The sequence below is a fragment of the Gossypium raimondii genome, chromosome 1, assembly GCF_025698545.1.
Source record: "Gossypium raimondii isolate GPD5lz chromosome 1, ASM2569854v1, whole genome shotgun sequence".
Taxonomy (NCBI): domain Eukaryota; kingdom Viridiplantae; phylum Streptophyta; class Magnoliopsida; order Malvales; family Malvaceae; genus Gossypium; species Gossypium raimondii.
The window spans coordinates 48,301,276-48,357,643 of record NC_068565.1 but is presented as its reverse complement, the minus strand read 5'-3'; the positions used below and the strand labels follow the sequence as shown (position 1 = coordinate 48,357,643).

Here is a 56,368-nt window from a genome sequence, read left to right as displayed (position 1 = left end):
GACGCTTTCAAACGATCAACATAGGCAAAGATAAAATCACACTACATGAGCCCGAAGAGCTTCGACTACACTATGCTCCCGATGAGCGAAGGTTTGTATTAAATGGAAAAGGTAAATCGACCCTTATTATTCTGCTTATAAAGTGGACTCAATTGCCATTAGTCCCGTTCGATCGAGGAAAGTCGAGTCCATTTGATTTTTCAGATTCGAGGACGAATCTTTTTGAGGAAGGGGGAATGATACGAGTCACAAAAGCCCAAATTCTTGAAGGCAAGGTCCAATAAGCAAATTCCCAGCCCAATCAAGAAATCCATACATACTTAGTTGAAAATCAGGCCAAATTGTCAAAGTGGCCCAAGTTGTAAAGTTTTATTTTTATTATTTATTTATTTATTTACTTAGTTTAAATTTTTATGTAAATATTCAGTCCAAGAGTCCCAAATAAAGACCTTTGACCGAATTTCCATATTAAAATAATTAGGAGTTTTTTATTTTAGTTTTCTAATTAGATTAGGACTAGTTATAAGGCCTATTTAAAGGCATGGTGGCCACCTTGTAAAGAACTTCTCAAATATATATTAAATTTGATTTGTTGAGTGCGAAATTTTCTTTGAGGTTTTCTCCAAGAATTCTCTCTTGAGCTTTCTTTAGAAGTTGTTTTAACAATCTTTTGATTGTGGAGCCATCTTCAACCTTCTTCTTGCCATTGATATTCTTTGGAGGGATATTAGAGCCGTTTGAAGGAGTTGTGAGATCTTTCGGATTTCAAGGCTTCTTAGGACTTATCTTTTAATTTCTTACTGTCAATTCTTTCTTTGTTTCTGCTTGTGCCGAATCTTTATCTAATTTATTTTCTGTTCTTATTGTGTTTTCAGCCTTTTTCTATCTTAAAGAATTAGCCCAAAAATCCCCAATTTCTAGGGTTCTTGCCGATTCATCCATACTCTTTTTGGGAGAAATTAGATTGCCAAAATTTGGGGAAAACTATTTTGGTGTTCAATTGGGCAGAATCGCAATCTCCTTTAGGGTTTCAAGAATCCTTATTAACACTTATTTCTATTCTCAATTTGATTCTTTCTTTGTTTTGGGATTTTATTTGAGATCTGAAATTCAAAATTCTAATCTTTTAATTTTCATTTCGTTTCAGATCTGATTGTTTAGGGTTTTTCGTAGGAGTTTCCCGTGACTTGGCAACTCGATCTTGGTCCGTGCGCAACCCTCTATCAGATTTCTTTTACGAAGTTTCATTGAGTAATATTGTGAATGAAAAAAGAAAAATTACAAACTAGTCCCTACTAGCTAAACCACTATGATTTTGTCAGGTAAGTTCATACAATATAATTAAATTACTAATGTTAATATGTTATATTTCATTTGGTAATGGTGATAGTTGGTGATTATGAATGGCGGTGCAATATGAGATAAATCCCAATAAAATTAGTAAAAGTCTCGTATACGAGGTTACGAGTTATTCCTCGCAGGTTCTGAGCTCTAGCATGTGTTGTGGACTCGAGAAAACAGGTATATTAACCCTTGGCCAGGCTATTTGTTGTGTAGGTTCAACCTTAATGGGTGACCAGGCACTATTATCTAATTCGTGCAGGTTCAACCCTAATGGGTGACCAGGCACTATGATTCATTACTCGTGTAGGTTTAACCCAAATGGGTACTTAGGCACTATTACTTTCACCTGTGTATAGAGTTCTTTTACGAAGTTTCATTGAGTAATATTGTGAATGAAAATGTGATGATATGCCATTGGATGTTGGCAAAGTAGTATTTATGATTTGGATATAATATATAATTTGGTTTGAAATGAAAATGTGAATAAATGAGGTTATATATATGTTTGAGCTCAAATCCTTATATGTTAATGATGTTGTTTGAATTCTTGATAGGTATAATTGTATTACATAATGATTTTGTATGTGATAAGAAATTTAGGTAAGTAAATGTTTACATTGTATGAGCTTACTAAGTATTTTAAATACTTACTCGTGTTACTACTTTTCTGTAGGTTTTGGACGTCCAGAACATGTTAATTGGATCAGCGAGAAACTCATACCTATCATCTCTCGATTCGGTAGACTTTTGATGTTTTGAAGTTGGTTACTTGTGGCATGTACATAGGACGATTAAGCTTTGCAAGTTGTGAATATGTTTTGGCACACTAGATTTGTATACAAACTTATATATGTAACTCAATTTGTGTTATGTTATAACACCCCAAAATCGATCGAAAAGTTATGAGCGAATCTAGAGAAATTACATCGACTCGTTTGGAAAATTGCTTTCAGTAAGTATTTTCCAAATACACGTATGTGAAACAATGATTAGAAAAACTATTTGTTCATTTACAGGAAACGCTTAAGAAATTACTTAATTTGCAGCGTAAAATCTCTTTCAGAGTTTTAGTTCTGAAAACTGAAATCTATTTTGTCGACTTACGTGATTTAACAGTTTCACATTTGAAAACATTAATTACCGACGAATTTAACGAAGCCCAAAACAAGTTCAGAAACAAATTACAACCCAAAAGTCCAAAACAAATAATTACGAAACATAACCATATTTACATTAAATGCGAAAACAATCCGAGCTTTCACACACCATCCAGTCCTAAGTCAGAAGGTTACTTGAACAGTCAAAGATAAACAAAAGGGTGAGCTATAAAGCTCAGTATATAACTAACTCAAACAAAGATCATACTAAATACAATAAACAAAACAGAGTAATGTAGAGAATTTTGTAATGATCATATAATCAGAATAGAGAATGCATGACTATGCCAATGCGGTATTTTTCAGAAAATTAAAATGCAAAATTTTCAGAAAACATCCTACCTAACTCCTCAAAACATGCCAATAGAGTTCCCCAAAACTCATCCAACCAAATCACACAAACAAATAATTGTGGATAGTGCCACCAGAATTGTAGTTAAAATTGCTAGATCGGATATATGTGGTCAAGCCACTATGATTGCAGATAAGCTACCAGACAGAATTGTGGATAACCCACCAGACATTGTAGATTATTAAATTGTCAAAAACTTCCTCCTTTCACATCATCCTAAACCACATGCAATGTCTCATGGCATGCATATACAAAACCAGAATGATGAGCATGTAGAACATGTTGTCATAAAACAACTGAAACAAAAGGCATGGGAATCCACACTTTGCAGAACAGATGTAACATATCTTAATGTATCATATCAGATTTTTTATGAAGTCACATGCATGGTTATATATCAAAATCAGTATCAAATAAATCAACATATTCAGATATAGCAGGTTCTCATCCAATAAGTAACACATAAATGTACCATCAAATTAACAAAACACGGATCATACTTGAATAAATCACATACCTTAAACACATCTAAAACAAAAGCACATTATACGCTAACATATCATACTTACTTAGCTTATATCATATCAAACATACGTACAGATAACGAATTATACACTAATAGATCAATAAATATTGGGTTTTATAGCTTAATCTAGATCATACGGACCTTACGGGAGGCCTATGTTTGATCCAAATGATGTTTACAGCCTTAGGAAAAATTTTGGAAGTTTGGCCCACACAGCCTACATGTTTGGCCCGTGTGGCCTGCACGACTTGGCACATAGGGCCACACGGCCATGTAACTCATATTAGCACTTCACACGGCTTGACACCCGCCCGTGTCCCTCGCCTATGTGTCTCTAATTCCAAAACAGTGAGGTACACGACCTAGACACGCGTCGTGTCTCCAGCCCGTGTGCCTATCATTCTAAAATAGTGAGTTACACGACCTACCACACAACTGTGTAGCATCGACAAACATATTTTCTAGACTCTTTGATCATAATTTTTTGGGTTTTCGTTACACACTTGATACGGATTCAATGCATAAGCAACAAGGATGAATTCCCGACCTTAAAACGACAATCACACCTCAATCAAACAATTAATTCGCAATCAGAACTTTAAAAACTAACATCTAAACCAAAATTACGTCGAAATACATGCAACACAAAATCCTCAAATCGAAACTTTTTCTTACCCTCGCTCGTAAGACAGTAACACCTAAACTTAGATCGTCGGAGAACTTGCTTCATAAACCCTTCGCCTAGGAAAAGAATCAATTGAACACTCAACAAGAAGGATAGAGCGAAACGAGCAGAAAATCTCAATCTTGACAAAAACTAGCGAAAGCGAACATTACTAAAAATTCAAAGGCAAAGACTTACCCTGCTAACCTTTAAATCGAACCAAGAACACACAATCTCCTCAACAAAACCTATAGCGGAGTTGTTAGAAAAAAATAAAAAGAAAATGAAGAAGGGGAAGAAAAACAAACGTGAACAAAGAAGTTTTTGAAAAAAAAACAGAATTTAGTTATTTTAAAACAAAACAAAACAATTTCACAAAGTAGCATAATGAAAAAAAAAACATTTTTCTCATTACTTTCACAAAGTTTCAAACACAGAATCAGAGAGTATTCAAAAGCTTAACCATTAAACCAACAGACTCATTCTTGACATCAGTTGAACACAATTAACTTGTAAACCAATTGTTCAAAGGTAGGGGTTTAGGTAAAATAGCAAAATTTCAAGAAACAGGATTCGAATCCAGATCCTCGCACACATAATCAAAACACTTAACCACTAAACCAAAACAATTCATTAGTCATAATATCACAACCTTAACTCAAATTTAAGACATAACCACTCTCGATTTCACTAACTGAATTTCTTTCAATCCGATTTTTGGGATGTTACATATGTGGTTGGTGCCAAATTGACAATTAGAAGGTTAAGGATAACGACAAAGTTTGAATGGTATTATGCATATGAAATAGGTTGTGATATGAAATGGTTAAAAGCTTTGGTATGAATTGTATTTGATTTGAGTTTATTGAATTGTTGGTGTCAATGAGCATAGTTTAAATGATTATTTGAATTAGTGTTTTGGCTATGAAATATGTATGCTTTGGCGTTAGACTGAATGGCATAAATTAGCATTTTAGGTCATTTTGCTTGAATGGTATGAAACTTGTTTAAAAGTGCTATTTTTGCTGTATGCAGGCTACCACACGGTCATGTGTCACACATGGTTAGTTGACATGGTCGTGTATTCAACACGTTCAGGGTGTTTTTTAGTTCACACGGCCTCAGTGATTTACACGGCTGTGTGACCCTGGATTATACGACAACAGTCTGTTACATGGTTTGGGGACACGAGTGTGATATTGCACCACATGGCCTCAGCCTATCACACGGCCGTGTGACCATTGTTTTACATTTTTATCTATCTTTTTTTGTAAATGTTTCAAAATGGTTTTGATTTGGTTCCGAGCTGATTTAAGGGCTTTCGTAAGCTCGATTAAGAACAATTTTGCTTGTAACGCATGTTAACGATAGACTTAACATTTATACATTGATTTAATGATTATTAATGAGTAAATTGCATATGAATGTTCTGATTTACTGTTGTAGTATCCTGTAGCTCTGGTCCGACGATTGGACAGGGTATGGGGTGTTACATTATCAACTTCGTATTATGCTTTATTTTATTACCTCAAAAGTAAGGTTTTGGGGGGAGAAAAGGGGAAAATCGAAACCCGATCCGAGTTGATAGTGTTTGGAAAGTTTTTTGTTAAAAACAATCATAGTTATTGAATTGAATTGAATTTTATGTGTTATTTAATTTATAATTAATTTTAATCTTTATGATGTAAAAGAGAATGTTTATATTAAATATAGTAAAAATAATTTTAAAATGCTATATAAAATTGTTTTTGAAATAATATTATATATAAATTATTGATTATTTTTATTTACTTGAAAAATTAAAAAATTATGATTTTTAACTTTATTCAATAATATCCAAAAGCCATAAAATAAAGTCAGTTTTTCAATATATAAAAGCTCAAAATTAGTATGAAAAATAACAAAAAAAAACTAAAGCGAATTATCACAAACAATTAAAAAAGATTGAAGCAAACACAGACTCGACCTTACTCAAAAGTTACCAACACGCCATGAATAATATATATTTTTATTAAGTTAATTCATAAAATAATCCTTCCTAACCCTTTAATAAAATAACACATTTAAATACGTTTGAATTCACATACTCCTAATTATTTCAATAGCAGTTCACTTAAAAGTTATATCAATTTTGAATCCAAACATTTCCATCCACTTTGTCTTATCTTTTAAGGATTAAGATGAGCCAATGATTTAATCATTTAATCCTATATTCTAACCTATAACCAGAGAAAACCCAGATATACATTCAACACTTGCATCCTTTTTTCTTCTAAGACTAAATCAAATTTTGTCCTCTTTTGAAAATAGATAATAGTAAAAGAAGTTCAAACCCCTCTTCTCTATTCTTTCTTATTCTCAACATTCTCTTTTTAATCAGTCAGAAATATCTGCAAAATCAAATCCATATTCCTTTGGCCAAAGAAGAAAAATATGTATAGAGAGAGAGAAACTTATACCCACTTTTAATTATGAACTTTTTCAAATCTATTCTATCTATATATGTAGAAATCTTGATGAAAATATCAAAGAAGACATTAATAATCAAAGTCAACTTAAAAAAGGCCTAGCTAGCTAGGGTTTCTATTGTTCCTGCCGAGGTCGAGCCAACCACAGAGAGCTAAGAGCTCTTAGGCGATGGAAGTACTCAGCTATCGCCAACAAACACCTTGCTGCTTGGCGGATCGTCAATATCTGATGCAGTCGATGAATGGCTTGGTGCCTCAGATTATCTGCCTATATATATATTTATATCAAATATAGAATAAAAACAAGACCAATGATACATGGAACATATGTAAATCTTTGTGTTATAAGCAATTTAATTTTTTTAGAAAAAAGAGAGAGAAAGAAAACATGATTAAGGGCAAGTTAATAATTTGCTAATCAACCCATGACTTTGTGGCACCATACTTGATTGTCAAATGGAAAAAAAAAAAGAAGGTTGAAAATTATGCAAGGATAGTTGTTCCATTTCAATTTCTTGGTTTATGGATTTACTTAGCTTGATCTACAAGGTTTCAACAGAGAATTTCCGGGTTCAACCTTAATTATTTCGTACAATGACTTACTTATAACTTTGGGTATGAATTAAAGTAACAATGATGGAGAAAAGCTAGTTTGGAGGAGATTTATCTTTTCAAGTCAATCAGTTACGACCATGACATCACAAACATATGGACATCAAGCATATCTTTGGACCTCCATATGCATTATTAAAGGGAGTGGACCCATTAGCATGTGAAAGTACTGAAAATGCAAATATTCTTGAACTTGTTTCTTGTTCATATTCATGTTACAACTAGCAAACACTTTCAACTAATTACAAGATTATCGTATCGTGTGATATAAGAATTTGAATTCAATCCTTAATTATTTCACTTTTTACGCATCTCGTAAAATCAACAAAAAAAAAAGAGAGATAATTGTAGGTGTTGGAGTGTAAAATCAAATAATACGGGTGAATTAATAAAAAATATATATAATTTTATGTGATTTCACGATTTAATTTTATGTAATTTCTTTAATTGAATTGGAATCACTTGAATTACATTATCAAATTTTTGAGAGGTTGCTAAGGTATATGGCATTGTGCTAATCTCGTTTTTCAATAGAAAAGAAAACCCAGAGTGCTAAGCATTGGGGGAATGGAGGAAAGGACGAAGTTCATAACTCCTACAACTACAAGTAGAGTTTGATTCTTCAATGGACAGATATTCTCATACATTTCAGGCATCTAATATTGGTAGTAGTAAGAAACTGGCTAAATTTTAACCATAAAATTAACTTTTGTTTTCTTCTTTTACTCTAAACTGATAAGCCATGTTATATTGGGAAAATTTACCTAAATCTACACAAGCTGAACCTGGTCATTTTTAGATGATCCTCAGATGGCATGGGCAACATTTTAATTTTACCCACAAACCTAAAACACTTCTCCATACATATGTCACTTTCCTATGAAATGTCCTTACTATTTTTTGAGATGGCAGATATATATGCTATATAGTAATAAGATATTAACTCGGTTGAATAATAACTAAAATATCATTGTTTTACTGAACGAATTATATTCTTTCGAGAATATTTTTATCTTTTTATATTTTTATATAGAAATAGAGAATTGTGTATACATAATGGGATTTTTATTTAAGACATTATGATTTTTAATATTTTTGCTTTACTCTGGTAAAAATATCATAGAGGTCTCTGTACTAGGAGTCAGGTTGCATTTTATCCCTTCTATTAAAAAAGTGGGTAAATTAATCTTCGTACCTTAGATCAAAGAACAAATTGGTTATCTCTGTTAAGAATTTCATCCATTTATACTGTTAAAAACTAGTGTGGCTAACGGAATAACCAGATAATGACAGGTGGTGTTCCATGGGTACCTCATGTTGACATATTGATAAATTTTTAAGAGTAGAAATGGATAAAAATTTTAACAGAATGATCAATTTGCTATTTAATTTAACTTACAATGATTATTTTATCCCCTTTTTTTTAGTAAAGAGAGTAAAAAGCAACCGCCTCCTAAAAATTTATATATTATAATAATTATTTATATATTATATAACTTTGTTTTTAGTCATAATCTAGTATATATATATATATATTTGTATGTGGGGTTGGTTGATAATATGTGCATGACTTCTAGGTTCGAGGTTAGGTTTGATTTCCGGCCAAATTCTTTTGGATCCCACATAAGTATATATGAATAGGTATGAAGTATGAACCCATGTTGGTGAGATCATCATCATCATAAATGGGGCGTGGGGCCCACAAGCCCACCAATCAAATAATAATAATAATAATATGAGAGCTAACTAGCTAGTAAATGCAAAGCAAGGGCAGGTAAAAAATGATGAAAGTTGGCATGCACATACATACCTGTCTAACGAAACCTTCAAGGGTGGAGAGCTTGTTGATGGCGATAGCCATTTGGCCCATGTAGTTACTCATATTAGACGGGCAGCTAAGTGAATCAGAGATTATGATATCAGACAGAGACTGATTCAAAGCTTCCAAGCCTTGTGATAGTGCTTCCTCAGCTTCTTGTGTGGATTGCTGCAATGCACATATGCCCATTATCTGTTGTTCCGTCAATGGCTCTATCTGATTCAATATAACCTGAAATACAAAAACATTATCTTTGTCTTGCTTGCTTCGTGTTATGTATATATGTTTGTTGTGAAATGTGAAGTGTGAACTGAAAGTCTGAAACTGAACTACTTTTGGCCATTTTGCTTGGATATTTATGAACAGGAAACAAAGATGGGAAGATGAAAACAAGCCTTGATTTCCGTGAAGGAGAAGACAAAAGAGATCAGTGGAGAGTCGAGAAGAGAAGAGAAGAGAAACGTGAAGTTCTCTCTTTTCTACTGCCTCAATTTGTAGTTAACAGACATGGCTTTATAATTTAAACAACTAGCCTAATCCTTTTACAGAAATAACTTTTCCATACCTTTCGTCATTCAATTTCATGCCTTCTTTTAAAAAAGTATATTTCTTAAATTTTGTGCAAATTAACTCAGATATATTATAGAAGACAAGGAATAAAAAAATTGTATAAGAAAGAATACTGTAAAATTAGGATCCTAATGCAATTAGTTTTAAAGATTTTTTAAACATGTGTGTGGTAGTTTGGGTTAGATTACAGTACCTTGATGAGGTGAGAGGGACGAAATCCAGCAATCCACATGAAGCAGCGTTCGGCGGGAGTTTTCCACATGCCAGACACAAGGTGAAACACATCGGTTTTGGCCGCCATGCCTTTTAGGTTCATCACCTCGTCGAAATGTGCTAAGCAGTTGTCCACGTACATCCGGAGCTCGTTCTCCGGTAAGTGCTCTTGTACCGCTGCTCGTAGCTCACACATCAGTCGATGGTGTTCTTCTACCCATCTTCCATACTCCATGTCAAACACTGCAGCCTCTGCACCATAATAAAACATATTTCACTTTATAATATATACGAAAGAGAGAGAGAGAGAGAGAGATCATTTATAGTAGTACACAACCTGAGCTTATGTTGTTAATTCCAACAGGAAGCCCTTGTTCTCCTCCCAACATATTACCACCACCAAAAAACATGCCCTAAAAGAAAAGATTTCAATTATATTATAAAACAGATGATATAAAATGAACTATGGGTGGTTTAATGCTCTCACTTGAGCCCTGGCTCTTTGAAGTTCTTGCTCCAGTTGGGTAAGCCTAATCCTACTTGACTCTAATTGCTGAACATAAGCCTGTGTTTAAAAACCCAAGAAAATTAGTAGCAAAGAAAGCAGTACCAGTAGGTAGTAATTAATTCATTTTACAAGCTGACCTTTTTTCTCAGTCTGCTTTTCCTTGCTGCCTCTCTATTCTGAGCAAGTCTTCTCAGTGTCTGCTCCAAAAAAAATTACAATATGGTGGTTCAATATAATTGAATGTCTATAAAAAGAGAGTCAAAGTGTCTCACCTTAGGGTCTGGTGTTTTGGGTCCTTCCTGTTCTGAACTTGAAGTTGTTGGTCCTTTTCGATTCCCCTCACGCTGCTAAATTAAGACATGCAGTGTTACAATAGATTCCAAACAAAATAATAATAAAAAACATGGGAATCTCAGTTTTCTTTTTCAATAAGATGATGCAAGGGAGCCAATCATACCTTGACAGCTTTAGGTGGCTGATTTGGAGCAGAAGCTGAAGCAATATTATCAGTTCTGGGGTTGGCCAACTCCATGGACGGCTCTGATGGTCTTTTTGAACCACTAGTTGATGGAGAAACTAATCCTCTACTTGTCTATACCAAATACAAAAACAAACCCACTTTGAAAATTAAATATATATAATTTCTACTTACCATAAAAGCTGTAGATCAATATATATAAAGTTTTATTTACTTTTGTTGATGATGGTGGTTCAACGTGCATAGGCTGTGAAGGGAAAATGTTGAGAGTAGGAGGCTTTATTCCAGAGCTATGATCTGCATTTATAAAAGAAACTGATTATTCAAAAAAGACCCAAAAGAAAAGGAAGGGAGACAAAGACAAGAGATGTAAGAAAAAAAAACACATAGGGATCGTCATGCATCATCCATTTGTAGCTTTGTTCCATCGAAAAGAGGGGGGGAAAGGCAAACAAAACCCATACCCCTTAAACGTACACTTGGCAGTACATGTAAAGAGATTCTTTTTTTTTTTCAAGGAATTCATGATCATAAAGAGGTGTTTGTTACAAGTCATGGTCCAAAGCTATAATAAATAAAAAGAAATTATTTTTCTTTGAATTCTTTCTTTAGTTTTTGGGTTTTGTTTCTGTAAGGATCTGGTCAAAGAAAGTTCTGGGAAATTTAATCTGTTTGAAAACATGAACATGTTTTTCTTGTGACCAAACAAAAAACAAGACAGGAGATGCAGGAAATAAAAACACTCACGTCTTTGGTCTTGAATAGTGGAAGGGTCTTGTCCATCAAGGTAGAGAAAAAGGGCTTGATCTAATTCGCCTAAATCGTAAGCTCCAGTTTCTTTGCTTCTGCTTATTCAAAAAAAAAAAAAACTAGAGGATGAAGAAAGGTTGATTCTGGGTTTAGTTTTTTTATAGTTAAAAAGAACAAAAAAAAAAGTTTACACGAAGTTTGCAGGGATGGAAGATGATGAAGATGATTGCATCATTGCATAAGGAATCTGATGACTTTGATGATGGTCTTGATTTTGATGATGATGGTGATGGTCTAGTTGGATGGAGTGATTCATGTTGCTTCTACTGGTAGCCATGAAAATAACAAGGCCAAGGCCAAGGCCAAGCTATAGCTAAGCTTCTTCTTCTTCTTCTTGCTCTTTTTGTTCTACTTTGAGGAGAGTTATTGAATTCACCATTAATGGCATAACAACCTTCCTTTTATTCCTTTTTCTTTTTCTTGCTCCATCATCTCAATAGTCATCAACAAAGAAAAGAAAATAAAAGAGTCGGTTATAATTTGAAACAAAACAAGAAAAATTTTTTTATGAGAGAGAGAGAGAGTCAGAGAAGAGAAAAAAAACTTTTGAATGCATATATGAATGAAGGACAAAACCCTTTTATCTCTCTATAAATAAAATCAAATTAATATTTTTTCAGACACAAATTTTTAGATAAAGCGGTTTTAAGGCATCCTTTAGAAAAGTTGTAATAAAAATATAAAGAAATTAGACAAGATTTATGATTATGTAGTAAATATATTCATTAAAATTCACATTAGTGTTTCGGTTTAAGTTTTATTAATTTATTATGAAAAAGATAAAATATTCTTATAAAAATATAAATATTAAAACTTGTCACTATATTTTATTTTAATTGATATTATATACTCTAAAACTGCTTTTATTTGATAGACTAAACTTTAAATTTTAATTAATTTTTCATTAAATTTGATTTTTAAATTAGATACTAATTTTAATGATTTAAAAATAAATTTTAATGAGAAAATAGTATTTCAAATATTTTTATTTTAAGAGTCAACGATAAGTTATTTTATAAAATTACTAAAATTATATATTAATTTCGGATTTTAATTTAATGGAAGGAAGACTTGAAATTTTTAAAATATAGAAAAATACTTTATTTTCTATAAATAACAATTTTATTAATAGCTAACATTATGTTAATTAGTTAATTATTTAAATAAAACATTTTAATTTGGATTTAACTAAGATTAATTTAAATTAAAATTGAATAGTAAAATTTAATTAAAATTAAACTTTAATTTCAAAATTCACTCAAATAAACAAATTTTAATATAGTGTTGAAGTGGAGTGGTAAATTTACCATTAATTTAAAAGTATCAACAAAACTAAAATATAGTGGCGAATTTGTATACTAACCCAAATTTAATTGGATGTGAAAAATATTTTAATAATTTCATAATTGAGTTGGGTTGAATTAACTAGTATTATTAATTTAATAAAATATTTAAAATAAATATAAATAGATAGTTTCTTTAATTCTCAGTTGTTATTATAAATTGGGATACTCTAATTAAGTATAATTAAGTGAAAATTTATTATTAAAATAATGTGTAATTACGATTACAAAAAAAATTAGTAATTACACACTAATTTAATTATTAAAATAATAATAAAACAACAACAACATCTTTAATATTTTTTCATTTAAAAACCATTTTTGGATGGAAATCCCGCTTCAGGCTTCCTTGGTGGAGTTTCCATATTGATTTAAATTGAAGGACGATAATGCCCTTATGAAAAAGCAAATTTACAATTGACATTTTCATGCAAACTTACACGTAGATGTTGTGGTGGCGGCTCTCCTCTCCTTCAAACGACAACAACTGCCGTTTCGTGCCTTTACTTTTTAGCCCTACTTTTTTTACATTCTACCTTTCGTAAATTGTAATCTTTCTTATGTATATTTTTCCATTTGACTAATATAATCATATAAATTAAATTGAGGGAGTGAGAGTAAAAATTATTATGTTTGCCCTTACCACTGCAAGTATCATACAAAAAACATGAAATAGCCCATAGAAGACCTTCTGTGAGGAAATGCCTGCATACAACCTCACTTACGATGGTTCGTGAAGAACTCTTCGCATATTATATCTGAATTAGCTTGGAGCGGACTTGCTATGCATCTCCTGAGGTATGGGGGAATCATTAGCGTACTACTCCCTACACATCTTTTGTAGGGACCATTGAGTCTTAACAACTTTGTATAGCCTCATGAATGAGAATGTCACTACACAGTACATTATATGGTGACAGCTTACTTGTAACGACCCCATCACTTAGCCACCACACGGTCATGTAGATTCCTTGTATTGTTGGCTATGTGGCACTAAAGAGAATGGGTTACCTCTCTATATAAGCCCCAAAGCACAAGGGACTAATGATGTCCCTTCTTCCCTAAGAAAAACCTAAGTATCAACCTAGTCTCTTCCTCCTTCACCTTCTCCTTCTCCCTCAGCACTTGAACTCCGGCTCTCCACCTATCACAGGTGAACCAACACTCCTCTTAGCCGCCTTCTCTTCCTTACCTTCTTCCTTATTGAAAACTAGCATCAACATTTAAATTTAATATATTGATCATATAAAAAATTGTATAATTTAGTGACCCCGATATATATATCACTTCCACTAAAAATATGATGCATAATTTTTTTAAAAGAAAAGTCAATTACATCATTAATTAATTACTTAACTATTACATATGATGTGTAATAAAACTATCATGCCTTGAATGAAAGTGATATATGCTGATATGGCATCCCTAAAATATATAGTTTTTTAACTTCATCTTATATAATTCTAAATACAATTAGTGAATTAAAATACAACGCGTTTAAAATAAGGATCAATATTTGATACTTAGTAGTGTATTTTTTTATTCTACAGTGGTCTTAAAAATTTGACATGTCTCTTTTTTAAAATATTTTACTATACTCCTATAGGGCACTTGTTAACCCCTAACTCGCTTGTGAAGTCTAAAAATTTCACTAGCAGTGTACCAAATAATTTCCTTAAAATAATTAAATCAAAATGAATTTATTTTAATAATTTATCATTTTATTCACTAAATATATACACTTTGAATAAATTAAATATAAATCCTATTAAAATTAGAGAAATAATATAAAACATTTGTAATAATACAATGAATATCCAAACAAATTGGTATTAACTTTCATTTTAGAGTTTCCTTAAAGCTGACTAAGTCTTAGTTTAGTTAGTATCGACATTATTGTTAGGAGAACGTGGGTTCGAGTGCGCTAAAACACATTTATCTTATTATATAAGGATAAATGAGAGACTATAAATAATTCTAAGCATTTTGAAAAGTAATCACCAAAATATTGATGTAATTTATCATATTTTAGTATTTTAACAATAAAAATTGGTTTAGATAATTTTATTTCAACTTTAAATAATCGATTAATACTAAGCACTTTATGCAAATAAAATGCTTTTAAAAGTTTGAGAAAAGAAAGCAATATATATTTAAGATGTAAATTATTATTTTTATCCTTTTTACAAATTAATTGGTACTTTATTAGCCTTAATATAGTTTTTAATAATCTAATTATCTTCTCAGCTTAATTTTTAAGTAAGATTTTTATTTCGAAGAAGTACATGTTTAAGTATGCTCGAGCCTACTGCCTCTTTATTGTTGTAATAACAAGGCTTAATCCACAAATTGGTACCTAAATTATACTCGTTTTTCCTATTTTTGTGCCTTTTTTTTGGAGTCACAAGTGATACTTAAACTATTTTTTTCTTCTCAAGTTGGTACCTCTGTTAGTCCAGCTGTTAAATCTATATCTAAAAGGGCTTAACCCACAAATTAGTACCTAAACTACACTCATTTTCCAAGTTCGTTCCTAAAAGTTCCAACTAATAATAAATTATCACGTTAGTATAACATTTTGATATAAAATGGGTAAGAGAAGAATAGTTTAGGTACCACTTACGATACAAAACAAAATTAGATACCAAAATGAAAAATATATATAATTTAAATACCAATTTATAAAATAATTTAATAACAACAATACCAACTAAACTAAAGCACAATCACTCTATTTCACACTTAAAAACGCTTAAACTATTCTCGCAATCTCAAACAATTCTTGTGGTAAGTCGAATAGGGATTTAGTGATTAGAATAAATGAACTTAGTAGTAGAAAGTGCCAAGTGGTTTTATAGAAGGTAGCAAGAGAAATTAATGCTACAGCTCACATGTTGGCTGGTGCAATGTAAAAGAATCCGTATGGATTTATCAAGTTCAAGGAAATTCCTACAGATATTATTGAGCAAGTTCAAATTGATGGGGTCTCAACTTGTAGTGCAATTGCCTTATATCTGTAATTGATCTCTATTTTATTTTAAAAAAAAAAAACCTTAAACTATATTCCTTAAAGGTTAAAGCTTTGAAAAGTTGAATGGCATTCCTAAAAGTATTGTCTACCATAAATCACATTAATTTGAATTTATGGTTGAAACAATATTGATAAATTGAAAGAATTCAAATCCCAAAGTCAATGATTTATCCCCACCCAAAGAAAAGTATGTAAAATGAAATAGGTAAAAGATAAAAAGAATAATTGATAAATTGAAACATTGTCTATTAGCGCATTTACATTTTTGTCATTCAGGTTTAAAATTCCCATTTCAGTTACTAATGGAATGTTGGTGTGGCATTTTTATCTACATAATAATAAATTTAGTCATCCGATGTATGTAAATTCTATCAATTTGGTCATGATTCTTAAAAATTAAAAAAAAACTTAAAAAATTTATTTTAAAAGTTTATTTTTGATAAAAACACATACAATATTATAAAATATTTATAACTAAAACAAATTAAGGAAAAAACCATGAAGAAAACTTAAGCAGATTCAACTTTTCTCTTTTTTCAACAGTAATGACCACCATGTTCAGTTTGGGTAAAAACCTATAGCCTGAGGTGAAAAAGGGTAAGAATCGATGTGTTTAGGTTGTTATTCAAAACGAGTTTATTGCGTTTGAGGTTTTGCTTGAAGGTGGGCATGATTTGGGATATATAGGTGAGGATGAAGTTTTGGATGTCTAGCATGTGGAAGACTATGTCAGTAGCTTCACAACCAATTCTTGGTTCAATGGCATGACAATAGAAGATGTGAAAATCGAGGAGTTCAAAGTTATAAGAGTTATTGGTGCCAGTGGTTATGGGCAAAGGCAATGTCCAAGGCTTGGTAAATTTGGCAAGGACTAAGGAATGAGGCAAAATGTATAATAAATAAATTATTATTTATAAAAAAAAAACTCTAAAAAAACTGGTTTAAATATTATTTGCAGTATTCATTTATTGATATTTTATTTATAATTCTATATGTATTTTTTATCAAAATAAACCTTTAAACAAATTTTATTTTTTAAGTTTTTATTTTTGAATTTTAAGAATCAAGAATAAATTAATAGAATATGTAAAGTATTGGAGGTTAAATTTGTTGATTTTTTAGAACTAAGACCAAATTAACAGAATCTATAAACATTGGAAGGCTAAAACTATTATTATGCAATAATTATTTATAGAAAATTGATATCATTACTATGCTCCACTCAGTGCTCAATAGACCGTTTCTATGAATGTAGTAGAATGTAGACAAGTCATTGGGTTTCATTGTATCCTCGAGATTCATTTACAAGTAACTCTTTTGCACACTATAATATAGGCGAGGGCAAATGGAACCTTAAAGAAAGTGACATTGATACATACCTTAAAGTTCTTGTTAATTTCTCATTAGTTTGTTTTTATAACAATAAATTTTTCGTAAAATGAGCTATAATTCATTTTAATAAATTATTGAGAAAAGAAATTATGGCAAGTGTAGATTAAATTCAATGTGAACATAGATGTTGAAAGGTAAATAATATTGTTGTGTGGGGTTTTGGATTTTGAATGGTCCATACATTTATAAATATATTTGGACCAACATTTCACACCTTCTCAATGTGTTCACTTTAACAATGTTAAATTTCAAGACAAGTAGGGTCAAAATCCTTAAATTCCCACTCATTAATAATAGGAAAATTTATATATGTGAATGCATTTTACTACACATTTTCTTTAAATATTTTTACTATAAGAATTCATTCAAGTAATCTCCCATGGATATCTTTATATAACTCTCCTAAATCATTTAATTGAAATGATATATATGAAATTTATTGTTTTCCTAATTATATTCATTTTTCTACTTTATAGTTTACACGTTATTTTATAACACATTATTATCACGATTTTACTTTAAGATAATAATAATTAAAAGTAATAATACTTGGCACGACTGTTTAGATTACTTGAAATTGATATGTTTACTACATGGTTAACATGTGAATTTAATTGAGTTTAACGTGTACTAATGATGGTGGAAATTATTAACACTATTAAATTTCTTTGTTAAATTTGTTGGTGTGACATTTTAAAATTAAAAAATCTCACTTGATAGCAATGTGAATAAAAATATGACGTTGCAATGAAGTTGAATTTAACAAAATAATTTTAATTGTATTAATAACTGTACTTGAATTTTGAAATTTGAAAAGTAAAGAGACTAAATTCCTAAAAATCAAAATATAAAGATTAAAATTAAATTTATTAAAAGTAGACCTGATCATGGTCGAGCCACCCGCCCAAGCCCGAAGGCCAACCCAAAAAGTGAGATGGTTTGAGCAAAAATATAGGCTCGAAAATGAGCTTGGACAAAAAATAAGACTTGTTTTCTAAATGAGTTGGGCCTCGGGTAGGATTTTTTTTTCCCAAACCAGGCCTGAAGCTACCTAAATTTTTTTTTCTGTTGTTGTTTTGCTATTATATTGCTACTATTTTGTTTTTATTGTTTGAAGATTGTATGAATCTTGTTTTATTGTTAATTTTTCTTCTATTTTAGAGGCATTTATTTATTTATTTTTCTTACGTGGAAATTACTTATCATTTACACAACCAGCTAATTTGTTAATTTAGCTATTTATTTTTAAATAAATTATAATTAAAATTAAGTGTAAAAAATGAAACTCCAATTTGAGTTATCCGTAGTTAATGATAATTAATCCTTTTTCTTAAAAAAAAAAACAGAAACAAGTAAAATTTGTTATTACCGGGTGGACAGACAGATCTCCTATAGACACGTGTAAACGAAGGAGAAAGGTAGGACTGTTGACTGCAAAACACGTGTGAGATTAGAGTTCTCAAATTGATATTTGCAAGAAGAAGAAAAAAAGAACGGAAGGGAAAGTGGAGCCCACAACATCAAAGTAAAACTATAAACAATCCAACGGCTGTCCCATTTCGAGGACTGTGGGGCCCATATTTCCCCATTTATTTAATAATTTTTAGAATTATCCATAAATTTTATATTTATATTTCAAAAAATTACAAGTATAATCACAATCGCTTTTAACAATTTTATATCGGAATTAATAATCGAATTTAGATTACAATAAATTTAGATAAGATCTATTCATCATGAAACTTAAACCATAATAAATTTAAAAATATCTACATACGATTTACATAGAGTGAAACTCTAATACGGGATTTTAGAATTCCTAAGACCTCAACTTCAATAAAATTAATAAATTCTATTCTTAAGTTATTATTTGAATAAAATGTTTAAATTTTACATAAAATTATTAATATTTTTATTAATAAAAATAATGTTTAATAAATGGAAGTAAATTTGTAGTTTTTATCAAAGATATTATCTAAATCTAACTATTAATAGGCATAATGACTTATTTTGTCCTCCATTTACTCTTTTTTTTTTGCCTATTTTAGCCATTAAACTTGTAAGGTTTGTCAAATCACTTCAAAATAGATGAAAATTTTTAATTTTGGCATAATTACGGATTGTCGTGACAACAAAATTAACAAACATTAACTTTTCCATTCATTTTGGGGTGATTTGACAAACAAAACAAGTTTAAGAGTTAAAAGAGGCGAAAAATTAAATGGAAGCCTAAAATGACATTTTTTATAAAGTTAAAAGATAAATTATTCATACATCACAATTTTTTAATTTAAAATTTTAAATATATATATATAAATATAACATAAATATGCTATAAATATACTATATTCATTTTTACAACTTTCAAAATCTTGACAAATACATAAAATTGTTATAAAAAAGATTAATGGTATAAATAACTAGTTGGTGAGATAAATTAAATGGTTGAGATAGTTTCATCAATAATTTGATTTGATGATGAAAATTAATTCGAAAATTAATTGGCATGTAATTATAAGAATTCAATGGTTTGTCGATTGAGTCTTAGTTCGACTGGTATGAACATTATTGTTAATATAAGATGGCGTAGGTTCGAATGCGTTAAAGCGCAGTATCCTTCTATTTATGGGTTGAGAAAATTAGCAGGGGTAGGAACTGCAGTGGTTAAGAAATTGCAACCTTCTAAATAGGAGCTGGCCAATCCATGAGTGTACCACGAAGTTACAAAGGTTGTACAACGAAATAGGCACAAAGAAAGAGTAATATGCCGGACCAACCTACAAAAACGAAATAGTTTTAAGTATTATATAAAAAAACATATATATAATTATTATTTATAGTTAAAAAACAAAAATTCACCGTTATTATTATTATTATTATTGGAGCTGGTGTGAAAAGCAAATGTTATTCGTATTTGATGGCCAAAACACGTGTGAAGTGAATACGACATATAGAACAGTTGAAAGGACAAGCGACGCAAACCTAGCTTGAAAAAGAGCTGGGAAAGGGCATCGTCAACCCAGCACCTATGGGACATATTACACGTGGATAATAGTCAGTCAATTTTCCGAGAAAATCACCGTCTGGATGGTATTTTGGCCAGTTTAAAGTGCCTTGTGGATAAATATGGCATGTATCTATATCTTCTTGCAAATGTTGGGGGTATTTCCAAGTTAATTCACCTTCCCATGCAAATAGGATTATATCCTATTATTTAGAGTATGAATGTTATAATAATTTTTATATTGGGCTTTGAATTTTTTTGTCTAAGTTAATCTCTAAATTTAGTGATCATTTTCATATTGGGGCATGTGGATTAGTCAACTGTTTCTATAATGGGGCTTGAACTTTTTTTGTCCAAATTAATCTCGGGACCTAATAATTATTCTCATATTGTGGCTTGAACTTGATAATTGTTCTTACATTTAAGGTTTTCAAGAAAATATAATAGACTAACTTGGACCAATTCAAGGATTAATTTGGGCAAAAAAAGTCCAGGCCTCTGTAGGAGAACAATTGTCTAGTCCAAGGACTAACCTAATTCATACCAATATGAGAATAATGATCAAATTTAAACCCTAAAAATAATTTAACCCTATCTTATAATATAAGAAAATGGTCCATTCTATCTTGGTATATTAAAATAAAAGTACAAAAAAATATAAAATCTGATTTGGAGTTTAGATACGTCCATTATACTTAAAAATAAACATCAGTATTTTTTATTTATAGATTTTTTTTTCCCATATGGACAGTCTTTATCAAGATAGCTAAATTGAGTACTCAAAAACAAAAACTAGTTGCTTTAATTTATACAATATATAATACAATATGTACTAAAACCCAGAATTATTTGGATTAGGTATATGGAAGAGGCTACAAAAAAGTAAAATGATTGTTAAAGGGCATTGAAGTAGCTACAATTTCTACCAACTCCTTTCATTGGTTGAGTCCACATTTCCATCCTCACAATCACAATTCAGTTTCCCCCATAACATAAACTTTTGTTTATTATGTAAAAGGAAAACCCTAATTTTCGTTTTGAAATATTATCCTAATTTCTTTTTCACCCTTCTATCACCTAATCAGTGGCGAAGTTAGAGGACCGAGACACGTTTTTAAAATGGGGACTGCACTATCACCTTAGAAGATATCGCATTGCAACTCAAGCTCCCAATTAATGGTGATATTGCAGTCACGGGTTCAAGTTTCATGCCACTAGAAGAGGATGCTTTATAAACCTCATACATAAGTTTGACATCATAATCATAGGGGAAAAAAGAGGTTTTCCAATATAATCAACTTATTCATTTTCTCCATCTCTATCAAAGTAATATCCTTAACCTCATTGTTTGAAACATGTGATAGAGTTGGGAGCAAGAAGACTTTCAGGGGGGGAGTGACTATGATGGTGGAGAAAAGCTGAAACTCGAGTCGAGGCAGCAGCGATTGTGGTTATTAATGAGTTCTTTAATCATAGCAATCGCTGTTGCCTCGAGTCGTGTTTCAGCTTTTCTCCACCGTCACATCACCATGAACTTAAACATACCTTAAAACTATCACAATGTCTCCCTAAAACTCCAACACAAACAAACTTTCCCTCCCAAAATTTCAACATTCAACAAAAAATAACAATTAAAAAATTTTCTAAGGGACAATGGACGAGAGAGCTGATGGAGTAAGGGGAAGCAAAACCCCCTTTATATAGGCAACCAGGGAGAAAATTTTCAAAAAAATAAATCATGCGGGAGTCCATGACCGTCTAGGATTTCCGGGATGGGATGTTTGAAAATTATTTTTGGATTCTCGAGTTCTAAAATTTTTTCATGGGATTCCCTTATAGGCTTAAGGTTGAAAATGTGTGGGAAGAAAACATGTCTTGCTAGACCCGTTTTTTTGTTTCTCTCTACAAAATCAGTCTAAATTTCCCTAAATTTTAAAAAAACCTAATTTCCTAATTATTTTTTTAAACCGACATTTTTTACTAATTTTCCCTAAAATTAGTATTATATACTCATCCATATTTAATATATTCTCTAATTTAATTTAATTTTAACTAAAACATTTAAAAATAGGTAATTAAAAAAAACAAGTAACTCAAATTATAAAAAAAAATGGGTCGAATGTATTTGGAAAAAAAAAGCCATTTGTTTTTACTTTTGGTTCTTTCATCAATTTTTATAAATTTCTTGTCTCAACCTATAAAGAAAACCAAAACAAGTCAATTAAAATTGAAAATTAAATTCTGAATCTCATGTGATGATATGATGGTTAAGAGCGTTTACCGCTCCAAGTGTAGCCTGAGTTTGAGTCGTGCTAGCCGCGTTGGTTGTTTGGGCTTTGCCCTATTATTATAATTCACCAAAAAGAAAATTGAAAAATTCTGCTTACGATTAAGTTCAGAGAACAATGGTATAGTATAATACAATATTATATTTTTAAATACAAAAGAGGGATTAAACTGAAACAAAGTAAAACAAGGTCACACTACATTAGATAGATCATTATGTAGAGATTAAAGGACTTCATCCGGGAGTTGCATGAATATAAATTTGCCAAACCATCAATTACCCTATTACATTCTTTGAAAACATGTATTGTATTAAGCGAATTGTCCAATCACATTAGAAAAGCCTTTTAATATTACGGATCAAGATGAATCATACTGTTCCTTCCCAGTTTCTTGAATTGCTTGAAATTATAATACAATATTAATCCTATCTTAATTCCTTAATTATTGTTTAGTTGACTTTTTAATATTTTTATTTTTGACAACAAAATATTCCATGCTTTAATTATCAAAAGGGACACCACAATTATAAAGGAGATGTTTACTATTTGCTTGAAGCAGTCCTTCCCAAAAGTCAAACTTGAAATTTTATTTATTGAAAGCTTACGTGATAAAATGGTAAAATTATGATGATTTAGGTTTAAATGGAATTTTATTTATTTTATAGACATTAATAATTAATTATGATTGTAATTTATATTTTATTAGATTAAATCATATCCATGACTTGGATGAAAGTTAAATAATTATATACATAAGGCATTTATAAAAAAAGTTATTTAATGAATGAAATATAAGTGAGTGGAAAAAGTTTTGTGTGTGTATTTTTCGAGATAAAATTTAAAACGGTACATAAATTTTAATTAAATGTACAATTAATACATCAACTTTAACTTACTGTAATTATACACGTTTAAATATATATATGAAATTTTAATTTTAATTCAATTATACACATTTAAAGAAATAAAAACATCACTTATTTTATATTGAATAAATATATTTATTTGGGTACGCAGCATATAAATGTAGAATGGTGTCGATAATTTATGAAAATTAAGTCAAATCAGAATTTCATGTATAAAATCACACAAAAATCTCAATTGTGTGATTGGTGTTGGTATATGTTGTTGTTGACTCCACTTAATAATGTAGGGTTGTCTAATAAAATAGGAATCAAAAGAGGCATGGGTTGAAGCAGTTGAGTACATGTATCTATACATTAATTAATTCATCTAATCTATGTTTTTGTATTTAATATTATTGACTTATGATTTCACAAAAAATATTATTATTTAACCTATATATGCTTTTCAACATCAACAATTTGGTTAATGTTTGGAAGTCAACATTCTCTAACTGCAGGTATCAAATAATAGCATATGTAGGTATATCAATCTTTGATTGATAAAATAATTACAACCAAACAAGTTGGTAGTTCATAAGAAATTAAAAACACATGATAAATAGTTTCCCTTGAATTTCTCATGATGATTTTTGTGGTTTCATTCGGACCTATTGTAATAACTTGTTACAGTATATACTTTAAGGATCTCACTTACTCAAAACCCTTCGTACAAAGATAAGCGGGCTCACCTGTCACTTGGTACTTTAAGAATAGAATTATTAGAGCACGGCAACTTACGACACAAGTGGGATCATATAGTATGTACTATAACGACAACCAACTTGCAATAGTAGTGCTCATTTGGCACTTGACCATCTCACACAACCATATGAACCTTTATACATTTATGCCGCGCTATAGGACATAAGACGACCCACTATATAAACTGGGGCGTACGAAGAAATAGGGCTCTCTCTCTCTCTCTCTCTTAAGCTTACCTCTTCTATTTCCTCCTCCTCCATCTTCTTTACCAGTATAAACTCTCCATCTTATTTAGGTGAATCGAACCTCACCTTTATTGCTATCTTTATACAACTGGTTGTAATTTTATTTAGAAAAAAGAGTTGAAATTTACCATTCCTAACAAAATTTCATTGAAGAAGAAATAACTTTAATTCAAATTATTGCTAGAAATTTTTTCCTTAAAATAAATCTAACCATTATTTGAACTTTATTTTCAACATGATTCAAAATGCCAAAAATCTCTACTCCCATACATTTGCTTGATAAAAATGGCAAAAGGGTTAGGCTTGGAAATCTCAACCACAAACTTGGATGATTAAGTGGGAGGTGATGATAAAATTATTTGCTATTTTTGGCAATGTCTTGCTATACTTAATTTCCAAAAAAATAAAAAAAATTCAATAGAAATGGGTGATTGAATTATGGTAGGAATGGGCCTTCACTAATTGACATTTATCAAAGATAATACTGCTTTAGGCTGGGCCCTTCAAAATAATTTCAAGTTTCTAAATATAGTAATTCTTTATGGGCTGATTGCGTGACGGAAATAATGTTCATTTGTAAACCCTATACTCTTCAATCATGTCATCTCGGTTGAGTTTTAATTATATCAATATTATTGTCAGTACAAAAATATGTTTGAGTATGTTGAAAAAAAAAACAGATGAGATTAATATTAATAAACTATTGCATCGTAAATGATTTAATTTATAATTTCTGGCTTGAGTGATTTATTGAATCTCTTTTGGTTGTTGGATTTGTTTGAAATTTGAAATTTTACTATTTTTGGAAACCTGAAAATTTCCACACCCATATTAAATTACACCTTCTTTTTTTTTCATTCTGGTGGGAAATATAGAACCAAATTTTAAATTTATTAAATATCACATGTTAAAGATAATTACGTGATTTAAATTTTTATTAAACACTTATTTGACACGAGTTCGAATTATATTATTACATAAAAAATATTTTATGCTTGGGCATGCCCTACCTCTCTAATGCTTGGGCTTCTTCTCAAGGCTCATCCTCACTTTAATTGGATCAATTGCCTTATCAAATAGTTTACACAATTAAATTCTTTATCATATTAAAATCTTTGTGGAAATATATTTAGTTATTTTTGTTTAACTCCACAAAATAAACAATAATAACTGTACAATTTAATGGGTAAACTATTCGGATAGGTAGAAGTGAACAGTCAGTCGAATCGAGTAAAAAAATTTTAAGTTAATTTAGTTGACGAGTCCTGTTTTATCATCTTAACTCGATTTGAAATTTTTTCGAATCGAATCGAGTCGTGTGAAATAAAATTCAAGTCGATCCGAATTGAGTGAAATCGTTTGAGTTAAATTAAAAAATTAAACATTTCAAATTGAAATCTTGTTATAGTATAACTAATTTCATGTTAGAGCATATAAACTTGAAACCATATATATTTGGAAATTTTCTCAAAGCAAAATAAGAAAAAAACTTATTTAGGTCCCAAAATATTATTTTAGAAAATTTAAAATTTTCTTTATATATTCTTTAGATTTTTTTAAAATTTTATAATTAAAAAAATATAAATTTTGGAATTTTATAAATATTTTGAATTTTTTTATAATTTTTGTTGCAAGAGACTAATTTGCTCATTTTCAAAATTGATAAGGACTAAAGGGTATTTACACCAATATATTATTCAAATTATTCAATTGTAAAATTCAACTCGACTTGAACTCGAAACTCAAATTACTTATTCTAACTAACTCGAAAAAATCGAATAACTCAATTTGATTAACTTAAAATTTAATTTTTTTTAATTTTTTCAATCAAATTTCTATTTTAGTTTTCAATTTTTTTAATTGCGTCACCCCTATTAAGATTATTTGTTGTTAGCAAAGATGGCAACAACGTATACTTCATGAGCAAACTTGCGAACGATGGGTCATCCAAGTTTAAGATTGACGCCTACAATGATGCCAACACATTTCGTGGTGGAACTTGCAATTTGCGCACTGGTTTTACAAGTATCCTTTGTTCTATTCACATGTCATATCCATTTTTCTTATATTAGTACATACTTTCACCAGAGTTCATGGGCTAAGTTGGATTCGGGTCGGGTCTAAGCATAATATTGATATACTTTATATTTGTCCAAGTCTAGCTTAACTCGAAATATGAGCCTAAAAATTTTATCAAGTCCACCCATATTTGTAAAAGACTAACTTAAGCCCATTTTAGACCCGCTTATATTATTTTTAGTTATTTTTATATTATTTTAAATTAATATATTTATTTATTTATTGAATGTTTTATATAATCAACTTAATATTATTTTAATGTTTATATTAGAATAGTATTATATATTTGGTTTAGATTTATTTTTTTAATATGTTATAAATTACATTGTACAAACCCAATAATGCCCGGGCCTAAACCTAATTACAGGCCCAAAATAATGACAGCCCAACAAGCCCAAAACAACAAAAAAAATAGAAACCCTAAGCAGAAAAATTTCCAGCCGCCGCAAGGATCGGAGCAAGCCTCCCCCACGTGCGCCGCTCCTCTCCGCGCCTTGCGCTCCTCACCTGCAACAACAAACTGGAACAAAGCAAAATCGGGCAACAAAATAGGAACAAAACAACCGAATAGATTCGTCTTTGATTTTTCCTATTTTTTTTTTCATTTCAGCTATTTAAAGCCGTGAAATATCGATGATTTGGGGGGGGATTCGGTGTAAAGAGATACGAAAATAGAAGGGAAAATACGAAGGAAAAAAAATTTGAAAAAACAGAATACAAAACGGAGGTTTTTTCTTAGATTCGATTTTTTTTCCTTTGTTTGCTCTTTCTGTTTGTTTTTCTTTTTTTTTACATATAATAAATAAGAAACAAAAGGGAGCGGGGCTCACCTGAAACGCCTTTCAGGTTTGCCGTCGGAGGGCTCTCCTCCTTCGTGGCCGTCGGATCCGAGAGGATAAAGGGGGGCCAAGAGTCGTCTTTTGGGTCAAAGATGTTTGGCTTTTGAAGGGGATCTAAAACGGGTTAAAAAAAAGAGGCTTTTCGACTCCCCGCCGTCGTGTACGGCGGCGCTGACGATCGGCTGCCGGCACAGTTGCCACTCGCTGGAATTTGGCCGGATTCTGGGCCTACTAGAGAGAAAAGGAAACATTTTTTTTTGTTTTTTTGAAATAGAAAGAAAAAATAAGTTTTTTTAAAAAAAACATTGCATTTATAGCTTACCCAAAACGACACCGTTTTGGGCTGAAGGGTAACACAAAACGCGCTGCTTTCAAATTACATGACTGCTGCGGTGACCGACCCGGGAGGATCCGCGCGTTTTGGGTTTTGGTTAATTTCCTCATTTAGCCCCTCCCTTTTGCAACGCATATCAATTAAATCATTTTTATTTGCTTTAAAATTGGGCCGCATATTTAATTTTCGTTTCAATTCGGGCCCTTTCTGCGCGGCGTTTTGGAGGTCTGGGTGAGTTGCTCGATTGGTCCCCCTCCTATCATGCGCTTTTGAATCTGCTCCCTTCTTGTTTTTATTTTCTTTTTATTTTTCGAAATCAGCATTTAAATTTTGTTGGTTTGCAATTCAACCTTTAATCTTGTATTTTAGATTTTTTAGCTTGTTTAATTAATATTGCTAGTATCTTTTTTTTTTATATTATTTTTACTATAATATTATATACCATTATTATTATGCCTATGTACACGCACATGTGCTTCTTATCATATCTATGTACATACGTGTATTCTTTTTTATTATTATTATATTACTTTCTTTATTTTACAAATGTGTATATATATATATACATATATATATGTAAATATGCATGCACATTTTAAAATACACATACATTTCCCATATATTTTTTAATTGTTAAAAGAGAAATACATTCGTCCTCTATAATATATATTTTTACATTCTTAACTTATCATAAACATTTTTTTGATTGTTCTATATTCCTTATTTTATACATATTACACATATATATATGTATTTGAATATATACGTGTGCTAATTTTCAAGATTTACCTATGTATATATACTTATACATTAAATTTTTTATTTCGTAAATATATATTCATATATGCTTTAAGTTAAAGTTTTTGTCTCATATTATACGCTAACTTTTAACTTACCTTTTGGGAAATACATTTTGGTTTTGACAATACATCAAAATTATTTTCTTGATTTAAAAGTTTTTTTTGAATAAAAACAATATTCAAGGTTGGGAATTTTCGAGGAAATTGAGCCCTAACGTATTGGGTTCCGATTTTCTTTGCTAATTCTAGATAACCGAGGATATTCTTTATTCAAAATGCATGAGTATAAAAATCATTTTTGGGAACTTAACTTGCCGTGTCCTAACGTATTGGGTGTGGCATGTTACTTTCTCAAAATGAAGATTTTCGCATAAAATAAAGTGATATTCAAAGTTCGGGAATTATGAGGAATTGTACCCTAACGTATTGGGACTCGATTTCTTTACATGACTTGAACAATTGATTATCCTTTTTCAAATTTCATCATTTGAGTTGATTTTAAAATCTTTTTAACCTTCGACACAAAGACATTAAATGATCAATTTGGTACCGATTTTGGGCGTTACGAGGGTGCTAACCCTTCCTCGTGCGTAACTGACTCCCGAACTCGTTTTTTCAAAATTCGTAGACCAAAATTATTTTTAAGGTGGGCCGATCACACCTTAATAAAGGATCGGTGGCGACTCCAATTTTATTTTTAAAAGTCGATAACCAAATTTTTGTTTTCAAAAAATGGTTTCGACATATATAATATATAAAAATAACATAATATAAAGTATTATAAACTTAAAAATGGATTGGACCAGGTTCCGGCATTGAATGTTTAAGTCCAAGCTCGTCCCATATTTTAATCGGGCCTAATTTTTTTACCCAATCTCATTTTTTAGGTTTAATATTTTTACCAAAAATTCTCTCAAATTTCGAATAGACCTTCGATCACCGAGCCATAAATAGTCATTTGATGTTGGTTACAAGTGTGATTCCAATTTTAACATTTTGTATCTTTACTTATCTTCAAATTTTCACTTTTGGTGGAGGCTTATATCATATAAAGCAAATAAAATATAATAAAAAAGGAGTAATTTTATTTAACCCCTGCTTAAATTTGTTTTACATGCAAAGTTAATTAAAGTAAAAATACTTTGATTGCACTACATCCACTTAGCATCATAGCCACTAAAATGTAGCCACGTAATCAGTTCAGCTAGACCCGACCTCAACATAAGAAACCTCTCACACACTCTCTCTCCCTCTTCAACAACATCATTCATTTCTGGAAGATCTGCAAACAAAACCCTCCACCTCCATTTTATTTATTCTTTTTCCGCTTCAAAGCGATGAGCGACCCCATGGAACCATCTACTTCAAAGAGCGACCCTAATCCAATTATTGGCCCCATCACTCTACTCCACCCACGACGCGAGCCTTTCGAGCATGGCCTCTTACCTATCCAGAAGCTCATTTTCACCGACCCCCTCCAAGCCCTAATCCCTCTCAAACAAAAACTCGCTTCTTCTTCTTCTTCTTCTTCCTCTACTCACCGAGTCAACTCGGATGCCCTTGCTGATGCGCTCCAGATCTCATCCGAACATGCGCGTCTCATCCTTGATACTCTCGCCTCGGTGCTCCACTCGGAGCCCGACCCACTCGTCAATGCCCACCCCGACGATGTAGGCTCTGTTGGTTCCGATTTGCGTGATCTGATCTTGTTTTTGTACATTCAATCGTATAAGAGGCTTTTGCCACGCTCGCACAAAGACTCTGCTGCCGTTGCCGATGTTTGGCCTTCCACCTCAGCTTTTGACGGTTATTTGTCGGCTCTTTCACCTTTGCAGGTAAGGAATTTGATCAATTCGCTGTCTTTTTTTTCTGTGGTTGATGTTTTTTGAATTGTATTTGTGGTGGTTGATATAATTTCAGTGTCATTTTATGCAATTTATTTAGATTCATGTTACTTTTAGGAAAATGAGTGCCTTTGATGCTAGAAACTGATTGAATTCACGAAAATTTGACTCTTGATTGGCATTTGGTAAAGAATGAACTGTGGTTCCGTTTATGTTTTGGCAATTGAAAGATGATATTAGTCTCTATGGAAAATTAGAAGCATGAGTTCTTTTAAGATGCAAAAGCTAATTGACATTTTTGAAGAATTAAGCCAATATCATAAATGCATGATTACGCATTTATATGGAACTAGTTTTCTTCTGTTTTGGCAAAGTACCGTTTAGTGTTATTTTGGCTTCTTGCTTTTGCATCCTGAAATAAAAACGAAAAATGGATAAGTGCATATAAATCTTCTATGAAAACATTCATATACGAAAACAAACAACATTTTAGTACCTTAAAATTGAACATACAATTCGTTTTGGAAATAGAATGCTTGATTACATATACACAGTTATGTATAACACTTGTCTCAGCATTGGTGTTTCATTTTATTTATCTATTTACTTCTAATTAACAATTTGCTTTTAATTATATACCTTTTCTTTAATAACATTTTAAGAGCTGAAAATCAAATAGCAGAAAATAAGTAACAATATGTTTAAGGTTATTTATAGTGTCCTTTTTGTTTGCTTTTAATATATTTTTCCTCTTGTTTTTGCTTCCCTGTTTGAAGCATAGTTGCTTTTTTACTCCTAAGGAATAGGGGTGAGCACTCGGCCTGTATTTATGAATAGAATTGTTTTAAATTGCTGGGTCTTATCTTATTGTTCATCTTTCTACTTCTATCTGTCTAATACTTTAAGCTTGCTGTTTAATATGATAAATGCATTTGGCACTGTGTTCCAGGGGAGTGTAAAATTTTTTGCTTTTTAACTTTAGAAACTTAATGGTAGGACATGGTTGTTTGTCACATCTTTTATATAGTTACCTATCTCATGAATATGGATTTTACCAATTAGTGGGCATTGTAATAATTGTGGTTCTATTTACTGTTAGAAGTTAATTGCAGTGTTTTGTTCTATGGAAGTTAAACCCTTAGACTTAACTTTGATGGTTCCTCTCATCACAGCTTGTCCGCAGCAACACACGTCGGTTTATGCCATCACAGGCTGATGAAGAGGCCCATCAATTGTCCTATCTTCAAAAGCACTTGGCTAATATTATCTCTCTTTTGTCAGAGCCCGTGGAGGGGGAAGGCGAAGAGTCTCTGGTTTGTAATATGCTATCTGTACATGGGTTTTCTTTTTCCGTTTTGTTTTGTTATTCCAACTGGAACAAGACCGAAGTATTTCAAATATAATTCAAGAATTGCATTTGTTTGTTTATCAGAGATTTTTGTTGCATTTTGATTCTTCATGTTCTTTGTTGTTCATTAATGGAATGCAATTTTAGAGATCTAACATGTGTTAACTTTAGTTTCACAGGATAAAAGGTGAAAGCACAGAAAAAGTAATTTATTGGTTGCACTTAGTACAGCAAAATATTGTTGCTGAATACTAATGACCTGGAATATAAATTTACTTTTTGTAAAATGTATTAATGTGGTTTATACTCTAGTTTTTGAAGGCAACCCAGTTTGTCTCACTAGATAACTTGTCGAGACCATTTGTTATGTAATATTGGGATCCTCATTGTGCGCTTTTTTTTCATTATGCTTTGGTTTGTTTTCTTTAGGATGGTTTGTTTTAGGTCTAACCCTGGGTATATGATGGAATGAAAATTATTAACAATCTTGACCATAAAGGAAGGAAGAACTCCTTGCCAGCTTTGCAGTAATCACTGATTTTGAGCTGAAGTTTTCTTTGTAAATTGTTTAGAATATAATCTGGAGATTTTATGAATCTTTTGTTCTTATTTTCTCTACTCTTTCCAACTTACGTACTTCCTTTATAGTGTGTCTTTTTTGTTTTATTATGTTCTGATTTGTTCTGTTCTTATTATTCTATTCTTCCTTTTTGTTATCAGCTAGGATGTTTTAACTCTGTTACTGTGTATTAGTGATCACACCTTCTAGTTGTTGCATATCTTACTTTTCCATTTGTTTTTGCTTGTTATTAGTTTCTATGGCTTGGTTTGATTCTTTCAGGTTTTAACCATGGAGGGATTTGAACACCTTGGATTTCTGATTCAATTTGGTGATAAGGGATCTGAAGGAATTCCTTTAAGCCAAGCTGCTCCATTTTTTGCTAATTCAGATCCAGACATGCCTGCTGTTCCCGTTCCAGCATCACAAGTCCTTGATTGGCTTCTAGAAAATATAGCTGCTTCTTTGGAGCATATCACTGACAAAATATCTGCAAAAGAAAATGGTCCTCAAGGTGGCTCTGATCAGGATGTTGCGATGGCTGATGCTAGTTCAAGTTCAGTTAGAGCCTCACCCAGTGCGAGGAATTGTTGCTTCATTGAGGGAGTCTCTAAATCATCCTATGTAAAGCAGGCATCTGATCTCAAACATTCTTCTGTGAAGGTTAGTCTATATTTGCATTGCAATTTAGGAAAACCTCGAAATTCTTTTGGGTGTACACCCTGTACTGTTTTTTTTACTCTCTTTAAATGCAATAAGTGACTTGCACCTCTGTAGATGCGTTAATAGTCTGGATTCTTGTGTTGATCTCCCAACTTTTAGAGTCATTTAAGTACTGAATGGAATCTGATGGGTGCATGTTTTATAGAAACTCAAATTAGGTTATTTCATGCAACCATCTTATAAATATTGAGATAGATGCCCGTTGGCTGCATATTTTTTGGATTAGATGAGACGAAGATACCAATTTAGGTGGGCTTAAAATTGGTTCTGTTTTCCCTCATCCTTTTTTCTGGAATGTTAATCATATGGAGATAAAAAGGGTGATAATGGTACAATTCTTTAGTTTCAACTCTCTTTCATGATGTGACTTGGTTACTTGAAGCAAGAAAGATGAGAGTAGAGGCATGTTTTCATATTTGGTGCAATTAATCCTTTTTAATTTAAGGGACATTAGTGTTTTTTCATACTTGCAAAATTCTTAGATTGAGTGGGGTTTCTGTATCTATCCCAACCTTGCTTCGGATATAAACTGCAGTTGTTCTTGCGTACTAGACACCAGCTGAAAGTCTGTTGAATCTTGGCACCGTCTTTGTTAAAAAAGTTTGTGATTTCTTGTGACCCACTATGTAGGTTTAGAACTTTCACTTGCTTGATACTAAAAACTTTTGTCCGTTTAGGTACTGGTCCTTTTCTGGGCAATAATCTTGTTTTCTTCCCAAAAATGGCTCTTTCATTTCTGTCCCCTCTTAAAAGTCAATCTCCTCAATGCCATTCTGATCATCATCTTATTATTGATTTAAATTTGCAAGTAACACATTGTCTTTTAAGTAAAGCTGGCCTTGTATCCAATTATTTGCTTAATATGCTTTTATTAAAATAAAATATTGTTTTGATTATTATGAGTAGGGGGTACGACATGGGACCTTCAATTTTGAGGTTGTATGCTAATTGGCTTATGGCAACAACCTTGATCTAATTCTCTATTAACGTTTGATATTTATGTACTTTGTGACATAAAACATCTCTAACTTCACATTATTTTAAAATTTCAGGTCATTAATTGCCACGATTCAGTCATTTACATTTTAGCACCTTTGAGATATGCTACCATTTATGGATGCTCTGATGCTACTATAGTTCTTGGAGCTGTTGGCAAGGTATCATTGCCTTTGTGCTTTCAATTACTTATGTTGCTCAAATTTTGGAACCAGTTGAAATATTCTCTGCTACACTAAATGTGTAATTTGGGTACAAATTTGTTTTCCTCTTTTTGGTTCATCATTGTTTTCTGGAATCTGAACATATCTATGGTATTTTGAACTGAAACTCTGAAAATGGATTTTACTTTGATATCTCTTCAATTAATGGACTTCCTATTTGCTATTCTACTGACTGGAAAATATCCATCTCTATTAAAGAAGTTACTTAGTTGTTCCCATCAAGGGCACTCAATTGAAAAAGGTGATCGAACATCTTACTGTTTTATTCCTTATGTTTAGATTTTTAGGATATGGCTATTGTTTGTCTTCTGTTTCAACTGCCTAGCTTCAATCAGTAATCTATTTATTCTTATAGTTTGGAATGTCTTGGGGTGAATGTAAAGAGGCGTCTCTGTTTTAAAATCGGTCATCTGATGTTGGTTAGAGCATTTTTATAAAGAATACAACTTTCAACAAATGTGGCCGAACTTATAGAAGAAATAGTCTCCGTTGATGAAGTTACTCAGCTGGTATCTCTTCATTTTAAAACATAAGCCTGGATTTTTCTTTGATCTCTTCATTAGTGTGCTTATTCGCTATTCTATTGATTGGAAAATATCCGTCTCTATTAACAAAGTTACCTAGTTGTTTCTTTGTCATCAAAGGCAGTCAATTGAAAGGTGATCGAGCATCTTACTGTTTGATTTGATTCCTTGTGTTTTGACTTTTAGGATTTAGTTCCATGTGTGTTCTCCATTTCATCTGCCTAGCTTCTGTCTGTCAGTAATCTATGAATTCTTCTTGTTTGGAATGTCTTTGAGTGAATGTAAAAGAGTATTCTTTGTTTGAAGATCTATCATCTGGTGTTGTTAGTAGGTTGTTATTAAGAATACAGAATTCAACGATTGTGTCAGAACTTGTAAAAGAATAGCCCCTCTTAGTCTCTGCTCCTTTTCTTGGCTATGCTGAAATCACAAAAAAGGAATTTTTATGAACTGAATATGGCCATTCACATGCACTCAATCAGTTTGTATTGCTAAGATTGTTACATACGTTTGCTTGCCTTACATGGTATCTGCATGTGGCTGTTATGGTTTCTCCTCTAGTATTCTTTTCTTGTTTGCAGTATTTCTTCTCTTGTGGGATTATGCTTCTTTCGCCTTTTCTCCATATTTTAGTCTACTTTCTTGTAAAACAATCAACCTGATTATTACACCCTATTAGCTATCAATTCATTTCCTGTTCAAGTAATGATATGCTCTCCATTCATGGATGAACATATAATGATTTATCTATTTATTTATTTTTACAGGCAGTAAGAGTTGAACACTGTGAGCGAGTTCATGTGATAATAGCTGCAAAGCGAGTCTGCATTGCAAATTGTCGCGAGTGTTTATTCTTTTTGGGAGTGAATCAGCGCCCCCTTGTTGTTGGTGATAACCACAAGCTACAGGTAAGCAAATCGCAAGCATCCTCTTTTCTGAGTGCAATGAGAATATAATGCGATCACATTTGAGTTTGTGAGATGGGAATTTGTATAGAAACTATGTCAAAGTAAATGTTCAATTGGTCTTAATTTTGAAAATTTGTTTATTTACAATAGAAAGAAACTCAATTAGTCAAATTAATGTCTAATTTTTTTCTTTCCTCCCGAATTATTTGTCTTTTTGTCTTCTCGAGCTCTTTGTCCTTTCAACTTCACCCAAGTCAGCCAAACTCACTGCCTAGCCTGGTGGTTGATGCTGCTGGCTCTGGTCATGGCATGCGCTTTATGTTTTAGTTCCATCCTCCCATTTTTCTTCCTTCTACTTCTCCTTGGTCCATCACGTCTCTGCTTTGTGACACCAAGTCAAATCCACTTGTACAAAGTTTCCTTAGCATACAAAATGCTCAACCGTCAGCAGATTTTTGACAACTTGCCTTTAGTTTAATTTTTTTTTAAAGTTTGTTTAGGCTGATCCTGGCATTTTCATGTTCTATTCCATCATTTGTGAGCTATTGTTGCTGTCTATTCCGTCTGTCTGTCAGCTTGCAATTGATGGGTCTGGGGGATTTTGTTCTGGCCATAGTAATGCAAATTGCTCTGCCATAACCATTTCTAGGGACATGTAACGCCTCAAGAAATTGATTTAGCATATTTAACATCCAACTATACGGCAAAATAGAATATGGACTCATCCAGAACATCAGTGGAGAACACCCCAAGAAGGCTTTCCCTGTTCTTTTTCTAGTTGGCAGAATAACGTTCATTATTCATTTTTAACACAGCTTTCACCTTTCAGAACCATCTTGGTGTTGTTTTGAGTTGGTTTTTTGGTGCTATCAAGATTGACTGTTTTTGAAATTCTTTTATTAAATTTCTTCAGGTGGCACCGTATAATACATTCTACTCTCAGTTGGAGGAGCACATGACTGAAGTTGGCATTCAGGCCACTATGAATAGATGGGATGAACCTTTGGCACTTGGAGCGGTTGATCCACACGATTCATTATCTCATCCTGCAGGTGTTTCTGATGCGCAAGCAGAGTCAGCTGCACAGTTAGATCCTGATCAGTTCACAAATTTCCTGGTATGTTTTTTGGCATTTCATAGCATAGCTTAGCTTGGATATAAATAAATCTTTAGTTTATATTACCTGTTTATAGTTTGATCTTGTTTGTGCTTGACATGAACATTTCTTAATACGCAGATTCCAAACTGGTTTGAAGGTGAATCAGCTGGGTCAACAAAGGATAACCCATTCCCCTTACCTGATGCATACTTGAAATCTCAACTGAGAAATGTAAATGCGCTAAAGCCCAACTTGTTTTGACAAGCATTGAATTTATAGTTTGAGTTTATTTTTACGGGCGAGATAAAAGCAATGTTGCTTATTTCGAAGTAGTGGCTGGTTTTATTGATCTTTCTGATAATGACTTCTCTGAAATTTTGTTTTCTTCCTGATTTGATCGACAGCAAAAGAATTTGAGTGAGATAAAGCAAATATTGAGAGAAGCACCGCTTGAAGAAAATCGCAAAAGAGAACTGTCATGCGCGCTGCATGTATACTTCAAGGACTGGTTATATGGTAATCCACCATCTCTGGTCTCCTGTGATTACCAACTGTAACAATCTTAACTGGTGTTTCTGAACTTCAATATCGTTTTTATAATAATGTGGCAGCTTCCGGTAACATACGTCAGCTATACTGCTTACAAGGTGATTGAAACCTTGAGGTTACACGGCATGATTAGACAAGTTTATGGTTTTAATTCATTTTCAAGCCCTTTGCCAGATGGGCGGGTCATTTCTGTGGGGGGACAATAGACAAGCTGAGAAGAGAATCAGCATATTGTAATTTGGAAGGGCAACAAAATTTTTTAATGGATTGGCAGGGAGTCATGGGCAGAGAATGGAAGCAACTAGATAAAAGACAATGCCAATCTGAATGTAATATTTTTGGATGAAAAAGATAAATAATCTTTTGTAGTGTAATATTTGTTAACCTAGGTCTGCAGTGTTTTGTGAATTTTGTCATCCCCTTGATCTAGCCACGAGTGAATTTATTGGAGAAGTGTGTAATCTAGCTTTTCATCGACTTTAAATTTATTGGACATAAAAAAATAGAACTGTTTGCATTCGTTTGATCTGATCTCATATGTTAATATATTGATCAAGGATTATTATATTCATTTTTATGTTTCATTTCAAATTTGGTCAGTTGAATTTGAGATCAAGATGGAATTGGAATCTGTATAGCTATATGCATGTATATAAGAGGAAGGTCTTCCTGAGGACACCAGGCAGGCTCCCCTTTAACAAGGTTTAATTTTAATTTTAGTCCGTTTATTATACTTACATTAGAAATTTATCTGTATCTATAAACTACATATTTGTCCTGCTTATTTTCATTATATTATAATGGTTCAATTGCAATTTTGATCCCTTTGATGGGTGTTTACTAATTACTATGCTTAGTCAAATTTAATTTTTGGTCATTTTTAACATAATTTGGTATCTCGAGGGACATGTTATGTTGTTCTCTGTCTCTCTTTTACCTTATAAGATGATGGTCCTATTTCAGTTTTAATACTTTACTGTTTTTAATTGTATGACAGTGGCCAAACTTCAGTTTTGGTTCCTATACTACACTAAAATTTGAGATTTTATCTCTATATTTAATTTTGATATAATTTGATATTTTTAATAATTGTTTATATTATTTGTCATAATAATTGTATACAGATAAAAATATTTTATTATTTAATTTTTAAATTATATTATGAAGTGATTGATCCATGGTCATGTTTTAATTCTCTCACATTATATTTTCAATTTTAAATAATCCCATAATTTGCTAATTTATCTTGATTTAATTCTAAATTTATTTTCACAATTATGCAGTATAATTGAAAATTTTATTTTAATTAATAATTTAAATCCAACGTAAATTTATTTTTAATCTTCACAACTTAAAATTATCCGGCTTCATTTACGATTTAGGTTTGAAATATACTAGGTTTTTCGTTTTGGTATATAAATTTATTTTTAGTTTATTTCATATCATTTTATCTCAAAAATTTAATGCTGGTCAATAAAAAATGACAATGATAGCTAATAAAAATGTGATAGGTAGATGACATTATTCACTTTCAAACTTTTTGGAGTTGGGTGTTAGGAGCTAAATTTTGAATAAAATCAAATTATTATATTTTTATTAAGTAATTTATTTTTTTATCAGTATATAAATATATATCAATTTTTTAATCTTAGGTGTACCGTGTGGTTGTTTGAATTGGATCAGTTGATTGGATAGGTTAGATCATGAACCAACTGATGTGTCATTTCGGAGAGAGGTACCAGACCGATTGACTTGTAAACCAATATAGATTAATTGAATTGCGGTAAAAAACTTATTAAACCATGGATTGAACCTTTTTTTTTTATTTTTATTCTTATGAGTTTTTAATGATTTATTTAATTGAATTATATAAATTGATCGAAACATCAAACCAATGACACAACAAAATTAATAACTAATCTAGTTTTGAAAACTTTATGAAAATATATACCAAAATTTTTAAAAATGATATTATTTTTTATCACTATATCATCCAAAGCTTTTCTAATATATATAAAATACATGTCAATTATTTTATTTAATTTTATTTTTTAAGTGGGCAGCCCTTATTGACCAAAGCTCCATAATCAATCGAGTTTTACTATAAGTCGTAGGTTAATATATCTCATTATGAATATCTTATTAAGTGAATGTTTATTAAGATTAATATAAGTTTTGATGTACTTTAAATTCTAATAGTCATTAAAAGTATATCTTTACTTCATTTATGTTTCTTATGTCTATAAATAGAGACTTTGGAGAAGCATTGTAAATATTTTGATTGATCAATAAAATACGCTCTCTCTTTTGCTATCCCATTCTCTTCGTTCTTTATTTTCTATCTTTTATTTTATAACACGTTATCAGCAAGATTCTCTTTTAATTATTTTTCTCCATAAGTCACAAAAATATCTCAAAAATTACTGTTCTCGATTGCTTCCTAGAATTGCTCTATTTCAATTGAGGCCTACGCACTATGGGTAATTATTAGAGCCTTTAACCACTCAGGTACACATAATATGCCCATTTATGCAAAGAAATTTATATAATCATTACATTGTATGTTTTTCTCTTTTATTGATTGATTTTTGGTAAAATTATTTTATGAAAAAAATATTATTACTTTAAGGTTTCTTTTAAGCTAAGATTCTTTTATTAAATTATAGTATGTATGATATTTGGATGATTTAAATTTTTATGATTAAATTATTGTTATTAAATATGCTTGAAATTATTGTATTATATCTTTTAAATTGAATCTATAAATATTCAATTAGAGCATCATAAGATTCTATAACATATATGTGGTATTGAAATTTGGTACAATGTGTATCGGATAACTTTCAAGCATCGTGCACGAAAATTTTGATTTTGTTTATTAAATGATTTTATACTATTATATTATAAGTGTTATTACGAAAACAAAATTGTTTTACTACTTGTAATAGTGCTCGTGATTATAGCCAGTTGATAACAATGATGTTACTGAATCTCAAGTATATTTTACCATGATTTATTTATTATATTGTGTTTATTTTAATTGGAGACTAATCATGATAGATAGATTTTGATTTGAAATCTACGCATGTTTTGTGATGGTGATTATGAAATAAAGAATCAATGGAAGCATTTAGAAGTCTGTCCTACCATATTTGTTGCATTCAAATATAAAGAAAATAAAAGATATAATCATAAATCACTAAAAGTGGGAACATAATAATAAATAAGAGAACAATAAGAGTTTTCAAGATAACTCTTCAAATGGTATAGATAATCTATGTTATCAATTTGATATGAAAGATTATTAGCCACATATGTGGTGTATGCTCAAATATTTTGTTTATATTAATATTCTTTGAAGAAGGATATGAGAATGTAGTAATGAATTCTATCATTACGAGATAGAAAATATTTATCTTATTTGGTACGGAAACAAACAAATATTATTTTAATATTTGATAGTACAAAGTTAGTTGAAAGCTCGAAGTGTTAATATATTAATATATAAAATTAAAAAATTATGATGGTTAATACATTAGTTTTAAAAGGTATCCATTATAATGGATATCATATTGAGATTGTGAATGATGAAAAGATTAAATTTCATATAAATCACTATTGTAATAAATATCTATTTTGAAAGGATGAAAAAAGGGAGGATTGAGTTATTGATTACTCTTGTTATTAAATTGAAATGATTGTTACTATCTCTGTGATATTCTTTTGTCATCATTCCGATTAAGGGGTTGAAAGTAAAATATTTGACTGTGAAAGATCTACTTATGAGCAATAGAATATGGTAATTCTATATAAAGCTCGTTATGGTTGGATGCACATGAAGTTGCAAGTTTTTTTTAAACTGTGAGTATAACTCTATAGTATTCAGAATAAGTTCTCAATTAAGATTATGTGGAGAAATATTACCGATGAGAATTTGCAAGAGAGAAAACTTATGTATGAAAAGTCATTGGTTATGTACCCGTTGTACACCTAGAAAATAAGATCCACTCTCAAAGTTTGTTACTAATAGATTTTGGTTGGATTCAAAGTCTACTATTGAAGTTTAATTTGCTTACTTCTTAATAAAGTCGTCAAGACTCAACGCAGAAAAAAAAGTGCATCTTTAAATATTAAATCAACTTGATATATGGTTTAAATATTTGAGATTGCCTTCTTTTTAAATTTTGATTACATGAGTTACATATTGTTCTAAGCATCTCATTTGGTCATGAAAATGAATATTAACTAATTTATTTATGTTGCTATAGTAGGTTTTATAATTAAATAATATATTTGATTAAAACATATCTAGTATGCAAATTTGTGTTAATAAACCAATGAATTTTATGGTTATTCATTTTGATTTAGTTCAAAGAATTGTTAAAGGTAGTAGTTCATACGTTTTATATTATTCCATTTGTTAATTATTTAGAGAAATGACATGAGCAATTGTAAGTGAAAAGTTCTATGAGCATGAACGATTGGATTTTGAATTAAATTTCATGCACGTTTATGATGATAGTTATGAAAGAAAAAATTGCTAATTTTTATTATGTCATATTTTATGTTTGAGATGTGACTTTTATTTATATATTTAATTTAGGCTTGTTTCTATAAATGACCTAGCCAGTTATTCTTGGTAGTTAATTGATTATTGCAAAATTCTTGTTAAAAGGGCTTTAAAACTATTTCGAATTGATTTCATATCTCCTTGTGGCTAAACAAAATAACGAGTTATTCGCTCCATTGGTTTTGTTCCATTCCCCGAAGTGAATGTAGCAATACATAATAATTACCTATTGTCATTATTGACAAATAGATAAGAAGAAGATGGATGATTCAAAATATTGCCAAATGTTTATTCTTAGTATATAAATTTCAATGATTTATATTAATTTATCATTCCTTGAAGCATATGATATCTTTATAATCTTATTGATAAGAAATATGATATATGTGTACATTATTGTCTGAATTACTTTTTGCACATTCCTTGAAGTGAATGTCTGTAATAAACATAATAATTTCTTTTGGATATTTGTAGATTTTGGAATATTCCTAAAGCGAATATTGTATATAACTGTTTGTAAATTATATTTATTTTGTTGACTTAGTGGCATTATAAATTTCATATTGATTTAGACATTTTCCGTAGTAAATGTCACAATAGTACTTATATGTGGATACAAAGTAAATGAATAACTGTAAAATTATCAATTTGTCACAATTTATATTGACATTATTAGTAAAATTGAAATGCATGTTAAAGTAAACCGGAAGTTTATTGATACAAATGCATTTACTACTTGGTGTGACCAGTTAGACCATCCTTAATCATATATGATACAAAAAATAATTGAGAATTCATATGGACATTCATTAAAGAACCAGAAGATTCTTTAATTTAAAGAATTTTCATTTGTTGGTTGTTCTCAATGAAAATTGCTTATTAGAAACTCATTAGCTAAAGTTGAGATTTAATGTCTTGCATTTCTGAAATGAATGAGCCAATTCATCCACCATGTGGATGATTTTGATATTATATGATTTTGGTAGATGCATATACAAAATAATCACATATGTGTTATCAACTAGCAACCTATCGTTTGCAAGATTGCTTATTTAAATAATTAATTTCAGATCTTGCAATTAAGACAATTCATCTTGCTAATCTTGATGAGTTTATATCTTAGTCTTTTATTGATTGAGTTTGAAATTTTTTTATAAAAGTTTGTTATTTATGTCCATAATGGTTTAAAGAAATTATTGATTGAAAGCCTCGATTAATGTCTAAACCATTATTTATGAGAACTAAACTATCTATTTCAACATGAGATTATGTTAATTATGTGTTGTACGCATCAAGCCAATAAATTATAAATACTTCCTGTTACAATTGATTTTTAGTCAAGAGGTAAATATTTCCCATCTTTGAACTTTTGTATGCGCGCATATATTCCAGTTGATCCACCAAAACATACAAAGATGACTGACTCCTCAAACAAAGTTGGGAATATATATTAATTACGAGTCTTCTTGTATTATTAGATGTTTTGAATGTATTGGAGATTCAAATTATGACATGATTTGTGATTATTATTTTGATTTGATAATTTTCTCGACATTAGGGAGGAGAAATAATAACTTGTAATGAGTTAGGGGGGAGAGTAATTTGAACTAGAAGTTCAACAAGGATAGCTCATTACTAGTTCTAAATATCAAAATTCTCATAAAAGAAAATAATAAATCTAGATGGTCATATAGTGAAGGCAAGTGCTCCAGGAGACACTCAAGACATAACTAATAAGTAAAACTCCAAAAGAGATTTAAGTACCTAAAATTGAAGATTAAAATAGTGAAAATAAAATATCTCGATAAGTTATGTCAATTTAAAAAAATGTGGAATCGATAATAAAAGTGGTCGACAATGGTTTTGTATGCAATATTATTGTTGAAATAATGAAATAAAGGAGAATCTTGAATAAATATATTGAGAAATATAGATATGGAATAGATTGTTCAAAATAGAAAAACACAACTCGAGTATAATTAAATTCGTGGAGTTTTTGGACCAGTAGTCCAAATATCGAAAGGTATAAAGCCAGTGAGGGTACAAATGAAGTAGTTTTACAAAAGCGAAATAAAAATATCATGTTTTTCGCTAAGTCCTAGCATTGATTATGGAAAAATATAATATTCTTTTGTGGTGGATGCAATAAACTTTAGTTATATTATTAAACTGACAGTTCATAAAAGATTTAGCTATGGTTGTTGTGACAACCTTTTATGAATCACTATATGGTAAAGTTTATATTAAAATCCTTGAAGGATTTAGAATGCTAGAAGCATAGTTAAATTCTTGGGAAATTGCTCATTTTATGAATTGAAATGATTTGAATATATATGGTAAATTTGACTAAGTGAATAGTAGTTGAAGGAGGATAATAAAATGATCCAAAATACCTATTTATATTTTTGTAGAAGAATTATGATTAAAGTTTCCTATGATTATTATTGAAACTCTGAAGAGATCAAAATATATTTTCCCAAAATTTTCCCTCATTTATGACTTTAAAAGAATGATGATAAAATGCTTAGCGATACATTCAAATAGTCATTTGAAAAACTAGTATTCAAGATTGAATACGTAGAATATGAGATATTATGTGATGTTTTAATAAGGGGAGTAAATATGTGCTGTACTCTTTTTTCCTTAACCAATGTTGTCTCATTGCATTTTCCTGGTAAGGTTTTTAATGAGGCAACATATTATGCGTATTATAGATATGTGTACTTTTTTTCCTTTCCTAAGAATTTTTTTTCCATAGGATTTTTATCTTAGTAAAGTTTTAACGAGACACATTATCTACCAATGGACATGTAACGAGGAGTCTTATGAATATCTTATTAAGTGGATGCTCATCAAGATCAATATAAATTTTGATGTACTTTGTCGAAACTATTTTTTTGTAAAAGGGGTCGACTTTTATTTTTGAAAACAAAAATGAAAATAGGAGTCGCCACCAATCCTTTTAATGAGGTGTGATCGGGTCACCTCGTAAAATGGTTGTTTTTAATAAACGATTTGGATTTTTTAAAACAGCGCTTTTGGTTTGCGAAATTTGGAAAAAGAGGTTCGGGAGTCGGTTACGTACGAGGAAGGATTAGCACCCTCGTAACACCCCAAATTGGTACCTAGTTGATTAATTAATGTCTTAGTGTCGAAAATTGAGAACTTTGAAGAGATTTAAAATACGATTCATTGTTAAAATATCGCTTAGTTTTTTGAGAAAGGGGCATATTTCACGTTAATCGAGAAAGAGAATTACGTCCCGTAAGTTAGGACACAATGTCTTAAATTCCAGATACGAGAATAAACAGCGTTTTAAAAGATATTTCATTATCTCAGTTTTAGAAAGAAATCATATTCCGTAAGTTAGAACACGATGTTTTCTAATTCCAAAATAATGAAAATTAAACTCGATTTAAAAAAAAATCTCCTTTTTATGCATTGTGTGAAAAAGAATAACATTTGAAATGTCGTGTACTTAATTTATTCGGTATGGTATAAAAACGGTTAAAAGGTTAAAATGTCATGCTTAGCGAATAATGATAGTGCAACATAAATTAAGTAGTGATAATGGCATAATAGGATGAATAAAATATAAAAGATATAATAGTAATAATAAATCGATACCAATATGTATAACCAAATAATAGTAATAAATGCGATAATATAAATAACGATAATAAGGGCAAAAATAAAATAAGATAAATAAAAAAATAAAACAAGGCAATTAAATAAAAGAAATAATAAATAAACAAATAAGAACTAAAAGAGGTTGAATTTAAAAAATAAGAGTAGGCAAACAAATAAATAAATAAATAAATATTAGGTAAAACAATTTTTTAAATGATAAAATAATAATGATAATAATAATAGTAATAATGTTATAAAAATAAGATAATAAATAAGTAAATAAAACACATATACATAAGACTAGATTTAAGGATTATAAAAGTAAAAGACATAAAAATAAATTAGTAAAAGAAATATTAAAATTTAGATATAAAAAGATAAATAATGGATATAAAAATAAAAATAATATTAACTTAAAGAAAATGAAGAATAATAGATGATTAATAGACAAATAATAAAATAAATTAATCAAAGGACTATATTGAAATCAGAATGAAATTAGAGGCAAAACTCGTAATAAATTTAATGATAAAATCGAAATAGGACTGAAAATTAATGCGCTTAAAGAAGGAGGGGTCATTGGGAAAATTATTCCCTTTCCCGAAACGACGTCATCTGCTTAGGGAGTAAAATGAAAAGACAATAAAATCACGGGGTAAATTTAAAGAAATAAAAGAACTGAATGGCAAACTAGCTAAAAAGCTGAAGGACCAGGGGTGTAAATATCCCAGAAGGCGAAAACATACGGATCCCCCTGGAGCGGGTCGGGTCGCACGTGGATAGGCCCTAAACGGCGTCGTTTTGGCGCCTGGGTCACTAACCAAAAACAACGCCGTTTTACTTCTTTATTTAAATTAATTTTTTTTCTAAAAAACTTCATTTTTCTACTTTCTCAAAAAAAAAAAAAACTTTAAAATGCTCTCAACCCCCTTCCTCTTCTCTAGAATCCATTAAGCTTGATTGTTTACCATCGTGGCGTACCGCCATCACCAATGACAATGGCCATTGTGTCTGGTGGTGGTCGAAATGCCAAAACCCCCTTTTTCTTTCCTCTTCCCGAGTAGAAACTGGATTTGGGGTTAAAATGACCCAAAAGACCATCGAAATTCAGAAAAGAAGAAGAAAATGATAAAACTAAGGGACTTTTCGATTCCCAATCGTCTCCGATGGGGTTTGTGGCTAGCCCACTGACTCAGCCACCTTCAAGATCGGAGAAACCTCTGACCGCGGCATTAAAGGTAACAGATTTCACCCTTTGTTTATTTGTTCAATATTATCTATTTATTTATTTCGAATTAAAAATAAAAATAAAAAGCACCCTGATTTTCTGTTTCAAACTTCTTCTTTTTATATTCAGAATTAGTGTGTGTGTGTAAAAAAATTACAAAGATGAAGTTCGGGCTTTTATAGCCGGATTAAACAACTTTTAGCTTCTATTTGTTGTTTGTTTCTTCTTGGTTCTTCTGCTGTTTTGCATTGATTTCTCTCTGCAGGTGTCAGACACACGTGGAAGAAGCGTGCGGCGGTGGCGACAGAAGCAGTGGAGCAGCGACGGTGGTTGGCCTAGGGGCAGCAGTAGACCTAGGGGCAGCAGCTAGGGTTTTCTTTTCTGTTTATTTTATTTCTTTTGTTGGGCTTTGGGCTAGGGTTTAGGTTTTGGGTTTGTGATTGGACAGTGGGCCTTTTTTTTGTAATGGACTATTAATCTCTTTGGACTTTTTATTTATTGTTTTTTGTTTTATTTGTAATTTGGGCCTAGGCTAAAATTGACCTATTACAGCTGCCCCTCTTTGCTTCTTTAAAAGGGCCAATTTTGCTTAGTCTTTCGAATTTTGATTTTTTGGTGCTTCTTTTCTTCAAATAGCCTTATTCCATCCCACTACATCTTCGGGGAGGGGGGTAAGGCTTGTGGCTTCAATCCACTCCACTGCTATTTCAGAGAGATAAGACTTGTAACTTCAATATACTCCGCTGCAACTTCAGGGAGATGAGGTTTGTGTTTTTAGTCTGCTCTACTGCAACTTTATGAAGATAAGAGTTGCTATGGTAGATTTAATCCGACCTGCTACTACCTCAGAGGTATAGGATTCATCGTTTTAATCCGCTCCACTGCAACTTCAGGGAGATAGGATTGGTGGCTTCAATCTGCTCCACTGCAACTTCAGGAAGATAAGATCCGCCATAATTTGTAGCATTAATCTATTCCACTGCAACGCCAGAGAAATAAGATTCTCTGTCTTCAGTCTACTCCGCTGCAACTTCAGAGAGATAAGGCCGGTGGCTTCAATCTGCTCCATTGCAACTTTAGGAAGATAAGATCCGCCATAATTTGTAACTTTAATTTGTTCCATTTCAACGCCAGGGAAATAAGATTCGTTGTTTTCAGTTTGCTCCGCTGCAACTTCAGGGAGATAAGGCTGGTGGCTTCAATCTGCTCCATTGCAACTTCAGGAAGATAAGATCCACCATAATTTGTAGCTCTCATCTGTTCCACTGCAACGCTAGGGAAATAATATTCGCTGTCTTCAGTCTACTTCGCTGCAACTTTAGGGAGATAAGGCTGCTGGCTTCAATCTGCTCCACTGCAACTTCAGGATGATAAGATCTGCCATAATTTGTAGCTTTAATCTGCTCCACTGTAACGCCAGGGAAATAAGATTCGCTGTCTTCAGTCAGCTCCGCTGAAACTTATCAGCCTAAATAAGATAAGGCTGGTGGCTTCTGTAATGACACATTTTTGCCCGGGCCCAAAACTAAATAAACAAGACCCAAAAAATAAATAGTCCAAACAGTCCAAATTATCAGCCTAAATTACAAACCCAATTACAGCCTAAATAAATCAAAACACTAAAGCCCAAATGGCCCAAAAACTAAACTAATTTCCAGCAGACAAAAAAAGAGGCGAAAACCCTAGCCTCTTTGCGTCGCCGCTCCTCCTACGCGCGCCACCACCGCCGTACATCACCACGCTCGTCTGACACCTGCAAAAAAAAAATTGAATGCAACAACAAAAAAAGAGAAGCATGCGAGCAATAATGGACAAACGATTGTATCCGGCTATAAAAGCCTAAATCTCAGCATTGTAATTTTTTTACGAACCTTTGATAAATAAAAAACAGAAAAGAAATTTTAAAGGTAATATTTTTTACATTTCAAATTCGCATTTTTTTCTTTCTCGGTCCATTTTTAATTTTTTTATCCTTTTTTATATACTAAATAAATGGAATAAAAAATGAAAGGGATGGCTTACTTGAACCGGCCCACAGCCCCGCCGTCGGTGGCCCTTCGTCGTCGTCAGATTCGAGCTCAAAAGAGGGTTAAGGCCCCTTTTTCTTTCGGCCTCTCGAGTTGAAAAGGCCTGGCCTTTGGAACATGCTGCAAAGCGCTGGTTAAAAATGCCCTTCGCGCGACGCCGGCCACCGGCCACGGCGGCAACCATGACCGGCCGAAGGGGAACCAAGAGAGAGACCAAGAGAGGCTGAGAACTCTTTGCTTTTTTTTTTAAATGAAGTTGAACTATTTTTTTCTTCTTTTTTAATATTTATATGAGGCATAATACGACGTCGTTTTGGACCTTAGCATCAGTGGCCAAAATGACACCGTTTTGTATAAGACCCGAGAACCGACTCGGATGTGGCCAGGATCCGCGTGTTTTTCTTGGAGGGGCTAATTGCAAATTCAGCCCCTCTGCTTTTGCGGCATAGCAAAATCTGGTCTTCGTTTTTTATATGTTGACCCTACAAATTTTATACTCGTTTCCCTAGCCACCCCTTTTCATTTATTTGCGATTTAAGCCCCAGATTTTGGGGTTCGTTTTCAATTCAGTCCTTAGCCTATTAATTTTTTTTCCATTATTATTTTAAAAAATAGTTTTGTTTAATATTTCACTTAATGTTTATTTATTTACTTATTTTCAATTAATAATCAAGCTTACATTAGTATTTATTTATTAGCTTGTTTATTTTATTTTGCCATCATTATTGCTATTTATTTGCTCTTTTTTTTTAAATACTTTCAAAACTTATTTAGCTCTCTTTTACGTATTAAACAACTTCTTTAAAAACATAATAAATTTAACACATATTCAAATTTGTAAAAAAGGAAAGAAATCTCGACATAAGGAAATATTTTGCGTTTTGGGAATTTGAGAAACCGTACCCTAACTTACAGGGTTTCGATTTTCTCGTTAAGCCTAAATAGCAAAACATCCTTTTAAAATTCCAAAATACAAAATTTCAATAAAATTTAAAGGTAAGCTTATTCTCTAAGGTTCCAAATATCGTGTCCTAACTTACGGGATATGACATCTCGTTATCTTGAGACGAGTGGGTCTTTAACTTTCTTTTCGATTTATTCAAGCGTTTTTTATAGCATTAATAAAAAGGATCGTATTTTAAATTTCCTTTCAAATTTTCAACTTTCGACAGTAAGACCTTAAGTAATCAACTAGGTACCAGTTTTGGGTGTATAGAGGGTGCTAATCCTTCCTCGTGCGTAACCGACTCCCGAACCCGTTTTCTGGATATTGTAGACCAAAAATTTGTTTTAGTAAATTTAAACTTTTATTAAAATGATTAAATTATGAGGTGATCCGATCACACTAAATAAAAAGGATTGGTGGCGACTCCCGTTTTTTTTTTAAAGTCGACCCCGTTTTCTAAAAAAATGGTTTCGACAGCTTCAATTTGCTCTACTGCAACTTCAGGAAGATAAGATCCGCCATAATTTGTAGCTTTAATCTGTCCCACTGCAATGCTAGGGAAATAAGATTCGCTATCTTCAGTCTGCTCCGCAGCAACTTTAGGGAGATAAGGCTGATGGCTTCAATCTGCTCCACTGCAACTTCAGGAAGAAAAGATTTGCCATAATTTGCAGCTTTAATCTGTTCCACTGCAACGCTAAGGAAATAAGATTCGCCATGATGACTTTAATCATTCCACTGCAACTTTAGGGATATAGGATTTGTGGTTTCGCTGATCTGTTCTTTGAGGAACATGACCTGTAGAATCCATTTCATGGACCTATTTATGCCTAGTGATTAGGATGTCATGATCAGAATGAATCAAATGCTCCTAACTAGATGTATATGAATGATATTTGCATGAATGCAGATTGTCATTTTTTGAGAATAATCCTCTTTTAATGCTTAGGTTAACATTGCTCATTGTTCATCCAGGTTCTATCACTGACGCATTACCTTGCCTTCTTGTTCAGCTGATATTTTTGACAGAAAACCCGAAGAAATAGCCATAATTTAAGCTGTTCTTTCTCAAATGTTTCCTACCCTTAGGTTTGGTTAATTCTAAATAATAGTCCTGTTTCAGGTTCTCATACTATTTAGAAGCTTTCAGAGTAATATGCAGAACTTGTAAAACAGAGGCAGTGGAGCAGCGGCGGTGGTAGGCCTAGGGGCGACAATAGACCTAGGGGAGGCAGCTAGGGTTTTCTTTTCTGTTTATTTTTTTCTTTTGTTGGGCTTTGGGCTAGGGTTTAGGTTTTGGGTTTGTGATTGGATAGTGGGCCTTTTTTTGTAATGGACTATTAATCTCTTTGGACTTTTTATTTATTGTTTTTTTTTTGTTTTATTTGTAATTTGGGCCCAGGCTAAAATTGGCCTATTACATTATCTATCAATAGACATCCAATGAAGAGTGTTATTAATATCTTATTAAGTGAATTTTCATCAATATCAAGATAAATTTTGATGTACCTTAAATTCTAATAGTGATTAGAAAGTGGATCTCTACTTCATTTATACTTCTTATGCCTATAAATAGAGACTTTGGAGAAGTAGTGTAAATATTCGATTAATCAATCAAATACGCTGTCTTTTGCTCTCCCATTCTCTTTGTTATTTATTCTTTGTCTTTTATTTTATAATAGAATCAATTATCTTTTAAAATTAAATTTTATATTAAAATGTGTATTTAATAATAGGATATATTTACATTTTAGGAAAATTTTACACATACAATTAATAAAATTAAATCTTATTTATATATATTAAAATATATTTTTATTTTTAAAAATTTTAATTTTATTAACATGATAGCCACGTCAATAATCAATAAATTAACACTCAAAAATTTTTTGATGAAATTTGTCAATTTGAGAATTCAATTAAATGCAAAAAAAATTACTTGATTTTATTTAAATAGTTGAAGTGAAATAAATAAAAGGAAAAAACACACTTGTGAATTTTTGAGATAAGCACATCTACAGTGTTAACATGTTTCCTCTTTATATATGTAATAGATTTTCACATTAGGCCAACCAAAAAAAAAAAGAGATTAAAATTGCAAAAGTAGTGGCATGAAAGCAGGTGTGTTATTGGCAACACATGAATGAATTATTCCTTTCATTGGCATTGCTTTTTGCTCACACCACTTGCTTCTCCTCCTTACTCATCTCAGCATGGCCTCAAAACCCTTCATCGCATTAGCCACCACTGTTCTCTTCTTCTCCCTCATCGCCGTCAATCATTTTGGGAAACCTTTCCACGGCAAACTTGGGGAAATGGAAATTGTCCCAATTACGGATGCCGTAGGACCTGAAAGTGTAGCATTTCACCCAGTTGGAGACGGTCCCTACGTCGGAATATCCGACGGTCGGATTATCAAGTGGCAACCAAATGAGCATCGGTGGATCAGTTTTGGCATCACTTCTCCTAACAGGTACGTGTCTTACAAGTTATTGTTTTTCTTCCTCATAAGCAATCTAGTTTACGTTTATCCTCCATCAATGGTTTGGTTAGTTCGGATTTTTTATTTTTCCCGGTGGATGGTTTGGTTTGAATTTCAATTTTTTTATATTAAATTTTAGATTTTAATTTTTTTACTTATCCTAATAATAAAACATTATTTGATAAAATCATGAAGTCCTTTCTTCAAGTAAATAAAAAATAATTTATAAGTCATTTTTTAATATTAATTTGATTATACAATATTTAGAACTACCCTTAATTCCTCTTTAACCTTTAAATATGAGAATGATGCGCTTCAACACATTGAAACCTATGACCTCCTATACTAACAACAATAATAATGTCAAAACTTAATCGGCTATATAATATTTATTTTTATGCCATTAAAATTAATTACAAATTTTTAACTTATATTTCAAATACAGTATTTTCTGGGTATGGGCGAAGAAATTGATATTATGCGATGTTGTTCGTCTCGTATCATAGCTACTCACGTGTATAGGATTAGAGATGTCTTTCCCTCGACAAGCTTGTGTGGCTTATATTCTGCATCGCACGCCCCACCCTCCAAACTAGTGACATATTATTATTATTATTATTATTATAGTAGGGAAAAACCAACACTTGCTACAAAATTATTAGTGATGAGACCGAGATGATGAGTTTTTAACAGAGAAGGGTGTGAAGGGACAGACGATCATGAAACTAGGGAACACATATGTGGACGTCCATTAGGCATATGCTTCCACGAGAGTACCGGTGACCTTTACATTGCGGATGCATACATGGGACTGCTAAAACTAGGTCCAGCAGGTGGCTTAGCCACTCCTATCCCAACGCATGCTCAACCTCAACCTATCCCTTCCACATTCACCAATAGCTTGGACATCAATCAATCTGATGGCTCCATTTATTTCACCCACACCTCTTCTCTTTATCACAGGAGGTACGTAGCATCTCTAAAATTCTATCCACTATTAAATCATTACATAAATTGTTCCTACATAGATATGAATTAAAGTAATTGCCTAAACATAGAGAGCTCATATAGTAATAGAATAAGACATGACTGTTAACTTCTCTATATTTTGGATTGATTTCTGGATAATCTTCATTTGCTGAAATCATGTAATGATAAAGAAGGGCACCCACGTGTATTAATGCTGGCCAAACTTATCATCCCTTTTTTTTAATGGTTAGATTTATTTAATGTGATTTGATTGGAGATGTACTAAATGGTTAGGTTTGTTTAATGTGATTTGATTAAAAATATTTGTGGACCATATCTATCTATACATATATCAATAAGTGAAAGCTTTCCCTAAGCAACATAGGATTGTTGAACTTGGAATTGAGAAAGCTTGTTTAGGCCACAACTAACCAAATCAAAAAGATTGTGATTTATTGGTATTAAAAGTATAAAAAGTATGGGTTATTGAAATTGAGGCTTTTAATATGAAACTAATCTTATACCTTCTTTTGCTTTCAATAAAATATATTAGGTATTTTTTTAATATATCTTCTTATACCTTTATAATTTGTTTTATGGATTTTAAATTTCCCTCTCATATTTGCATTATTTTCATATGTTTTGCATACATATTCATAATAATTGAAGTTTCAAACTATAAATCATTACACCAATCACACATTAATATAAAGGGTAAACTATCAAAATAGTCACTGAGCCGTTAATTGCCGTTAACGGTGTAATAGAAAGCTGACGTGGCACGTTAAATCATCATTTCAAATGAAAATTTTAGGTTAAATTATACAATTGACCCCTATATTTTTCTTTTTTTTTCTTTATTTTCCATTCTCTTTAGCTTCTCCTTCTGTTTTCCTCTCTTCTTCATTTCTTTTAACGTAGGTTTTCTATGTTTTTCATTTGTTAAACCCAGTCCATAAGCTCGCTTCACTCGATAAAAAATAAATTGTTCAAAAAAATAAAAATATAGGGACTAATTTTAACAAATGACAAACATATTAAAATTAACCAAACTTGTATATATTAAAATTGTTTACCTAGGTAGCCAAGAGAGATTCGAAGTTCTTTAACTAATTGTGAAGTTGAATCAAGTTCTTTCACCAAAAGGATTCTTTTGTTTTCTTCTCATTCAATTTAATGTGTCTGCTAAGGTTCTATGATATCAATCTCTCCTTTTATTATTACTAGATTTTCACTAGATTTCATTCTAAAAATATTTATATAAAAATTTATGATTTTATTATTATATATATGTATCTATTTTTAGATTTATCAAGATGTAAAAAGACATAAATATCTTTAAAATAATATTTGTTACTTTGTAAAATAATTGAGTTGAGACTCGATGAAGGGTGACACCAACTCAGTCAACCTTTTAATATATATGCTAGATTATGAATGTGGGGAAAAAATAAAATTATGTAACAAATATATTTTTAAAAATATTATAAATAACAAATAAGGCTTTGGTTAAATGATAAAATATAAATTTAGAAAATTAAAGAGACATGGATTCAAATCTTATTATTGTGTATGTTTTTTATAATGATTTATTTAACTCTTAAATTTGCGTTATTTGTCAAATCACCTAAAATAGATAGAAAATTAACATTTGTCAACTTTGTTGACGTGGCATGCACATGAATGCCATGTTAACAATTAATCAATTTTTAAAATTTAGAAAATTCAAATCTTATTTATCATCGTCTTCTTCTCCTCCTTTTAACAAGAAAAATAAGTTCAAATGGTGTATGAAGAATATTGAAAAGTGGTACAAACTGTTTTGCAGGAACCATATAGCAGTGGTTCTAAGTGGGGATAAAACAGGAATGCTGTTGAAATACGAGCAAGAAAGCAAACAAATCACTGTCCTTCTAACCAATCTTTCGTTCCCAAATGGAGTGGCATTAAGCAAAGATGGCAGCTTTCTTGTGTTTGCAGAAACCACCAAATGCAGGATCCTAAGGTACTGGTTATCAACACCCAAAGCTGGAAACCTGGAAACATTGGCACAACTCCCAGGATTCCCAGACAATATCAAAAGGAGCCCCAGAGGAGGATTTTGGGTGGCCATTCATTCACGAAGATGCAAGGTTTTGTCATGGATTCTTTCGTATTCAAAACTAGGGAATGCTTTGATTTGGGTATTGCCTGTTGATGTCATTACCAAAGCTTATTCAGTGATGTCGAAGTATTTAGGAAGTGGGCTGGCATTGAGGATAAGTGAAGAGGGTGTTGTTTTAGAAACTTTGGAACTTGAGAGTGGGAATAAAATGAGTTCCATAAGTGAAGTGCAAGAGAAAGATGACCACTTATGGATGGGATCAATTAACATGCCTTTCCTCGGTGTGTATAGGTTATAAATTTTATTTACTTTTTAGTTCCAAAATAATAATATAAATATAAATAACTTGATATTTTAAAAAAAATTAAAAATATATAAACTTCTTAAAAATACATTTAAATGTGTGTTCAGATTCAAATATTTCTATAAAACCTCCGTTCAAGTTTTTATTAGTTTATATGTTTTTAAATATTTCTTTTAAAATTTGTGTTTGTCACGTGACGTACAGAGAAACTACTACGTGTCACCACTAAATTGGCTATCAGTGCCATGTTTGTACATACTAACGGTGTTAATACATACATACTAATTTCAATGACGAAATATAAGTTTAAGTACAAATTAGATTAAAAATATATATATATATATATATATATATATATATATATATATTTACCAACTAAATACAAATGGATTTAAACTGCAATATTATATATATTAACTTTTTTTTTCTTTGATTGTAAAAGTCATAAAGGCAGTAACAAGTGTTGGGTGGGATGGTAAACTACATTACACTTTTAGGAAAAAGAACTTAAATTCGAACTTTGGAGATGATATTATTGAAAGAAACAATCACAACTCCGAAAAAATCTTTATGGACCGTAAAATAGATATCCTACCAAAAAAGTTATAAGAAGATATTTGGACTTTATTTATTTAGCATGGGGATCATCCCGCAAGAAGACCATTCATTTGATCTTCATGCTCTCGAGCTAGAGATAGATATTGATGTGAGCGAGAAGATTCGCATACACTCTGATCAATCCCCTGAAAAACGTGATTAATTTCTAAAGCATGGCCTTTAAAAGGCACCATTGAGGTTCATGAACCGGAGAACATATTCATGTTCGTATTCGGTGATGAATTTGACAAGAT

General features: G+C 31.3%; 3 protein-coding genes across 4 annotated transcripts; 2 read left to right on the top strand and 1 right to left on the bottom strand.

The window, feature by feature from the left end:
* Positions 1-6,479: 6,479 nt before the first annotated feature.
* LOC105786219 (bZIP transcription factor TGA10) lies at positions 6,480-12,058 on the bottom strand. Of its 2 annotated transcripts, none has more exons than XM_012612560.2 (11): positions 11,653-12,058; positions 11,459-11,556; positions 10,926-11,008; positions 10,691-10,825; positions 10,506-10,580; positions 10,371-10,430; positions 10,213-10,290; positions 10,063-10,138; positions 9,706-9,977; positions 8,934-9,173; positions 6,480-6,779 (listed from the first exon to the last, which is right to left on the bottom strand). In XM_012612560.2, the coding sequence occupies exons 1-11, from the start codon at positions 11,796-11,798 to the stop codon at positions 6,627-6,629; spliced, it is 1,416 nt and encodes a 471-aa protein (XP_012468014.1). In that variant the 5' UTR covers positions 11,799-12,058; the 3' UTR covers positions 6,480-6,626. The 2 variants fall into 2 exon arrangements, with proteins under 2 accessions (XP_012468014.1, XP_012468015.1); XM_012612561.2 differs by having other exon boundaries at positions 10,506-10,577.
* A 17,676-nt stretch (positions 12,059-29,734) lies between these two features.
* LOC105786218 (uncharacterized) lies at positions 29,735-37,828 on the top strand. Its single transcript, XM_012612559.2, has 9 exons — positions 29,735-30,318; positions 31,500-31,640; positions 32,517-32,897; positions 34,010-34,114; positions 35,469-35,609; positions 36,523-36,726; positions 36,847-36,939; positions 37,113-37,224; positions 37,320-37,828. Exons 1-9 carry the CDS (start codon positions 29,821-29,823, stop codon positions 37,361-37,363), a joined length of 1,719 nt encoding a protein of 572 aa, XP_012468013.1. The 5' UTR covers positions 29,735-29,820; the 3' UTR covers positions 37,364-37,828.
* A 13,906-nt stretch (positions 37,829-51,734) lies between these two features.
* LOC105786217 (protein STRICTOSIDINE SYNTHASE-LIKE 2) lies at positions 51,735-55,607 on the top strand. The gene is made up of 3 exons (XM_012612558.2): positions 51,735-52,131; positions 52,834-53,106; positions 54,938-55,607. Exons 1-3 carry the CDS (start codon positions 51,872-51,874, stop codon positions 55,509-55,511), a joined length of 1,107 nt encoding a protein of 368 aa, XP_012468012.2. The 5' UTR covers positions 51,735-51,871; the 3' UTR covers positions 55,512-55,607.
* Positions 55,608-56,368: the final 761 nt, after the last annotated feature.

What these genes read in the sequence shown, in the direction of transcription:
- LOC105786219 (XM_012612560.2), bottom strand. Translation starts at nt 11,798, where the DNA reads ATGGCTACCAGTAGAAGCAACATGAATCACTCCATCCAACTAGACCAT. An exon ending in AACCACCATCATCAACAAAA is followed by an intron (nt 10,826 to 10,925) that starts GTAAATAAAACT and finishes TATTTGGTATAG; the next exon opens with ACAAGTAGAGGATTAGTTTC. An exon ending in AGCCACCTAAAGCTGTCAAG is followed by an intron (nt 10,581 to 10,690) that starts GTATGATTGGCT and finishes GTCTTAATTTAG; the next exon opens with CAGCGTGAGGGGAATCGAAA.
- LOC105786218 (XM_012612559.2), top strand. Translation starts at nt 29,821, where the DNA reads ATGAGCGACCCCATGGAACCATCTACTTCAAAGAGCGACCCTAATCCA. An exon ending in GGGAAGGCGAAGAGTCTCTG is followed by an intron (nt 31,641 to 32,516) that starts GTTTGTAATATG and finishes TGATTCTTTCAG; the next exon opens with GTTTTAACCATGGAGGGATT. An exon ending in TCAAACATTCTTCTGTGAAG is followed by an intron (nt 32,898 to 34,009) that starts GTTAGTCTATAT and finishes TTAAAATTTCAG; the next exon opens with GTCATTAATTGCCACGATTC.
- LOC105786217 (XM_012612558.2), top strand. Translation starts at nt 51,872, where the DNA reads ATGGCCTCAAAACCCTTCATCGCATTAGCCACCACTGTTCTCTTCTTC. An exon ending in GGCATCACTTCTCCTAACAG is followed by an intron (nt 52,132 to 52,833) that starts GTACGTGTCTTA and finishes AGTTTTTAACAG; the next exon opens with AGAAGGGTGTGAAGGGACAG. An exon ending in TCTTCTCTTTATCACAGGAG is followed by an intron (nt 53,107 to 54,937) that starts GTACGTAGCATC and finishes ACTGTTTTGCAG; the next exon opens with GAACCATATAGCAGTGGTTC.